This window comes from Lactuca saligna, chromosome 4, assembly GCF_052625555.1.
Source record: "Lactuca saligna cultivar CGN05327 chromosome 4, ASM5262555v1, whole genome shotgun sequence".
NCBI lineage: Eukaryota > Viridiplantae > Streptophyta > Magnoliopsida > Asterales > Asteraceae > Lactuca > Lactuca saligna.
The window spans coordinates 70856610-70928698 of NC_136420.1; the positions used below are offsets into that span (position 1 = coordinate 70856610).

The 72089-nt window shown below is 33.0% G+C and overlaps 2 protein-coding genes across 4 annotated transcripts; one reads left to right on the top strand and one right to left on the bottom strand.

Annotated features, from left to right (window-relative positions):
- Positions 1-16868: 16868 nt before the first annotated feature.
- Positions 16869-18690, top strand: LOC145038607 (transcription factor MYB41-like). The gene is made up of 3 exons (XM_078986914.1): positions 16869-17159; positions 17565-17694; positions 17852-18690. The coding sequence occupies exons 1-3, from the start codon at positions 17024-17026 to the stop codon at positions 18678-18680; spliced, it is 1095 nt and encodes a 364-aa protein (XP_078843040.1). The 5' UTR covers positions 16869-17023; the 3' UTR covers positions 18681-18690.
- A 23016-nt stretch (positions 18691-41706) lies between these two features.
- LOC145042122 (lysine-specific demethylase JMJ28-like) lies at positions 41707-52231 on the bottom strand. 3 transcript variants are annotated; one of them, XM_078990496.1, is made up of 17 exons: positions 51426-52231; positions 50621-50772; positions 50308-50410; positions 49760-49979; positions 49629-49689; positions 48607-49534; positions 48111-48536; positions 47954-48026; positions 47782-47867; positions 47377-47496; positions 47211-47286; positions 47016-47090; positions 44480-44542; positions 43873-44022; positions 43177-43238; positions 42776-42823; positions 41708-42663 (listed from the first exon to the last, which is right to left on the bottom strand). In XM_078990496.1, exons 1-11 carry the CDS (start codon positions 52026-52028, stop codon positions 47218-47220), a joined length of 2841 nt encoding a protein of 946 aa, XP_078846622.1. In that variant the 5' UTR covers positions 52029-52231; the 3' UTR covers positions 41708-42663; positions 42776-42823; positions 43177-43238; positions 43873-44022; positions 44480-44542; positions 47016-47090; positions 47211-47217. The 3 variants fall into 3 exon arrangements, with proteins under 3 accessions (XP_078846623.1, XP_078846621.1, XP_078846622.1); XM_078990497.1 differs by having other exon boundaries at positions 41707-42663; positions 43177-44022; positions 49772-49979; XM_078990495.1 differs by having other exon boundaries at positions 41707-42663; positions 43177-44022.
- Between the last annotated feature and the right edge of the window lie 19858 nt (positions 52232-72089).

Sequence of the window (72089 nt, forward strand, 5' to 3'; positions counted from 1 at the left end):
AAGAGAGAGGAGAGAGGTTAGAATTCGTCCTTAGGACTCCTTGGGAACCAGTACACGAATTCTAAGGCCTTAGGGTCTTTATATAGGTGTAGAGATAGGGTTTCAGTCATTATCCTTATCTAGTTGCTTATCCACAAAGCAACCCATAAGATAAGTCTTAGAAATCCCTTATCCTTTATCCTTTGGACGATTTCAAGGATATCTTATCCCTTGAATTCATCCAACCTATATCTAGGATAACTATTACCATATATTGTAACTATCACATAATTACAATTCAGCCCCTCTAGTTTAATTAATTACACTTGATCACAAAATTAATTCCCAATTAATTATTGACCAATATTATTTAAACAAATATGATTTCTCCTTTAATATATTATTCTTATAACATATTAATAAATCATAATAACCTCTCTCTCTCTCTCTATTTATTTCTCCAATCAAGTTGCTTTGGTGAAGGCAACCCAAAAGGACCATGCACCATCGGGTCAAGTACATACCAAAATAGTTATGGACTTAGACACTAATCCAACAGTAACATCCCAACTCCCAGGTATTGCATTTATTTATTTATTTTTGGGAATTAATTAGTGACTCGATGAGTTGTATGTTCGACTCACCGAGTAGAGTTGGATTTGAGCATGCAGGTTAAATCACCGACTCAACGAGTCAGAGATGCCGAATCACCGTGTTGGCGTTGTGTGAGTAAACCCTAAATCCTCGAGTTTGGGGCATATTTAAGGAAACTTATTCCTCATTTCTGTCTCACCAGCTACCCTACTCCCCTGAGTGAAACCCTAATCGGCCTTTGAGCTAAAAGAGAGTGTTATAGCTAATATTTGAGTGTTTTGGTTAAGCATTGGAAGAAGAAGAAGTGAGATTCAAGCAAGGAACGAGGAAAGGCTGTGAGATCCAGTATTCTTTCACATGGAGCTTCTGTTGAAGGTAAAAGTCATATTTCCTTGAGATTTGGTATGACTTGTGCTTGCTAAGAATTGAGACATCAAATCAAAACCTTGTGAGGTCCATAAAGTCCATAGGTCCCAGCTTTATCCAACCCTAAAGAGTTATTGTGCTAAAACACCATGGTTAGAGCTTTTATTTGGCATTATGGAGCAAACATGCCATGCATGAACGTAAAGATCGAAGCCTTACGTGACATTCGACCCTTAGGAGGCTATAATTATAGTTGGAGTGATAGATTTGCCTTAAAATGTCTGAATGAGATTTTCACTTAAGGGACTCAACGAGTCAAAAAGTTGACTCGACGACTTGGTTAGGGTTTTCCCCAGTGAGTCTGGACATGGGTAGCTCGGCGAGTTGACGGGACAACTCGACGAGTTGAGTTGGGTTTTCGTGAGGTTCTTAAGGAACAAGGGGGACTTAGCGAGTCACATAGATGCACTCGGCGAGTCGGGTCAACATGGACAGTTGACTCAAGTGTTGACTTTTGTTGACTTTAGGGTTTGGTCAAGGCAAGGAGTATGGGGACCGTAGAGGGGTAAAATGGTCTTTTACCCATTCCATGAGCTTAAGAGAGAGATTAACCTAGTTTATTTTGAGTCGTGATTTAAGTGTTGATTAGATTATTATCTAAGGTTCTAAAAAGCTCACCATGGCGTGCCATGAATCCAAGGCTTGTATGTGTCGCCAATCTTTACCAAAACGCCGCCTTAACTCATATATGTGTATAAAAATAAATAATAGTTGAAAATACATATAAAAATATGAATTATATACAAAATTTCCGCCTTAAGTCATGCCTTACAAACGATGTGACTCGCCAAGGCTCGGAAAAGCTTGAGGCTTGACATTGCCGCCAAGTCACGCCTTATGTTATTTAAAACCTTGTTATTATCTTATGTGTTAGGCGGAGGCTAGTTCGAGATTCATGTACGAGATTATTACTTACTTGATTACGAGGTGAGTCTTCTCACTATACTTACCATGAGTGGTATCTTTGTGTGATCGAGATGTCTTATGTGCTTACATGTGTATTATGATATTTTACATTATGTCTTTGTGATTTATGTTGAGTATTATTGTTATGAACTTATTGAGTTAGGATCGGAGTGTCCATCTGAGTTGTGGGACCGGAGGGTCTCTATTGAGACAGATTGACTGAAGGGTCGTATTGAGTTAGCCGCAAGTGGCTAATGTGATGTGTGTGGTATTTTGGGGAACTCACTAAGATTCGTGCTTACCTTGTTATGTGTTATGTGTTTTAGGTACCTCTCAGGATCACGGGAAGGCACCAGCTTGATTGTACACACACCCGAGTTGGAGATATGTTTTTGGAGGATCCTGGATTTGTGTTATAAACAGTTTTGGGACATGTGATTTGATAACCTGATGTTTATGGAATTTTGTGATTTTGGGATGAGATAATTGGGTTTTAAAATGAAAATTTTTGTTTGAAAATTTATGTTGTTACAATGAATTTTGGATTTAAGTTCATAAAGTTTTAAGGCAATAATGAGTTGATAGAAGTGTAGATCTTCTCATTAACTTTTCGGGATATAAGGATTGTCGAAATCGGACTTGGAATGAAGAAGTTATGGCCTTTGGAAGTTTAGTGGTTTTAGGTCTAATCTTAGTATGTTGGGCGTACATAAGAGTACATTGGGCATACTAGGCAGGAGGATCGCGGATGGTCCTTGGAGTGTGTTAGGTGTACCAGGAGTACGCAAGACCTACTCCAATCAGGTGTAAACCCTAATTTAAGGTCTTGGACCTTATTTAATGGCCTTAAATCAACTCCAAACCCTCTTACCTTCAGCCTCCATCTTGTTAAACCATAGATACAAAACCCTAGCCCCCATTAGAGTGATCCTTGAGCTCTTGGTGTGATTTCATGAGTTTTGGTGCTCATTGAAGAAGAATGAGCTTCTTAAAGGAGAGTTGGATTGATTGGAGCTTGTAGATCCATGCTTGGTTTTCCTTTCTACGTCTTCAGGAGGTATAAAGTCTCAATCTTGATGGCTCTTTTGTATATATCTAGTTTTGGGTGGTAATTTATCATGTTTTGGTCCCATGGTGGTGGTTCTTATGAGTAGAAGCTACTCCAAAACCTTACATCCTCATATTTGGTCAATTTTTAGGTCATTAAGTCATAAAGTTTGGGTCTTGTGGAGTTTTATCCTCTCATGCAAGTATTGGTGACCTTTTCATGAAGATTAGGAAGCTTAGATTATGGTTTTGACCCCATTAAGCCTTGTAAAGTCATAAAGTTAGGAACTTTATGACTTAAGACACCCCTTAATGGTCAGATTTGTGTTTAGACATTTTTTTCTTAACCATTAAGAGGTTAATATGAGTTTTGACCCTCTAATGAGTATTTTAGGCGTACGTAGGAGTACTCTCAACATAATGCAGGGATCAGACATCGACGATTTGTACATTGTGTTGTGACGGGTTGTATCCAAGGTGTACATTTCTGGTACGCAAGGGCGTACTCCTAAGAAGTTCATTTTGGGCCTTGGGCCTTTTGTGAGTTGGGCCATGAGGCGTTGGACCAGTTAAAGGAAAGGTAAAATGGTCTTTTACCCTTTAGAAAGATATAATATTGTTTGGGCCTTATATTTTGGGAAATTATCTTAATTATTAACTACAGATGAATTGGTTGTGCTCAATGGGAGGATCTCAGGTGCAACATGTGTGTGTTCGGTTATCTAAGACTGAGGTGAGTCTCCTCACTATACCCGTGGGTCGAAGGCACCAATACCGACCTACTAGGATATATTATGCTAGTTGTCTTTGTAACTCTTGCATGGTATGTTAGGCTAGTCCCATTTGTATAATGGGCTAGGCCCATGGATCAGGAAGGGATAGGCCCATTGTATGTTATGTAGCATGCTAGTTGTCTCTGTGACTCTTGCAATTGTATGTCAGGCTGGTCCCATTGGTTTGGCAAGGCTAGGCCTATTATGGTGGGTTGGGCCCAATAAGTAGGTTAGGCCGAATGATATGTATGGTATTGTGGTATGATGGGAACTCACCAAGCTTTGAGCTTACGGTTTTATGGTTATGGTTTCAGGTACTTCCGGTTTGAAAGAGAAGGGCCCTGCTTGATCGCAACGCATTCACCCATGTTTTCGTAACTTGATGATTTTGGGATTGTATCTTGATGAATGTTTTAGTTTTATATGCTTTTGAATGTTTGAAAATAGATCATTGGTGCTTTTGGCTAAGTTAAAAATGAAATTTATACCTTATAATTTTTGGGATGTTACAAGCGTGAACTTTTTTCCAAACCTGGATCTGATAGGAAGAGGACCAAATAAATATGTACGAAGAAGATGAAGGGGATCAGAAATAGAAGAACATAACTTTGGCTTGAAGGAAGATTTTGTCTGCTTCCCTTTTGACATGATGAACATAGTTTATCTTTTACAAACTTCATATTTGGAATCCCTCTCGCAAGCTAATTTCTAGAGATCTTGGAAATCTTTTTGAAATTTAAGTTAGAGAATAACCAGTTTAGTTGATACAATGAGCGAGAAAAAATGAAGCGTCTACGAGAGCTATCGGCGGAAAACATGTCCAAAGTGTAGATATCACATGATTAGCCGTGAGAATAATGACTTCCTTTTGATCAATCACCTTTCCTTCATTCTTGTTAAAGTGAACTTCGAAGTGAACATCACACAATTGACTAATTGATGTAATATTTTTTTGAAGTCCTTTGACATAAGACACATTATTAAACTCGACAGACTTGCACTTATTGGTTCCATAACCATTTGTTGATCCTTTGTTGTTGTCTTCGTAAGTAACTGTAGGGTCGTCCTTTTTTACATAATCATCCAGGAAGGACTTAAATCGTGTCATATGCCTTGAACATCTAATGTCTAAGTTCCAAATATGTTCTTGGCCCTATAGTGCTAAGACACACAATTAGGACATATTGGCCCATTTTTCAATGGGTCTCTTAAGGGGAAAAAATTATAGCATTCATCAGGGAGACAATCCAGAGAATTTTTCTTTTTGACCCACTTATTATTTTGAACAATAATATTGTTAGCAAGTTTAGTATTTTCCTTGAATGGGAACTCACTGACTTTGTGAGCAGTGTCTCCACATCGATAACACACCCTAATTCCAAAATCTTTCTTTTTAAAACTTGAATTTTGATTTCTTTTTAGTTTACAAGGAGCTGAATTATGTTGAATTATTTTGAAAACCCTTTATTTCATTCTGGAATCAGATGTGTTGTTGATGTTGTATAGAGACAAATCAGGATCATTGCACTCAGATCATCAGTGTCAAAAGATTTTGAATAAGAGTCAGACTCAAGATTACTAATAATGCATTGAGGAAACTTGCTAACAATTTCGTTCACAGAGTGAACTTCACCTTTAGAAATGGGAAACTTTAACAAAATATCAGTAGTAGGCAAAACATACTCATGAATGAGAGGTTGTTTAGATCGGTCAAGAGTAGATAATTTAGATTTTCACTCAGCGTGACCATTAGAATTTGTGATGCAATGTTTAAAAATCATGCTTTGATTAATGAAACTTGTACTTACAAATCTACTTTTAAAATCCTCTTCATGATAAAGAGCATTGTCGAAATTTTTCTCAGTTTCAACGATTTTGAAAATTTTAACAACATTGTCAATATTGCCACCAATAATTTTCCCACACTTATCAGGAATTTCAGCATTTATAATTTTTGTTCAACTTGAAGTGAGAATGTGCCTAATTGTTAATGATAGATTGAATCTTTTTGGCAAGTGAATCCGATTTTCCTTTTTTAGAGAATAGAAATTTATTTGATAAAGAAAGATTTGTGTTTTCATTTTTAATAGAGAAAAAGAGTTTTCACTGGCAATCAATTTTTGTTTTAAGATCTGAATGTTAGAGTAAAAATATGCTTCACTTGATTAAATTTTGAAAGATCAAAACGCAAATGATTAAGCATATCAACATTTTCATTTGAAGAATAGTTAATGAAATATTAACCTGATACATCGTGGTGGAGTCTCAATCCTGCATCTTGGAGTCTTTTGCAGCTTGTGATAGATTAACTTTGAATATGCTAGAGCTGCTACTTGATTCCTCAGTGTGACACTCACTAATGTGAGCCGTTAGACACTTCCCTTTTGACTTACTTTCATACGATACGTCATGTATCTGTCCTTCTTGTTTCCATTCATTAGTGTCTTTGAATGCAACTAACAGGGTCACCATCATCTTTTGTGCAAATTCACAATTTTGAACTTGACGAAAGACATGATAGGGAAGAGAGTTTCCTATAGCAACTCTTGTCTTGATGTCTAAACTTTTGAGTCTCTTGTCTCCTTCGTTATGTCTTAACTTTGACTTCTACTTTAAGTATAGACCATGTTCCATGATGTGTGACACATCGTAGTCCGTGGCTTCAAGAATAACCATGGCTTTTGACATCCACGTAGCAAAATTGTTTTCATCGAACAAGGGAATTTTGTTCAAGGTAGAGGATATTGGAGTATATTGAGATGAAGAGGCCATAATAACTTGATTGTATCAGAAAACCTACTCTGGTACAACTTGTAGGTTTGATGATCAGATACAAAAAATATGATTGTCACAAAGATGTTTTCACTAAGAATGTTTCTCACAAAGAGAACAATGTGCACAAAGTAGCTATTATAGTTAAACCCTATTACAAGAATATATATATAAAAAGACGATTACATAAATCCCTACATTAACGAGATTATATCTTTTATATATATATATATATATATATATATATATATATATATATATATATATATATATATATATATATAGAGAGAGAGAGAGAGAGAGAGAGAATCAAGCAGATGTCGAGCCCCGTCCTCCTTCGAGGAGAAAGCAAGCCATGGTTGGCGGTACAAAAATGAAACGGTAATGGATGATGCAGAAATCGAGCAACGGTATATATGAGATGTAAATCAACGACGATGACAGTTCAGTTACGGAGAACAAACGATGGTCAGGTTAAACAAATGGTGGGGAGTATGGTAAAGGAGAGTGATGTGTTTGGTTATTTAGGGTATGGTATATGAGGAGCACGGATCTAGGTTAGTTTAGTTAGGGATGGGGTGTGGCTTATTTTCTCTTTTCTTTAATTAAAATTGATAAATTAAAGAAACAGCAAAAAAATTAAATATAAAATATACAAGGGTAAAATAATCTGTTGTATGCATGGACCAACGCAAAAGAAAAAAAAAAAAAAAATTGAGATGAAACATAAATATTACCCAAATCATGGGACTATTCGTGTAACTTGCTCTTTAAAATTAATATACATATGCGTAGAGCTTGACGAAGTGACCTACGAATGACGTACATGTATGAATGTTTAATATCCTGAAACATTGCATGATACATGATAGAAACCCGTGAATTTAATTTCATAGTTGACTAAAAAGACTACGTGGCGGCTTCATTGCGGAGTACAGCTATTAATCTATCATACGACAACATTGCAGACCACCTCCACCGCCCACACCTCGCCGGAAAACGATGTCTGTGGCCGTCAAACCCTTTTGTCAAAAGCAAAGTCGACTAAAATATGGACAGGTTATAGTGTATTTACAAATTAAGAGAAAAAAATATATTTTAAAACATTTAGAGCTTATTTATTGTTGAAAAAACCTATAATTTTATATTTTTTAGAAATCATCTATACTGATATATAAAAATAAATTGTTTTTCAAAAAAATTCCATTAAGAGTATAAATCCTAACTGTATCTGATTCATTAGTTGGCAATTAATCATAACTAGTAAAAAACCGTGGCTATGCGGCTTTTGGAGTAATATGAGAAAATCAGCAAACTTCTGAAAGTATAAATCAAAGCCACCATTTCTGTAAATTATAGGGATTGTTTATGTAAACATAATTTCAAACCAGAGATTGCTTACGTAAATATTAAGTCATAGCAATCCAATGACCAAAACTGTCAACCTTCCAACTTATTGTGTTCAAAACTACAAAAACAAATCACTTTAATGACCAAAATTGTCAACCTCCCAAACTTATTGTGACCAAAACCTAAAACACGTAAAGTTTTGTGGCCAAAACTTAAAGTATGTAAAATTTACCGTTTTATTATTCATAGGTCCTTTGGATTTAATATATATATATATATATATATATATATATATATATATATATATATATATATATATATATATATATATATATATAGAGAGAGAGAGAGAGAGAGAGAGTCAAGATCAAATAAGAAGGAAATTTTTGGTAGGAATGTAAGAAGTTTTTTTTCTACATATTTTTTTCGCGAACAAACAAAATGAATCATTAGATGATTCATTTGTAAGATGATTCACAAGAAAAAATTCTCAAAAAAACATCTCGATGATTCATTTATACAATGATTTTGTTGTTATTCATTAAAATTATCATAAAAATGAATTTTTTCTTAATTTACTTAAAAATGAATCATAAAGATGTTTTTTCGGGAATTTTTTCTTGTGAATCGTCTTACAAATGAATTATCTAGTGATTCATTTATTTTGTTCGTCAAAAAAATATGTAGAAAAAAAACTTTTTACCTTCCTACCAAAAAAAATTTCTTACCGGATCCATATCCTATATATATATACACTACAAGAATTAGGGATGACATGTCGTCGCCATAGAGTTGACCATTATCTTTTACTTTTGAAGCTACAACGACGATTTCTTGTCTCAACATGTTAAGTGGGAAAAGAAGTGGATTTGGCGCGTCTTGTGGATAACTATATAGACGACCTGTCATCCCTATAGAACCCAATATATATTTTTTATCTATTTTACTCGAAATCGAACAACGATGTTGTTTATTTGAGGTTATAGGGACGATATGTCGTCCCCATAGTGTTAAGATCTGAGAAGCACTTTCCCCTTAGTCGTCTTCGATTTTCTTTGTTGCTCTCTCAAGAGGCGATTTGCTCACATCGATTAACTTCTCTCAGGTGTTTTACCTAACATTTTAACACAACCTCATTCACGCATCCATCTCCATTTCTCTCACAGGTTTGTTCAAGGTTTTTAGAGTTCAATCAATTTTTCCTTAAAGTTCGTTCAAGCTCGTGCGCATCTCGAGTTTTCTATGTTTTTTTGTTCTTTCTTCTCCATCCCTAACATGTCATTTTCTATGGTTTCACAACTTCTTGTTTTGAAGAAGGATCATTTATTCCTCAACGTAGCTTCTGCAATTAAAAGGTATTTTTTTTCAACGGTATATGTTTTCAGTACTGATTCTCTTGTTTCTAAATCACTTTTATTTCGAGATTCATATGTTATTTATACATTACTTAGGGTTCTTAAGCTTTTTAATTGCTGATATTCAATGCATAATGATTAAACATCACTGCAATAGTTGGGATCTGAAGAACATACTCCTTCATTGATTATTTACTATCTTTACAATCTAATTTGATAGTATCATATGATTCATTTCATAGTCTGTATGTCTGATTCTTCATTACTTGAGCATAAACATGTTATTCAACACATCCTTGTTGCAATTTTTCAATAATGCCATGGATATGTTTTCTGATTCCATAACTAAATAATTAAGTTGTTAATAAATAATTACTGCTTGTTGGTTTGTAGAAATAATTTAGTTAATAGTTAAGCCATAATCATTGTATTTGTTCTTGCAACTTTGTGACTTGTTTTCTTTCATCATTGGGTAACTTGCCATGATTGATTGTGACGTTGAAATCCTTATGTTAAAGGCTCTTTTGTCTTAAAGAAGGTTTTCCATTTGAAATTCCTTTATTGTCTCTTAACTTTATTGTTGATTGGCAAAGTTTATTGGTATTGAAATTACTATGAGGATTGCAATCCTTCTCTTCTTTACCTCCTTAGAAACTTCTACTTGTATCACTTGCACTTTGGAATTGATGGAATGGGAATCATAATCAAACAAATGGAACTGTAAAACTACCGATAGCCATAGGTCTTGCTGAAAAAGGGTGTGCCAAATCAATTCCATTTTGTTCGTTTCATTTTCGTTACATTCTTTTCTCATGAAACCAATTGACATTCTTCTTATGGAAATCTCAGGTCAGAAGAGAAAAGATCAATAATTCGCATACTTTTCATACCATACAACAAGTATGAACATGGAAGCTCTTTATCTAAAGACGTATACGCTTTTCATACCATATCCAACTTTCTTGCCAAGAGGCTTTTTATTAATTCTCATACATTTTTATCTATTTTCAGACTTTCCAAAGGGCATCCATGTCAAACATCATGAAACCTCTTAGTAGATAAATTCAAAGGCAAGATAGTCTAACGTCATTGGTATAAGGAGGATGTGAGAGCACGTTTGGTGGCAGCTTGTAGGTGTGAATCAATGTTTAATTTGTATAAAACTTTTAAAAAAAATTCAATTTATGTAGTATGTTTTGGTAAATAGTTAATTGTATAAGATATTCAAATATTTTGATATTATATGATATTTTAATGTTTTTGTAGTTAAATTTAGCGATTTTTCTCTTTTGTTTTTGGAAAACTAGAAAAATAATAAAAATATAGTAGTTAAATGTAAATTGTGTACATCATCTATGGAGACGACATTTTGTTGCTATAAATCTAGCTATAGGGACGACAGATCGTCTCTATAGGTCAAGCAATGGGGAGGACAACCACAAACCAACAACGATGATATGTCATTCCTAAAAGGTATGTATAACACCAATGTCTACAGCAACAACTCAAGCAATCTATTACGACACGGCAATAGCGATGACTTTCTAACCTATAGAGACAACAATTGTCGTCCCTATAGTTTCATTTCTTGTGTGTATATATATATATATATATATATATATATATATATATATATATATATATATATATATATATATATATAGGATGATGTTCAATAGAAAACAATTATTAACAAAAAAAACAATGAATCAATCGTGAGCGTCAGAAATCATAATGTTCAACGACTAAGGGAATGGATGTGCATTTGTATATCAGACATACATACACTGGATTATACCATAAAACTCACATCTTTATCAAAAAAACCCACAACTTTTTTTCATCTAAATTTTTTAAGGCGCGCTTTTTATCAAAAAAAAAACGAATATATCATTGTTTACAATTTTTTGTCCTCTTTTCACAGAAATCTATGTTGACATATAAAAAAAAAAAACTTTTTTTTAAACCCCCCCCCCCCCCCTTCAATTTCATTTTGTTGTTTTTTTTCAATGTTTAAGTTTATTTTTATACAAAAAAAAGTAAGCGTACCAAAATCTTAATTTTTTGTCATCTATTAATAAACATCAAAATCGATTAAAAAAACTCGATCAGTTCAGATTCACACTGTAAATCTAAACTATAATATTTCAATTATAAGATTCACAATATGAATCTGACTTACTATTTCACTCTTTGATCATTAACAAAATAAGTGAAATTTACATATGAATAGAAATATATTTACATATATAGTTTTATAATATTTTAACGTTTTGATTAATCGTAAATTAGTTTTGTAAATCCACTAATTGATTTATTCACATTCTCAATCTGAATTGTATATAATTTAGTTTTCAGAATTTACAATGTGAATCTAAGTTACTATCATTCACACTATAAATCTGAACATATTCACAATGTGAATATGAGCAGATTCGCAATATGAATCTGAACTGAAATTTCGATTTTTTTTAAACATCAATATGAATCTATGTTTTAAAAGTACCAAAAAAACGAATATTGATATATTTCGATAAAAAAAAAAGATAGACCTTAATTATTCAAAAAACAAAGAAAAAAGAAGTGGAATTTTTTGAAAAAAAAATTCGATAAAAATGTGTCCTAGAAAAATAAACTAAAAAAAATGAGTTTTGTTATAATCGGGTGCATGTGTGTTCTTTGTAAAAGCGTACAACCTTTTTTTTTGTTGATCGTTTTAAATTCCGAAACTTTGGATTGGTTCATTGATTAATAATGGTTATATATATATATATATATATATATATATATATATATATATATATATATATATATATATATATATATATATATATATATCTTATAATGTGGGTGGACAACTGTTGTGCGGACGTGTGGACAGTGCTATTCTGTGAGAATCACTAAGAAAATAAGTTGCTTATTAATGTGAATACGTTCAACCTCACATAAATATCATCATCTTAATCAATTCTCGATAATTCTTATTCATTTTTGTTTTCAAACATCGTTTTTCACTCATTTTCATTCTTACAGAATACGACTCAACAAACATCCTGACAATATTCTTACAGAATAAGAATAATAATAATAAGTCTATAATAATCTTATAGACGATTTAATTAGTAAAAATGTGTGATAATGACAATAGTTATTTGAGATTAAACATATTAATATTATCAAACAACATATTTTCTTTGTCATATATATATATATATATATATATATATATATATATATATATATATATATATATATATATATATATATATATATATACTAGTGGTGTACCCGCGCGATGCAGCGGCGACATTTAGTTTCATTTTGGGAATTAGTTTTCACGATGCTCTTTTGGAAATTAGTGTCGAGACGACGATTATTTTCTAACAGTCATGTTATGCATACTCAAACATCATTTAACATTAAAATATATTTATAATATTTGATATTGTTTTCGATTTAAAATGAAAATGGTTTAGGTGTCAAATAAAAGTATGACTTTTTGGTTTAAAAAATATAAGAGTAAATTACTGAAATCGTCCCTTTGGTTTGGTCAAAATTGCACGTTTGGTCCCTAACATTTTTTTGCACTCGGATCATCCATGTGGTTTGATTTTGTTGCGTTTTTCGTCCCTACGGTTTGGTAAAAAATGCATGTTTGGTCCCTAACTTTATGTATGTAAGGGACGAAAAATGCAACAAAATTAAATCACAGGGACGAAAAACGCAATAAAATCAAATCACAAGGACGATCTGAGTGCAAAAAAATTGTTAGCAACCAAACGTGCAATTTTGATCAAACCACAAGGACGATTTCAGTAATTTACTCAAAATATAAATTTTTCTGTTTTTGGTTTGAATGCATGATATAAGTAACTAAAAACTTGTAATTGCAATCAGTTATGTAGTCTTATACAACAATAAAAATGACATTGTTTATTGGCCATGATTAGTTTCATTTCAACGATTAGTGTTTTCGAAAGCATGTTATATTCCAAAAAATACACAATATATCGACAAACATCATTTACCAATAAAATATATCTAAAATGTCAACAATCATATATATATATATATATATATATATATATATATATATATATATATATATATATATATATATATATGTGTGTGTGTGTGTGTGTGTGTGTGTATCTGTGTGTGTGAGAGAGAGAGAGAGAGAGAGAGATTGTTAATTAAAAAAGAAAAAACATCATAAATGGTTCCTGTGTTTTCCCAGATTCTGAAGTTTAGTCCCCGTGGTTTAAAAACCTCATAGATGGTCCCTGTGTTTTCAAAACTTTTGACGATTGGTCTTTATTGCTAACTCCGTTAACTTTTGTCCATTAATTGAGGGGCATTTTCGTCATTTCACACCACAAGGACCATTTATGATCTTTTCAGTTATTTTTTTAAAAAATGAAAAACTAAATATAATTAAAAAAAGACAAAACTAAACATCATTAAAAAAGAAAAAACTAAACATCATTAAAAAAGAAAAAACTAAACATCATTTCTTCCCCAAAATTGAGCATGTTCGTTCCCAACCCAAAATTCTTTCGTTAGTCATTAAACCCAAATTTTCGTTCTTTCAGTTCTTCCCAAACCCAAGGCAAATACCCTTCGAATCGATCAACCCCAAAATCAGACTTCGTTTCTTCAAGCAATAACTCAAAACCGTTATCACAGTCCAAACAACAACCGGGAACACTTCGTACAGCATCATTCCTAGAAGAATATCTCCAAACAATTTCCATTGAACCATGGCTTCGTTCGTTTTCAAGACATTCGACCCTTAGATTCCAAATCAGTAAACCATATCAACATCAACATTGTTTGCCAAGAATCGATTTCACATCCTTCGTTCTTAACCTTTGTCTCATGTCGACTCCAAAATCGATCAGATAACGAAGCCATAGCAGCCAAACCAAATCATCTATCAATGATATGAACAATCGATTACATTTCTTCAATCAATCATTCTAAGACTTTCGTTTTTCATCCATCCAAACCATCGGAATTAGAGCCAGATCGATTTTACTTCTCAGTCGATATCAATCAACAAACTTCCAATAGCTAACAAACCTTCGATTATCACTCATCATTCAAAATCGAAATCCAGCCAACATACTAAACAAGTGAGCAATTTGTGATTCAAGTAACGAAGCACATCCCTTTGATTTTTCGTTTTTAGAAGAAAAAAAAAATCGTGAATAAGTCTGTCGACTCCCCCGATTTACCAGATGCGAACAAATCACCATCTCTAATTTGATATCAGATGTGCAAGAACGAAATCAATCAAACTAATTTTAACTTCATAACGTCAACTGCAAATCGATTTCTTCAAAGCGTTTGATTCACCATCGAGGAGCGACCCCTCGTCCTCCTTCCGAACAACATCACCCCAAAACACCCCTGATACCATTGTTGTGTTTCTCTTCCTTAATCCGACGAAGACGAGCATTGGAGGATCTTTCCCTTTCATCTTCTTTGATGTCGATGACGGTAGAGGAACGAAGAGTCGCCGATTGCCTTCCTTCGCATCTGCCTTCATATGTATTCGACTGATTTCATTTGTATCCTCCACTTCTCAACCTGTTCGAAGACGGGAACTAAGGTTCCCCAAAAAACGATCGTTTGAATCATCTACTAACCCTTTCATTGGTTTTAAAGAGAGGGAGAGAGAGAGAGAGAGAGAGAGAGAGAGAGGACCATCTGCATATTATTCTCTCTTTTTTTTAAATAACTGAAAAGATCATAAATTGTCCATGTGGTGTGAAATGACGAAAATGTCTCTCAATTAACGGATAAAAGTTAACGGAGTTAGCAATAAGGACTAATCGTCAAAAGTTTTGAAAACATAGGGACCATCTATGATGTTTTTAAACCACGGGGACTAAACTTCAGAATCTGGAAAAACACAGTGACCATTTATAATGTTTTTTCATTAAAAAATAAATATTTACATTCACATATAACCTGAATAACTTCATTTGCGTTTACGTGTATTCACATAAATATTTACAAAATATTGTTTACATGTGAATTCAAATAAAAAATTATATTTATATATGATCTTAGTAATTTATATATGAATCTAAGTAAATTAATTTGTATTTTTTTAACAATCTCAACATTTTGATCGTCATCAAATAAATTTAATTATATCATCTCTAATAAATAAAGATTTTTTTGTTATATGTCACATTCTTATTTATTTTGAGACATATAATTTTGTGTTTATTTTAAATTAATTTTTATTCCAAATATCATTTTATGGTATTTGTATTTTATTAAATTGTAGATAGTATTTATATTCAATAATAAATGCATATCAATTTCATTAATAAACTTTCTTTCTAATTTCAAAATTACCAAATTAAAGATTCATTAATTTTCTTTATTTATTTATCTAAGTTATTTATTTAAATTTAAAAGAGAAGACAAAAACATTTTAATTTTTATAATTCAATGTTTTATTACTTTTCTTATTAATTCATACTTTTCAAATGTTTAGAATTTTATATTTAATTTGTTTTTAAATAAATTCATTTAATATATGGATCATAGTTGTCAAAATCGCGATCCTGATCGTAGTATCGTACGATCCTACGATCCTAGGTATGAAAAACGATCCGAATCGTAAAAGGATCGTATTTGGAGTAGGATCGCAGGTAAATTCGTAAGATCGTAGGTAGGATCGTAGGATCGAGATCCGATCCGATCCTACCTTCCTTTGATTTTTTTTTTTTTATTTTTTTGCAAATGAAATTTTTTTTACCACTTTATGCCTTTTATCCTTTTGCAAATGAAATTTTTTTTATTGTGACTTATGACTAATATTTTGAAATTTTTATAACTTTTGAACGAAAAACTAAATGTTTGAAATAGTTTTCATGATTAAATATTATAAATTAAAATTATATTCTATTTTGTGGGATCTTAAGATCTCGATCCCGATCTTACGATCCTGATTTTGCAAACCCAAAATCGATCCTAAGTAGGATCCCGATCTTGACAACCTTGATATGGATCTTACACCTAGTTTACAAATAAATTACTCACATTCACATGTAGACAGAATACATATTCACATTTACATCTAAATATATTGTGCTATTATACTTGAGAAAAATCAATCTCATTGTAGCAATAGCATTCAAATTTTTGTAAATATTTTTTTATCTTTTATATTTATGAAATTATAAGAAATATTTATATAGACATAGCAAGTAAACGAGCAACAATCTATATCATAACTCTAAGAAATTCATTTGTAATATTCTAATTTTTTACCATGTCAACATTTTAATTAGTGACATTTTAATTATTTACGTAAGAATTTTGAGAGATTCATACATATAAGTTTACCCATATAGTCATATTCACATGTAACTAACACAAATCAATAATTCAATGTCATATAACTACAGTGTGAATGTCAGCGGGTGAATCAAATACAATCCAAATTCACAGCTTGAATATATATATATATATATATATATATATATATATATATATATATATATATATATATATATATATATATATATATATATATATATATATATATATATATATATATATATATATATATAAACTATGGACGTGTATGTTATATTTCCAAGAAGAAGGGACACGTAGCCATATTTGTTAAAAGGACGGCCACCCAAAGTCTCAATCTAATTGACTTCCTTTTGATCGTCCGCCATATTTATACGTACGGCTACCTCCACTTTACACGCATTCAAGTCTCTTTGTACGTCTCTCTCTCTCTCTCTATATAACAGCAGAGCCTGAAACTGATCCACTTAGTTCAACACCATGGGAAGAACGCCTTGCTGTGAAAAGAATGGTGGTATAAGGAAAGGTCCATGGACTACCGAAGAAGATCAAAAACTCATTGATTACATTCACAAGAATGGTTATAGAAATTGGAGAACGCTGCCCAAGAATGCTGGTATGTTTCTTTCATTCTTGTCTCGTTGTCTTCTCGTCCTTTTCGGTTTTAAAACAACCGAATTTGAACCAAATTGGAATGTAAGATTACTATATATATAATATTTTTGTTTTATTTTGACCAAACTATATTTAAGTTGTTCTTAACAGAAAGATCAAATGCCATAGTTGAGTAGTAAATCCTAAGCTTTATAATGATTACATTTTGTGCTACATTTATAAACATTGACTAATTGTATTAATTTACTGTTTTTTTTTTATTTCTTGGTAAGATTGAAATGGTTACGTTTAAAATTAAAAGTCAAAGAAGATAGCCTTTACCCATGTTTCGTCACGGATAACATGTTTTCTCTAACTTTTTTTTAGTTGTAATTGACTTCTAATTTTGTTTTAATTATATATATAGGTTTGCAAAGATGTGGAAAAAGCTGTAGGTTAAGATGGACGAATTATCTTAAGCCTGACATTAAAAGAGGCAAGTTTTCTTCTGAAGAGGAAGAAACAATCATTAAACTTCATAGTATATTGGGAAACAAGTAAGTCAAAGTTCTCAATATCGTTCTTTAATTATTCTTCTTAATACTTTTGGAAAAGTTGTATTCTCTCAAAATGTCATTTTCCAACATGGGATTTATTGAAATTTTAATCTTTCTAGTTGTGTGGTGTCTAATCATTGATATTTTGTTATTGCAGATGGTCAACAATTGCAGCTCATTTACCTGGAAGAACTGATAATGAAATAAAAAACTTTTGGAACACTCACATCAGGAAAAGGCTTCTTCGAATGGGAATTGATCCGATCACTCACACTACTCGACTTGATATTCTTGCTCTTTCATCTATTTTGAACTCGTCTATTTACAATTCGCCTCAAATGAACTTGTTGAGGATCCAACCCATGGTTAACCCTGAATTTATGAGGTTAGCAGCTTCACACCTCTCATCACAAGGCAATCAAAACCCTAACTTCATTCACCAAAAAGACCAGCTCCAGCTTGAAAATACCCTACAAGTTCGAGAAAACCATCATTTACTCCAAGATCAAACCCTAATTCAAGAAATGTCAGATTGTGCTTCCTTGAGTACGCCTACGTGTGTTGTTACATCTTCTTGTGAAACATCCAAGCTCATACAACCCAATGTAAACGAATTTCCTTCAAGTATTTCAGATTTTAAACCTCAAACTTTTCCATATATTGATATTTTAACTTGTAATAATCTTGAGAGCTTCGTCACCTTGTATGACAACTATGGATATCACATTAATCCTCAATCAATGTCAGCAACAAATTCTGCCTCACGTCAAAGTTTTGCGAATTCTTCAATAGCTTCACCAAGCTCAACTCTTGTGAACTCGATTTCTAATTCAACTTACATCGATGGGAGCACCAGAGAAGAAGGTAGAGAAATAAGAAACTGTAATAACTTGTTTAAGTCTGAATCCCAAGAACTATTGAATCCTAATTATGTAAGTGATGATTATATGTTGGTTCAAATCAATAATAATTTGAAGGGTTTTTGAATCCCTTCTGTTTTAGTGCTTTATATGTTTTTATTAATTTATTACTGATTTCAAAATATATAACCATAATTTAAAACTAGTGTAAATATCTATATTGTAGACGTGACCTTGGTACGCCAAACTTAAATGGACACGATATGCTTACGGTTTACCTACATTGGTTGCGTCTTGGTTTACACACCAAAAGAACTATCCATCCATTGTGTTTAAAGATTAAATAAGACTCCAGTGGTGCCACACAGATCATAAATTATATTTTTTGATCTATCATGTTATTTTTACCAAAAAAAAAAAAGGTATAGTTTTTTTTGTCGCATGGTTTCTTTGTCAAATGTGGTGTCATTATTTTTAATAATTTAATTTAAATAAAAATTTTAATTTTAATAAAAAAAACATAATATTATTTCAAAATAAAAAATAAAAATAAAAACATTGCATAGCATTATTGTAAAAAAAAAAAAAAAAAAAAAAAAGTTGACATCAAAAAAACTCGTAAACACTTAGAAAATAAATAAATAAATAAAAACTAGAATTTTAAACCTACTAACATAAAAAATAATAATAAAAAAAAGACAACAAACAACTAAAAATAGCTAGAAATTTTAATTTTTTGACTTCGACTTTCATCGTCAATGTAATTTCAAACTCCTCTACGGTCATGTTCGTTGTGTCTAGCGTTAGCATTTTTATGTCACTGTCTCTTTATTTCCTACGCTCTTTTTCGGAAGAAATTTGCAAAAACTTGTCTATTCTTTCTTTTATACCCTTCACATCATCTCCCATTTTTTCAAGTCATCATAATCTAACGCTTTGTTTTTATCTTTGCATTTTGCTTTGTTCCTTCCCATTGGTGGGGAAGATGGTATAACTTAAACGGGTTCATCATTGTTGAGGTCGAAACCAACACGAGCATCCGATGTAGTGTGGTCAGATTATGTTCTTGAGCATTTTAAGCCATTATCGATATGTTTCTTAGATGTTTTGCTCTTTTTTCATTTTTTGTTATCTTTCACGAGATTCCTAAAATCAATAAACTTGAAAGCTTTCTCGTTTTCTTTTTGGTATTCTTTTATAGCATTCTTCATCATCACTTTCTCCACTTTCCATTGACTTTGCATGTTGTTATACAAATCATTAAACAACATGACTTCCTTGTTTGCCTTCCTCCATTTGGAATACACTTGGTCTTTTGAACGATACTCTTGAAGGTTCAATCCTTTATGGAACCTTTTTATAACTCGCCTCCAAAAGTGGTTAAGTTTTTGGTCTTTTCCTGTCTTCACATTATCAAAAATATCGATCCAAGTTTGTGCCAATGCCATAGCTTCTTCGGGTCCCATGCTTTCGTTGTAAAATCCCAAAAACACTTATAAAATTTTTATTTTAATAACATCAAAACCATGCATCATGTGTTTGAAAACCAATCAGAATGCAATGTATCAATGTCATCAGAGTAAATAATCATTGATACATAAATTATAAGGGGATATTGTGCAGTAAAATCGGGTACTTCCCTCTAGAACTGGAAGTACCTGAAAATGTTTTAAACCTCGAAATTGTAAGCACAAAACTTAGTGAGTTCCACAAAATACTACATACCATACATACATTGTCATGGGCTTCCCCCATGGTCTTTCATACCATTCCTATAAACTGCCCCTATGGTCTTCCCTTGCAGTGCCTTGGCTACCCGAAGGTCTTATACACAAGTGTCATGGGCTACCCTCATGGTCTTTCATACAAATACCACAGGCTACCCTCGAGGTCTTCCATCAAGTATCACAAAGACAACTAGCATCTTACACAATACATTGAGAAGACTTACCTCGCAAATACAATCAAAAGTCAACGTCTCAAACAATCAAGAAATAGTTGTTATACGTCAGCTAGATAACCACAAAAGATGAATCCTTATTATACCCATCAAATCTTACAATTTGACCAAAAGTCAACTAAGTCAAAGGTCAACCCTGAAACTCCATGACAAAGTCAAAGTCAAAATTGCCAACATCAAGCCTCCATGTCTTGGCCTTGCATTGGCGACGTCATAGCCACAAAACTACAAAACAATCATTTAGCCCCTAGTCACAATGTCGTGGCAACCCAAGGCCACGCCATGGGAACTGGTCTAAACAATTTAATCGGGTTAAGCCACTTCCTGCCAATTCCAAGAGCACCAAAGCCCAAATCTGCTCCTTCCCAAGGTCTTGATGGACAAAGTTTCCAACTTTATTCATGAAGACATCTCATTAAGATAATATCTCTAAACCTAGATCCTTAAAGACTTAAAGAAGCAAATACCTAGCCATTAAGCCCTTAATCACCAAAGACACTCCTTCAAAATTTCCATAAGATTTTCCTTCGCCTAATGGATCATAAATATTAGATCTTCGTAGACATGCATGTCCAATGCATGTCTCTTATATTTTAGGTTAAAAATGTGGATGAAAAGGGATCAAACTCGTGCATGATTTCCAAACCACAACAAACTTCTAGATCTATCAGATATAACGATTTTGGGACTCAGAGAAATCATAAAGTTGCAAACTTTATCTCTTAACTTCACTTAAAATCCACCAAAGGGTGCTAACATGAAAGATAACCTTAGATCCACTAACAAGAAATGAAAAAGTTAGATCAAGAATCCTTACAAATGGTCCAACAAGGTGCTTCCAGAGATTAGGGAGTGTTGCTAGGTTGCTTCTTACTCCAAGCCTTCCTCTACTTTCTTCAAAATGCACTAAAACACCAAAAGATATCAAGAATCACCAAAACGAATTAGGATTAGGGTTCTAGGTTTTAGGAGTGATGGAGGCTGAGGGTAAACAAATCCTAGCCAATACTTTCCTTTAAATACCCAAAAATTAGGGTTTTCCCATCAGATGGTCTCCATACCGTAGCCAGCATGCGATCACACCATAGGAACCAACTTAAGAATCCGAAAACATTCCAGATATGCCACATCATAGTGGTGTCTCCACCACACTATGGCAATCAAACTCGATCTTTTTAAAATTACATAAATAAAATATAAATAACTCAAGGAATCTGGATGTTACTATAACATTCGGCTATTCGAGGTACTAAATTTCAAGAATTTTACATTTAGAAGTGGGTCATGACGTGATTTATGCCTCGTCACGTCATGAGATAGATTTAACTTGTAGATGTACATTTCTTTGGGTGTCACAATGTGACCATGATTAGTCGCGTTGTGAGAACAATTTGATGACCAAAAACCATAATTTATGGGTATTTAAAGGAATTAGGAGGCTAGGGCTGCCCATCCTCAGCTTCCCTCACTCTCTAACCTCAAGAAATCCTAATATAATCCTCTTAGAGATTCTTATCCATTTTTGGTACAGTTGTAAGCTTAAAGAATAAGAAGAAGAGAAGAAGGAAAAGAAGTATCTTAGTGGTGTAGTTTGCAAATAAGCATCATCATCATCATCAACGGATTCTCTTATTGGACTTTTGTAAGTGTCAGAGACTCAAACTTTATTGCATTATATGGTTAGATCTAGGTTTTTTCCCATTTATTCATTACTAATCAAGCTTGAGTGGTGATGACCTATAAAGTTACCAACTTTATAAGTTATAAGGGTCCTTTGAGCACCATAAAGTCCAAATATAGGAGTTGATGAAGTATTTGAGTCATGCATGATAGTTTGGTACCATATTTCTACTTTTGACCTATAATGAATAGAGGACATGCATGTCTAAAAAGTAAACATTTTTATGGACCTTTAGAGTCCCTTTAAGCTTATGAAATAGTTGGGTTTTGAGACTTAATGGTTTAAGGAGTTAATTTAATAAGGAGATGGTTTAGACTGAAGTCACACTGGAGGTATCACGACGTGACCAAAAAAAAGATTTCATTTGTTGGTCTTCTGTATTCTCACGACGTGACCAAGAATGGATTATGTCATGACTTATAATGAATGGGTTATCCGTGAGTAAGTTGGCTGAGTTGGAACGAGTTAATGAAATCGTACCAAGTGAGCTCTCACGATGTGACCAAGGGTTGGTCAAGACGTGAGACTCAATATTAAGGTTATTGATCATTGACTTTGACTTCGTGTGTTGACTCGTTGACATGGTTTTACTTGGGTCAAAATTAGCTAGTGTTGGAAATTGGACTAAGATGGGTCGTATTGGATTTAATAGATGTGTCTCATTGTCGTTCGCATGGTGGTACTTGTGCGGTTAGATTTTTTCGTGAGACAGGTGGGTCTACTCTATACATATGTGTCGAAGGCACCAATGTCGGCCCACTGGATTGTGCTATAAGATGCTAGCTGTCTTTTTGACTCTTACATTTATTGTGGGTTGAAACACACCCCAGGCTGGGCCCACTATTATATTCTTGGATCAAAATATACCCCAGGGCTGGGCCCATTGATGAGTATTAGGTTGAACATATTGTTAGGAAAGTATGTCCAAGGTCATTAACTATTGGCAATATTGTTAATAATAACAGGGTCTTCTTGGGTTACCTTCAAGACTCAAATTAAGTAGAATTGATAAAAGAAGAATTAGTTTATTAATTATTATGGTTTAATTATTAATTAAAAACAAATTAGAAAACAATTTAAGAATTAATTAATAGTTTAACTAATAGAATGGCTGAATAACAATTAATCAATAGTTGATTAATCAGAAATATTCTAGAACCCTAGGAAGAAGGGTAGTGGAGGAAATTCCCTTAGGATAAGCGGAATTTTGTTCTTAGGGTTATATGTCCCATGTGGACTTAGGATAAAACCCTGGAATATATCCAAGACTATCAATAAGGTCGTAGGGATTCATTCTTCCTTGTTCATTCTTGGCTTGAAGTTTCGCCTCTTCTTTCTCCCCCATTGTGGACGAACTCTCCTATAGTTCATCCCCTTCTAATTATTTTTTTATTCTACTATTTTGAGTTCATTGGGTGTGAACCAAGAGAGGAATTCTGGTTTAGGTCCTGATCATCCAAACAAGGTTGCACGCACGAGAGCTCAAGCACTAAGGTCTTTGGCTGCAAAAGAGGTATGTGATTCTTCCTTTGTGTTTTTCGTTTTATATGATAGATGTAATTAGTATAAAACTATAGATCCATAGGTTGCATATACACTTAGGTATATCATAGTTTTGATTTTTTTCTGCTACCTAGTTTAAAGTGTATTTGATGCGTAGAAAACCTAACACTGGTATCAAAGGCATTGGTTCATGATTACATTCATCATAGATCCATATTTTCTTTAAATGCTTGTTTGAAATTTAATGAAAGTAGAATAATTGGAAATTTCATAATTAATAAACCTTTTAATCGTAGCTCACAATGTGAGAGTCTACTTCCTACGATGTGAGGCTTCCGGATTAGGGTTGCCCATCTCTTTTTTTTCAAATTTGAAGATCTATTAAATATGGATAAATACCAAATTTAAAATGTTTTAATTCTGGAAAATTAATAAATATTATTTACATATGATTATTTGAATTTGAATATTTATTTATTATTTAAATAGTGAATTTAAACGTTTAATATTGTTTATAATAGAGATTTATGAATTTGAATATTAACCCCTCGTAATTTATTAATTGTTACATTGAAGCCTCACAATTAATTAGAATTATTATTAGACAACTAAATCTAAAGAGTTTTAAATTTAAACCTTATATATATATATATATATATATATATATATATATATATATATATATATATATATATATATATTAAAATTGTAACTACTATATGTATAAGAAAGTTACAACTTGCATCATTGCATGTTTTAAGTATTGATATTGTCAGTCTTACCATGACTAGACTCACTCATTCTGATGTACGGGTTTAAGGAGGTCTCTATGATTCCTAATGAGGTCGGTTTTTAATATGATTTGCGCTTACCACCCTCACTGTCCTATTGCATTTTAAGAATGAAGTTATCAAAAGGGTTTGATAGTGATAATGATCAATCTAAAAGTACTTTAAATACAAGTATAAAAAAAATCCCATTTTATTTAATTAAAAGTGAAACTTATGTTATCCATAAAAATTGTGCATTCTCTTTATAACTTGTTGATTGAGCTTGTGTGGTTAACTGGCACGTCAATTGTTGTGTATTTTTAATGCATTAGTTTTTTATTTATAATTCCTAGTCTATTGCATCTAAACCACTAAGGATTTTCTGTCTTATATCATGCCAACATAATGGAGTACAACATTTATACCCATATAGTGCTTCATATACCTTCAGCATATCTTTTACTGTTTGGGATTGTTTTCTTCGTCTGACCATCTGTATGGGGATCATAACTTGTGCTGAGAGCAACCCAAGATCCCAATTCACGTTACATACTCGCCCAAAAATGAGAAGTGAAGCGAGTATCACGATCGTAAATAATCTTTAGTGGCACAGCATGTGTCGCAACAGTTTCATCTAAGTATACTTGTGCGTATTTCTCCATTGGAGCTGTTTCACGCATGGCAAGAAAATATGCACTCTTAGTCAACCGGTCGACAATTATCCAAATGTTATTATTCTGTATAGCAGTCTTTGGCAATTTGAGTCGCACTAGACATAAAGTCAGTTCATAATTCTATTTGCCTATCCGGGGGGTAGTTCAAGCAAATCATCGAGGAAAACATCAGGATATTCATTAACAACAAGAACATCATTTATAGTTTTCTTCCCCTCTTTTCATATATCAATTGTATAGGCTAGATTAATAGGATACCCCTTCGATATAAATTTACAAGTTTTTAGGAAAGAGATTGTTTTTAAGATTTTAAGTCTATGTTCACCGTAGACATAAATTGGATCCTTCCCTTCGATAGGGATGTGTACCATCTTTTCGTAACACAAGAGTTCTGCGCGGTTCTTTAATAACCAATCCATGCCAATAATAATATCAAAGTTGGGCAAGGAGATAGGAATCAGGTTAACAAGAAAACTATAACCTTCAATTTCTATGACACAAGCTCTATAGACTTTATCAGTAAGTAATGATACACTTCCCGGTATTTACATGAAATGGTTGGCGCGAACAAGCAATTGGAAAACAATGTGCAAATTCACGAGACACAAAAAAATCTGAGGCATCAGAATCAAATAAGATGTGAGCAGGTCCAGAATTGACGAGAAATGAATCAGTCACAACTTCGGGTCCTCACGTGCCTCCTCTATGGTAATCTGAAATGTAGGGACTTTAGCTTTTGGCTTTCCAAACGATTTTAAAACTCTTCAAACTTCTTAATTGATGGTGGTGCTCAAGCCTGCACCCGTTCTTCATTCTCCATTGGGCCTTCGGTCCTAATCTCCGAATTAAAAACTCAATTCTCATTGCAGACTCTTGCTTCTTCTTAAATTAGGTTTATAGACTCAACCCAAGATAAGGTCTTCACTTTTGCTACAACAACAACTCGAATGTTTATATTCTAATGACCTTTGATTTCATAACGCAAAAGACACACAATGAACCATACTCTGGTTTCTATTAGTCAAACATTATCATAGAAGAAACCTTCCTTTATGTTTTAATGTGATATAATATCTTCATAAAAAGTAGCATTTCTAGCTAATGGTTTCTTAATCCTTTAATGAAGGTTGTTATACTTCTATCGACTACCTCGACCATCTCCTTCTTTAATCTCCCGACTGAAGTTTTGTCACTACACAAGACATGGTTCTCTGAACCAATCAACTCACTTCGCATATCTATATTAATCGGACTCGATTCTTTATGACCACTAGGGTCTGAACGAAAATCATCTTCTTAATCATCACAGAAATGAAGATAATGACATATTTGAATAAAAATGAAATCAATTACTAGCTTCTTGGTAACCTTGTAACTGTCCCTGATCCAAGTATGAGTCATGTGCTTCCAGTAGTATAGGCATCTACTACTATTCACACCTACTCATACTTGTCCCAAGTATTATCTCACAGTTTTTCCAAGTCACCATTCAAAAGTTTTCACAAAGCAACTTATCACACATGAATGTGTTCAAACAAGTACATACAACAATTTCTCCTAAACTCAACTAGGGATTTCGCGTTTCTATCAAACATATCTTGGATTTTCTATACTCGCCTTATAGAATCCTTTTCGCACATATGCTTGATCTAGCATATCCTAATACTTTTCCTAGCTCGATAGGAATTTCCCTTCCAAATTCTTCATGTAAATTCTTTCTCGAGTAGTGTCTACTCCGTAAGACGTAATATACCAGAATTTACTCTAGTAGTGTGGAGACAAACAGTCTCCAACTATCTGCATCATCTTCTAACTCATGCAAGTCACCATGCACATTTATTCATTTCATTATCCTTTCATGACATTTTCATTCCTTTATATGAGAAAATTTTCTTCTCATGGGTGTTTTTTTTTAAGTCTACTTCATAGGAATCTATCCTAGGAAGTCTGCATTTTAACTGCATATCAGCATGTTTTACTAGCTTCGACTTGGTTCTCGGTCATTCCTAATAGAATTATCTATTCTCATACAACACTATGAGTGTATATCTCCTTCAACTATGTACTCTAACTTACTCTAACTAGTAAGTCATTTAGCCTTTCACAACTAAATGACTCATTTCACCATACTTGCTTAACACTATGAGTGTATATCCTAAGCAACTAAATGGATACCTAACAAAGGGCACAAGAAATACCTCAAATTCCCGAAAAGGTTGATTTGATGCCCTCTGTTTTATCTCATTTCACCATACTTGCTTAACAGAATTATCTATTCTCATACAACACTATGAGTGTATATCCTAAGCAACTAAATGGATTTAGCTTAACACGCTATGGAACTTTCATAAGTATGTGATAGAAGTCAATTGTCACTCGGTATTATTAAATACTAAATCTGAGCATCTTGTATAGGGTTACTGTTGGATTAATGTCTAAGTCCATAACTATAATTGGTAAGACTTGACCCGACCCGGCATGGTCCATTTGGGTTGCATGGCATCATGCACTTGGATAGACTAAAATGAGAGAAATAACACTTAAGGTTTGTTAATATATTATAAGTTCTAATATATTAATAAGGTTATTTAATTAGTATTGATCAAGAATTAATTTGGAATTAATTAAGTGATCAAAAGAAGACTAATTAAATATATGGGTTGATTGTGTAAATCATTCATTCTTATATGTGTGGGCTTGTGATCCAAGATTCCTTATGTTGGACTAAGTCCATGGGGTGACCCATGGATACTCCATGGAGGTTAAAATCCATGGAGCATAAGGAATGGGTAAAGTCATGAGTTACATGGTGTAACCCTAATAGCCACCATATAAAAGAAACCCATGGCTCAAGAAATCGTGACTAACACTATGTGTATGTATGAGGGCTACACGATTTCATGAAGTGTTCTAATTTCTCTCTAAGTTATTCCAAGTGCTTATGGTGTTGTGTGAACCATTTGAGGTGTCACACTTGGGGAACTAAGCACTCAAGCTTCATGAAGACAAGCACTATCAAAGAGGTATGTATTCTATCTTGTTATATCCATTATTTGTATGCTAGATTAGGATAATACCTTGGATGTTCATATTTGCATGTATAATAGAGAAAACATAGATCCAAGGTATTTAGGGTTGCATGTACACTTAGGAGTGTTAGAATGCTCATAACCCAACAGTGGTATCAGAGCCAGGTTTGTTTTCTTGTTATACCTGCAATAGAAGCTGAAAAATCGAGTTTTGATGCTGTCAGCCCAGCTGACTCGCCGAGTCCAAGGCAAAATGCATCCAACTCGCCGAGTTGTGTTCATGCACTCGACGAGTTGGACCCCAGACAGCATATCTTCGAGGTTTTTGGCTAGAAATGGACTAGGAACATTACCCTAAGTTGTTTTGAACTTATAAACTTGTTTTTAAATGTGGTAATGTTCATGCTAATCCATTTTCAAGATAATTGTCAATAGATTCATGTTTTGTATTAGTTTAAAGGTTAGACTAATTACATGAAAAAGTTTGATTTGAATTATCTTGTTCTTATGAGTTGCTTAGATTAATAGAAAAGTTGAGTGAAAAAGTTGTTTTCAATCCAAATTAATCTAAGAGTTGAGTATAAAATGTGTTTGTGTAACTTATCCTTAAGTTACATGAAGAGTCACATTAAAGACTCATAAAACTCATAAAGTTGGCAAAGGTTACAAAAAAGATGAAGAGTCTTGTCCTTAAGTTATGGAGGTTCAAGAGTCACTTCATTAATAAATAAATAAATAAAATATGTAACCTTAATTAATTCCATAAGTTATAAAATAAAGAAAAGATTAATTCTTTATTAGTTTAAAGTCTTCCATAATTTGTCCACAAGTTATGGAACTTGAAGAGTTTTTGGATTAAAACTACTTTAAATACATAAGTTATGGAATTAATTAGTTTTGAATAGTTTCAAAACTTGCCCTCAAGTTTTGGAATTTGTAAAGTTTTCTCTTATGAATACTTTAATTCCAAGTTAGCCCTTAGAATTTTAAAAGTTAAAATTCAACACTTATACTTTATAATATTATAAGTTAATAATATTTATATGTATAAGAGTAAAGTCGGTCTTACCGCTAGTACGCCTCATTCACGAAGCCGGTCTATAAGGTGGGTATAAGGTTGTTGCCTATAAAATGGCAACTTAATGGGTGTTCACTCTCACCCACCGCTCGCTTGACTGGTGGAGGGTCGTTAGCCGAACGGGTTTGACATGACTATAATTCTCCCTTCATTAAAAGTATTAATGATAAATACTAAGTAACTAAACTTTTAATAATACCCAATCTTAGTTACTTAGAAAAATGTGAATAAGGTGCTAATCCACAAAATTACACTTTGCACTTTGTTTGAGTCGGTTAGTGGAGCGCGTGTGGTTAACCGGCACACTAACTCGTATTTAACAAGGTAGGCAAAGGGTAACTTAATGTTTATCATAGTATCGATGGAGCGTGTGTGGTTAACCGGCACATCGATTGAGGGATAAACACTTAAGGGTACCCAGTAATTTGCATGGTTACTTCACACCTTGTTTTGTGATCCTCGGCATCCCAGTCACAAAACCTGAAGGGCACACTCGAGATTGAAACATGCCATTGAACAGTTCAATGAATCTCAAAAGATCTAGGAGTTTCAAAACCAATTAAAACCTAATAATACATTTCGTTTATCTTGGTGGAAATTGGTGAATCGTCATTCACCTACCTTCAAATTGTTTTATAGCTTGGATTACGGCATACCTCTTCTAAGTTATAAAATAGTTTGTTGGGTCCTAGCCTTAATATTTTCATATTGGGTGTCATATTAAGGACTCAAAGATCAACTATCTTGAATATCTCCCATAACATGTCTGGATTAGACATTTATGATCTTCCCAAATCTCTTGAAACAAGCTTTCCTAAATGAAGATGATGTCCCATGGATATCATACTTCTCTCTCCTCTTCTAATTATTCTCCCTAACCCACAAGTTCTTGAAAAATTTAAGGTCACTCGAACCCTATTGGCAAGACAAGGTCTAGGTGTGATCACATCTTGGAGATGTAGTCACATATTGACAAGCCGGGAGAGTTGGGTGTCAATGTCTTGAGAAAGTTGGTGGTTCAATCACTTTCTAAGTTACATAGTGAGTTCCTTTGGGACACCTATGAAATAGACTATGACAAGACCCTTAATGATCTCATCTATTGTTAAGATCAACTTCCTGAAACTTTATGGACATTGACAATGGTGACACTGGAAATACAGAAAAAAAGCATTCTCTTCCCAATGGAAAGGGATCGGCCATAGTCAACTCGGTTGAACAAATGGTAAAGAGAAAAGCTAAGTCTGTAATAGTCCTGTGTACCATTATCAAAGGGTCCATATGTTTATATTGCCAAAGTAAGGGTCATTAGTTGCGAAGCTGCCTAATTTACCTAAGGATGTTAAAGTCAATAAGATTGACTCTACTTCAGGTAAAAGTCCACAAATCTAACTCTGTTAAGTTTCTATTCTGAGATTCCTGATACATGTTGTGACTGGGTCACATGGTAATGTTTTAAGAATCAAAGAAAAGTAAAGGAACTTAAAGAAAGAATATGCTGAATCTGATCGCATAGATGGATTTCTATCGCGTAGTTTGAAGATCGGATTCTTGAGCTACTTCTTAGGAGTTATGAGATATTGCTAAGGAATAGACAACAACAAGTTTTCGTATGGATTGTAAGGATAAGTTTTTCCGCATAGTTTTAAAATAAAAAGAAAATTTTGATTTTATTTATTTTAAAATATCCTTACAATGGCATTTGAGGAAAAATTGTTGCTTATACGATTCCATTAATAGTAAGAGTGGAAATATGAAATTGATCCTTTCATTTGTGGTAATGTCTAAATTTACCAAACAAGGAAAGATTCTCATCATCCAAAGTCTCAATTGGACCGGGACTTGGAATCATGCAAATTCTATAGCATGATGAATGAGAACTTTCAAGTATTGAAAAATTAAGACTAATTACTTATTCACATGAATGTGTGAGTCAAGTAATGGACTAAGGGGTCGAGTACATAGTCATGTGCACTGATTAAGTCCACCACAAAAGATGTAAGGCTATTCGTCATAGTTTACTAAAGCTCAGTAAATATGATTATACTTACAAGCTTAAGTGTAACTCTTAGACATTGGAAAAGGTTCCAATGCATGGCAGAGCGAATAAGAAGAATCAAATTAGGCAGAAGGATAAAAGTTTCTCAAATCTGAAAAGATGGGAGAGTACTTTAGTATCAGTTTTGTGATCATCTTAATGATTAAGAAACCATATCAAAATTAGTTCTCTAAGGAAGTCTTAGTGCATTCTTATGACTAAGAAGAAGGGATCTTGAATTGTTGAAATGGTTAAATCAAGAAGACGAGTCATACTTCGTTTCAATACAAGTCTTAGAGTCATACTCCAAGATTGTAATATGAGTGACATGTCTTAAATAAGGTTTAAAACACTTGACAAATGTAAGAGTAAAAGTTTTCTACTCTTGTACATTTGAAATTGGTAAGTTGTGATGTTTTGGATAAAACAAAGACCAACTTCGGCTAATTGTGTGAAGTGTTTGTCTTGATTAGAATCCACACTATCTCTTGGATGTTTGACAAGGGAGTCTTATAGGTCAAGAGGACAGTGGGAGTCTTAAAGGTCTTGAAATTCTCAAGAACTAATCAAGAATGGAACCTAAAGTTCTTCACTAGCACACGACTTAAGGTTTATAACCTATCGTGTTGACATATTATGTGCCCATTCCAGTTAAAGTTGGATTTGCATATGAGTTCTTAGAGCTCTCAATGTGTTGCACAACAACTTGGAAGCAATGGTAGGCCCTTGAGCTACCAGGAGGCAAGAAATTAAGATTGAGTTCAGTCCATATGAGTTTGGATTTGTCATTATCCTTGTCTTGTGACTATGGTTTTGACAATTCACATGGATAAGAACTCATACACCATTAAATCTAAGTGTCATAAGGTTTCTCTTCGATTCATGAAAATGATGGTGAGGAAACACTTCCACTAAGTAGATTTTAGCTAGATAGCAATTGTGATATTTGCATTCTCAAAGTCTTTAGTGGAGCGTGTGTGGTTTACCGGCACACTAACCTGGACTTGTGAGAAATGGCAAAGGTCAAAACAATCAAGACTATGATTACGGCATCCCTTTTCATAGTTCTTAAAATTGTTTTGACACACCCATGAGCTATCTAAGAGAAGGTGTATGATTTTGATAAAGTTCTATCAAAAACAATCCAGTATCAGAAATCTGAACTTTGGTCAATAAAGTATTGATTTCTAGAAGTCCAGCTGATTTCTGAGTACATGTCAAAGCTAGTGGGAGCATAAGTGTTATGCTAATAATCATCATGTTAGTGGGAGCATGATAATTATGATAAGTATTGCAAGTTAGCAATGTTAATTATAGAAAAACAAAAGGTTTCGATTGGGAAAAAGTTGTTTTGCTATAATTAAGGGAGAGGAAATTATACTTCATCTCAAATCTATAAGCTTAGATCGTGAGGTTTTAATCATTTAGTCAAGGATATATATGAATTTCATGTTGGAATGGCTCAACATAAGGAAATTCTGTATATGGGTCCATTATTTGCGTTCTTAAATTCGATTATGATTATGGCATCCCTTTTCATACTCTGAATTATGAGAACTTGGCAAACAGAAATGGAAACGTTATAGCAAAAGACTGGTTTAGTCTTTATGTGAGACATCATGAATCGTATCCCATATGCTTCGGATATAGGATCGATTACATGTGCTATATTCATCCTTTCTAAAAGTTTCCAAATGCCTGGGGCATTAAGAAGGGAAAAGGTTTAGAACTGGATATGACTAAAAGGATTAAACAATTGTCGAGGACAATCTAAGGTTTACCAAAGATTTGTTGCTCAAGGACAATTGGAAGTATAGTGATAATTCTGGAAGGACCATATTGACATAATCTGTAAGGAGGCAACTCTTGTTCAGAAGTGATAGTCAAAATGAATCTGGAAATGTTTCAAAGTTAGAATTTTCAATCTGTTTAAGATTAGGAAACTTAATGCAAGAAGGATGTTTCTAAGGAGCTGATCTCCTTTGGAATACTCTGTAATGATTGTTGCCAAGTCTTTGTGAATTTGTGCATAATCGTTACAAGAGGATCAATGCATATAAGTTTAGAATCTAACAGATTTCAGTAAATGACATGAATTTGGAATTCTTGCATTTGCAGTAAGGATTTGGGAGTGTTAAAAGAGAATCATTGAAGTTATGTTCATTTGATCTAGTTCACAAAATAAAGATCATAGTCAAACATATTATGCATACTTGGTGTATGGCATGACTATTGTTTAGAAAACATAGTGTGCATGCTTGGAGCATGGGACAACTATTGTTTTAAATTCAAGAATAATGTTGATAGCTAAAACAATATACAATGAATAATGTGTAATCATATGGTGATAAATAAAAGGAGTTTTATTTATATTCATAAGTTCTGAGACCATATTGGATTCAATTATTATTGTGTTTCACTTTGCATGTTTTGACTTCCCGAATAAACTAGGTTATTCTTCCGGAATGACTAAGTTATTCAAACCATCCACAGTCGGTCATATGTTGGAAGTAGATATGAATTAAGACTGTCATGGGTTGGCTTGTAGAGGTCTAAGGTGTTGGACAAATGGCTACAACACTCATGAGTGCTCATAAGTTCTGAGTATTGGATTCAACCCGCGCTCATTGGAATCACTTCATGGGTTTTATCACGAGTGATCATGAGACGATAATATCTTATATTCTTCAAACCTAGAGATATGAGTTGTTACTATGAGTTGATAGTACATTGATTACACGAAACGCATTGGTAACTCGATGTTATAAAACGTGTCTTTGTGTATGATTCAACAAGTAGTAGAACAAGCCATATGAGTCGAAGTTTATCCATTCCTTTTACCTTCGGGATGAAAGCGATATCTGTGGGCCCCTCGATGATTTGATGATGACAAATGGAAGTGCTCGGCCGGGCCAGGACTGATTTGATTTGTTCAATTAGTCAGTCGTCATAAATCGGAAATCGGGAAACAACTAATGGACAGAGAGAATGATTATAATCCATGTCTCAGTCCATATGATATCTAGAATGGAGGAATATATGATCCCTTATCTAATGGACAAATCGTTGACAAAGATCAGAGTTCATCTACAAGGTCATAGTTCGACAGAAGCTTTTGAGAGCTACGATTGCTAGTTGGTTCCTGAAGTCATACGCAATAATAGTTTTAGACTTATCCAAGTGGGAGACTGTTGGATTAATGTCTAAGTCCATAACTATAATTGGTAAGACTTGACCCGACCCGGCATGGTCCATTTGGGTTGCATGGCATCATGCACTTGGATAGACTAAAATGAGAGAAATAACACTTAAGGTTTGTTAATATATTATAAGTTCTAATATATTAATAAGGTTATTTAATTAGTATTGATCAAGAATTAATTTGGAATTAATTAAGTGATCAAAAGAAGACTAATTAAATATATGGGTTGATTGTGTAAATCATTCATTCTTATATGTGTGGGCTTGTGATCCAAGATTCCTTATGTTGGACTAAGTCCATGGGGTGACCCATGGATACTCCATGGAGGTTAAAATCCATGGAGCATAAGGAATGGGTAAAGTCATGAGTTACATGGTGTAACCCTAATAGCCACCATATAAAAGAAACCCATGGCTCAAGAAATCGTGACTAACACTATGTGTATGTATGAGGGCTACACGATTTCATGAAGTGTTCTAATTTCTCTCTAAGTTATTCCAAGTGCTTATGGTGTTGTGTGAACCATTTGAGGTGTCACACTTGGGGCACTAAGCACTCAAGCTTCATGAAGACAAGCACTATCAAAGAGGTATGTATTCTATCTTGTTATATCCATTATTTGTATGCTAGATTAGGATAATACCTTGGATGTTCATATTTGCATGTATAATAGAGAAAACATAGATCCAAGGTATTTAGGGTTGCATGTACACTTAGGAGTGTTAGAATGCTCATAACCCAACAGTTACATATTAACTCTTACCATACCACTCGTACTGGCATACTACATTACAATGTTTGGCAAAGTCTTGGCCTATTGAGTTTGAAAACTTTATTAGCCTTTCCTTTGATCTCCATTGAATTCTTCTTAATCTTGCACGATATCAATTTCGATACCATCGAAGTATTTATCACCATTTTCAATTCTTCTAACTCCGTAAGCAATCATGCTTCAATCTGGTCAGCGGTGGAACAACTTCATGGATTATACCAAAACATTCATCTTCCAAACCAAGGTCGGCAACAAACCTTAAACTTCCTCAAGTTATAGCAATATAGGTAAGCTACCTAAGGCATTCTATATTATTTATCATTTAGCACATATTAGAATATAAGGCATATCTCCTAAAATATGTTAGTGCTTGTGTCTATTTAATATTAATTTAGGTATTCAACCAAAAGTATACTAGGCACACATCACACCATCATCACTTAGCAATCCAAGTTTAAGTCTAGAAATCCTCACAATTCCTAGTTTGCTTAAACTAATGCTCTGAAAATTTTAAAGTAACTTGGTATTTTAGAATATTAAGATTTATCATTACCCAACACCCCAATTAAGTCTTTCCTATGGTTTGTATTTGTATACTTACAATAAATTCATTCATATATTGAACTTCCATTAGTTTAAGTCTAAATACCAATCTGTGGGATTTAGTTCACTTAAACTACTGCTCTGATACTATGATTGAGAGAACCCATTCTCTAAACTTTACAATATTACTCCAAATATGCTACATGCATATTCATAATTATAATTTACATTGATGGTCTAAATACCAAAAATCATGGATACAAACCAACTATTAAGGTTTTTACAAAGTTTTTATATATTACATAATTACCCAGAAATTTATAATTCATATACTGGATGCTTATCACCTGCAATAATTAAACAGTGAGAGGGATAAGCGGGTGACGCTTAGTGATTTCAACAATAGATACAATATAACGTCATGTCATATATATATATATATATATATATATATATATATATATATATATATATATATATAACAATATGACAGAAGCAAAAAGGGATAAAGAACAACAAAGGCATATGTGTATCATATGTCAAGCTTTCCATATCAACAAATGATCTGATTCAAAGATTTACAATCAATGAGATATAACAATTTCAACATAATATACATCATAAAACTTCAGCCCAAGTGGCACAAAAAATATAATTTTGGATTATCATTTTTGCCAAAATATACTGGCTTTCAGTCTTACCTATCCATATGCCAATACCAAAAGTGATATGAGTCATGCTCTACATGGCCAAAGGCACAAAGCCAATACCAGAAGTGATACGAGACATGCTCTATATGGCCAAAAGCATAAATTCAATACCAGGATAATACGAGACATGCTCTACATGGCCAAATGCTCAAACCAAATACCAAAAGTGATTTTTGACATGCTCTACATGATTAACGGTATAAAACCAATACCAGAATAACACAGGAAAGAACATTGCACATATAACACATAACATACAATTGTCCCTATATTGAACTCACCATGAAATAACCGAATGTTGCGTTGTAATTACCCATTAAATGCGTTTTTCCGGTAGAATCTGGCTAGACACTGTCAGCAGCTAACGATCGTTGACTCGGGAAAATGGCTCAAAATCAGCAATACGGGAGAGAGGGTTGTGTTTTAGTGTAAACGGAACAAAAAGGGCATACCATCTATTTATAGTTCGAAATTTCGACACTCACGTTGTGAGCCATACAAGCTCACATCGTGAGTTTGTCCTGATCAGTGTGTAGGCTTGTCGTGTGTGTTCTAGGCTTGAAGGGTTTCGATGGACTACCTCACGTTGTGAGACTTTCTTGCTCACATTGTGAGAATTTCTTGCTCACGTCGTGAGCTTGGTCAGATCTTGAAGTTTGTGCCCCGAACTGTAAAAATTCGCATCTTTCGCATACGGACTCCATTTTTGACGTGCTTTATATCCACGCATAGGTGCAATCATACTCTACAACTTTCGTTTAGACTCTATCAACTAATTTTGACTTCATTTTTAATATTATATTTTTAACAGTCCGGGACAGAAAGAGTACGTTAAAAAATCATAACTTCTTCATCCAATGTCCGTTTTTGTCTGTATTTTTACCGTTGAACTACTATTAACGAGATCTTCGATTCTCATTTAGGTTGTGTCAACTAAAAATTGCTCGATCTATAATTCGAATTTCGAGTTGCACATTGCTATGTTGAATCTTAGAAAAATCATTACTTCCTCATATGAAGTCAGATTTAGACGTTCTTTTTATGAAAGTTCTCGGTTTAACAAATACTACGACTTTCATTTAGATCACTAAAGCTAAAAAGTAGTTTATTGTAAACTCACTTTTTACGTTATATGGCGTTGTGTCGGTTTTGTCGCGAAACTTTGATAAGTCATAACTTCTTCGTTATATCTCAGATTTTGGTGAGGTTTTCGCCTAAACGTTTCTAACGAGATAATTTACAACTTTCAATATTATTAGTTTTACTTATTTCCAACTTAAATGTTATATTTTCGTTAATTCCGATAGTTGACTTATGATTGGAATCTCATAAGACTTCCCATCACTTCCAATACTTTGCGATTGATTCTAAACATAGTTTTACTCCATATCTCATAAAACTATCTTGCTAGAACTCAACGTTCTAAACATATATTATTTAATAATATTCATTTTTAAGCTAACAAGCTTACAAAACATGATAACTGAACAAGGTTATTAACGCGTATGTTACAATTTGTCTGAGCTAGAGGCACCCGACGATGGTCGGGGAGGCGGTTGTAGTCGACGAACGATGGTGGGGGGTGTTGTAGCTCCAGTTTCTGGTGGTGAATCGAGAGATAAGGGATTATCGTAGCTTTAGCTCCGGTTGGCGGCGAATGCTCTGATAGTTCTGGTTGGCGACAGCTGCTTTCGGAGCAATTTCATTGGATATTGGAGGCTACTGGTGAGTTGTCTGATGAGGGGAAGTGGTATTTGAAGAAAAGTTGCCTCTGATGTTTTCTTGGGAAGAAGAGGCACCAGGTGGGGGTTGATGACTTTTGGAAGAACATGTGAGCAAGGTGGGACCCGCCTTTTGACTTTTCTACATGTTTTATTGTCTTTTGCCTTATGGTTCACTGTGCACCCTTCCCCCTCCCCTCCCCCCCCCCCCCTTTGTTTTTTTTGTCGGTTGAGAGGTGACAACAAGTCACTACTCATGTAATTCCTTTTTTGCTTTATGATTTATAGTTGTAAACTTTAGGGTAATAGATAGATGCGATTTTTGAGGTAAATGTGTCAAACGTATCTGGTGTATCTTGTTGAAAAGGATGAACGAATTTTTGATGGTTTTTTTTATACATCTCTTTTTATAGATCACTTCTTCTTGTAGAACTCCCTTTCTTCCTCTTTTTTTTACTTTAATTGATGGGATGAACTATAAACTAATGATAAATAAAATGGGATGTGTTTTGGTAAAAATGCATAAATATCTAACAAAATTATGGTATTTCTCGAGGTTTTTTGGGACGTACAAGCAATATAGCATTGCATACAAACAAAATGTTTCAAGAAATGATATTGCATATATAAAACCTCAACTAGAACTATTTTCTGAAAATGTAAAAACTTATATACACTTATTTCTTTCTCCAAGCTTCTATATAGCTCGAGTGAAGTTGTAGACAGAAAATCATAAACTAAATGTGATTTTCTGAAGAAGAAAAAATCATCAACTAAAAGTGATTTTTCTTGTAATAATGAGCTGGTAAAAGAGGTAATAACTTGTAAAGAATTCTTTTCTTCTCAACGAGCTGGTAAAAGAGGTAATAACTTGTAAAGAATTCTTTTCTTCTCAACTTGCTGAATAAATCACCAAAATCCGAACGAAAACATATCTGAAAAAATTCTCGTTTTCCTTCTCTAAGCTTCTAAATAAAACAACAAAAAAACAACTTGAATGAAGTTATACACAGAATATTATAAACTAAAGGTGATTTCTTGATAACATAAACTAGAAATATGGTAAATAATCACGAAAATTTCTTTTCTTCTCAAGTTGTTGGATAAAACACCAAAATATGAACAAAGATAATGAAAGACTCGTAAAAACCTCTTTTCTCCCCAACTTGCTGAGGTGAACCATCAAAATGTAAATAAAAACAGAGTTGATAAGGTGTTTTTAAACTTGAGAGATGATTGAGTGAACAAAAACATGCAGATCTAGAGATCTGAGCTAAAAATGAAGCGGATCTACAGATCTAAACGAAAACGCATCAGATCGAGAGATCTAAAAGATAGCTAATCAGATCTAGACAGATCTTGGCAAGAGCCAAACAGATCTGAACAAATAATGGTAGAAATGAACAGATATGAGCAAAACCTGAGTTGAAACGCAACAGATCTGAACAGATCTAGGTAAGAACGAGCTTGAAACCAAGCGAGATGGTGGTTGCTCGTTCAAGTCCGGGTGGCACCAAATGATGCGACATGGATCTCCGGGATGTCTTCTGGACAACTACTACGACGAAGATCTAAGAAGCATATAGCAAAGTCGTTAGAACCGCTCCCAAGGACTGCGCCTCGGGAGCAGGCTCCAACGATCAAGTTAGATCAATTGGTAGAGATGAGATGGTTCTTATTAGTTGGAGAGAACCATCTTGGTGTTAGGGTAGTGTAGAGACATGGTGTTTGTAGGTGGAGAGCGGCGGCTAAGCCAAAGGGAAACTCCTGAGTGGCGGCTGAGCCATCAGAAAGGGTCTAGAGTGGCGGCTAAGCCGATGGGGGAAAGTCCTTCTCCATGGAGGAGGCATTGTTCACTTTATAGGGGACAATTAGGTCAAGGGGAATTAGGTTAAGCATTAGGCTAGCCTAATAGGCCTAGTTAGCAAGGAGTTGGGTAAGTCCATCCGAAGGCATCGGGTAAGGTTGGCGGGCGCGTACCCAGCAAGGCTGGCGGGCACGCATCCCGGAGAGGCTGGCAATGGAGCATCAGGAAGGGCTAGTAGGAAAGTGCCAGGCAGGATTGGCAGGAAAGCGTCAGGCAGAGCTGGCAAGGCTGGCGTGCCAGAGTTGTCTAGATCATGCTAATGGACCTAATATCATCAATATACATGCATGTTTGTTCACTAATTGGTTTTTAAGGGTATAAGGTATGTTGACAAAGTATTCACCTGTGAAATTGATTCCACATCAGCATTATATCTCTTTCACATTACATTCATTATTGTTTGGGATGGTATTCACTAGTAAACAATTAGTGAATAAGATAGAGAAAGATAAAAGGAAGAGAGAGATAGAGAGAAGCCAATAAGTTTTGTGGGAGAAATGTTTTTGATTGGTTGTGAAAACCCGTGACCAGCTTCAATCATCGCCACCTTTACACCTATTGGGACGGTGTTCACGCTTGAACATCCCGTCCACATAGATCTTTACGTGCGTACAAAACCCCCATACCCCATGGCCTAAACAAGATGATTGGCAATATTTCAAGTACCAAAAAGCCAAACATTAAAGAATAAGAAAAAAAAAAATCATTGTTCCGTTAATAAGATAAAATGTAAAAACATTGAGACGAAGGAAAATAAGTCTAAAGGTTTTTTAATATTTAGGAAAAAAAAAAGTTGGAAAACATTTTACCGTACGCTTTTTTAAAAAGTTCACTCAAAACATTTAGTTTTCTTTTAGTTTTTTAATTTCTTTTTAAGTTTTGCCACATTTATCCCTACAATTAATAATATTTCATTTTATATCATGATATTCGATTTTTTATTAGTTAATCAGTTTAATAAACAAAATAAATTTGAATAGATTTTATAAAGAAAGTATATAATTTAACGACAATATAACTACATGATTAGTCCATGCGATATCCCAAAACATAAATAATGACAATTATTATAACTCTTTTGGTCGATATGGTTAGTTTGGTCTTTTGTCATGAAAAAAATACTTCTTTAACCTTTCATTTTATTTTAGCTTTTTTATATATTTTCTTTACAAAAATAAACAATTAAACCCAAAACCCATGTACCCAACCGACTCCCACCTCCCCTTTTCTTTAAATTTAAAAAAAAAAAAAAAAAAAAAAAAAAAAAAAAAAAAAAAAACTACCCGTAAAATACCTGAAAATGACATATGTTGTTAAAAATAATAAATTATACAAGAAGACTTAATAAAGCATTTAAGATAGATAAATGCTAAATTAGTCAATTACTGAAAAAAGCTTTTGAAAAGGGTATTTGATAAAAGCTTTTTATTACATAAAAATTAATACAAAGATGTAGCAAAAACAATAAGTTTGTATGAGGTTAACTATTAAAGATGCTTCAAGAGAAAAACAACAAAATAAATAAACAAAAGAAGCATAGATTATCCATGGTCAATGGACAGCAAACTGTGTGAATGACAACTAGGAAGCATTGTGTGATGAAATAGATACAACTAACGATTCCAATATACATCATTGTTGTTGCAGCTTATATTTTTATTTTTATTTTCAAGATTTTAGGTATTACACGAATGCCAAAAGCATTTGGAAATGTTATCATGTTACACAAAAGGAATGAATATAACATCCTAAACTACAAACTTATTTACAATAACCAATATTTTGTCCCTCAATCTAAGTCTCAGTCCAATTCACGTCAAATACAGTCTGTGCCAAAAGGAGGATGACCATTCCAAAATGTGCTTTCTATATGAAGTTTGCAATTCAATCTCTTCACATCCATTGGATTCTATGTAAGTTGCTTTCAAAAATCAAGAACCATATGCTAGATGATAAAAAGGATCTTCAAAAAAGTATTTGATATTTGCATCACCCTAAATTTTATGTCAATCTTGAATTCCAAGAATATGATGCTAAAATTTCAAGCTTAAATATTTTCATTAAATTGTTTATTACATTCTACTTTCATTTCTTCCTATTAACATCATTGTAATTGGGTAGATTTATCAAAGTACAACGCCTTAATAAGAGAAAAAATGAAAGTATAATGTGGTACAAATAAGTGGTTATTACTTATTTACTAATTCAGCAATCCATATAGGCAATTATAGAAATATCATTATTTGAGAAAATGACACATATACTTTGTTATGTACTCTATCTCAACATAACATTGAGAAGGAAAAATTAGGGTAAGTGATTAGTGATAATGAGATTAATATGTGCTTCTAATCCTATCTTATCTTTATGCGAAGACAAAAGTAATACTTAAAAAGGAAATGTGAGGGTTGTTATTGTAAGAAATAGAAAGTTTAGTTATTTCCTTAATTCATACCTTATTGCTTTTGACCAACCTTAACTTTACCTCTTGGTCTCTCATATGTGCAAATGACCATAATGCCCTCTTTATCCTCATTATCAAAAACAGCCATAGAAAGCTTCTGCAAGAGAAATTGAAGAATACATGCTTAATAAGAAATCTAGATAAAGTTACAAACTACCCATTCGTTAATTTTTTTTACAAAAATTTAAAAAAAAAAATGACATAATTACTTGATGATAAGTCAAACCAGAATACCATCATTGATAATGTCATGATTCCTATACATGAAATACACACATGTCAATCTTGTCATGTTAACAAAAAGAAACAAACAATATAAAATTTCCATATTTTCTTTACATGAATAGGACTAATTTTAATTCAACATATATGTACTATTTTTAAACACATCTACACACCCCTAAAAAGGAAATACAAGGGATATAATAATCAGCATTAAAGAAATATTCATGTTAATTCAAAGAATATGTGCTTTTGACCATATCGTAAACTTTTCAAGAAGTCAAAACACAGGATCTCTAAAAGTAAGGTGGAGTTATCAGTTATCATTTTTTTAAGAGAATGAAATAAATGAACTATAATTAAGAATTTACGATTTTATAATTTATACCCTTCTACACAACACTTTGAAGGAGCCATTTTTATATGAGAAATAGCAATGGCCAATACCACCTGAAAAATGTAAATTTATGCTTATTAGATTAATAAGAAACCTAGAAAAAATAACACACACACTATAAGAATATTGACATTGCTGATGTCATTATTTCTCCAAAAAAAAATTTCCACATGCTTGTAAAGTTGATGACTAACAAACAAAATAAGTTTGTATTTATATGAGAGTAGTCATGCAAGAAACCAAGCATGACACCTGTTCAAATGCCACATCAGCATGTCATTAACTTTTTTTCATTACAAGAGTGACAATTGTTCTAAAAAAATAAATATTCAGACCAATTTTATGTTTCCATATATACCCAAATTAAGAATCAGATTATCTTCGAAACCAACAAAATTAATAAATTAGCTATTTTCTAGTGTTTTATAATGGAAAATGCATTTATTATTACAAATTCCACTCAATGGATATAGTTTTTATATGGTGCTTCCTTTATTTAAGATGTAAATAGTTTATTCTATTTTCAAGGTCCCATCTTTTTTACTCATAAATGGGACCCACAATCACAAATTCAATTTCCTGACTTCAAAGTTCAAATAATATGACCCACTGAACGAAAATGTTAAAATTACTAAAAATAAATAGGCCCAACATGCTATTTTAGGAAATAACAAGTGTAATGATTACCTTTATTCATACCTTATTGCATGTGATCAACCTTAACTTTACCTCTTGTTGACTGATTGAAGGATTTAAGACCTGCAATTTGACTCCAGTTCAAAGTTCATCAAAATGGATTTTGACTAAAACGCCCTTCCATCGATCAACACAAAAGTTCTGCAACAGAAAATGATAAATATTTGCTTAATAAGAAATTTAGATAAAGACACAAACTGCCCCTTTGTTATTTAAAAAAGATAAACATGATTTCAATGCATACGTACTTTTTAACCATGTTTAAACTTTATGTGGAGACAAATACAACTTAAAAGGAAAATGGGGTATGTGATCAATATACTTCAAAATATACATAATTTTAACTATATCTATATTCCAAGTTACAATATCCCCAAAAAAGGAAAGATGAGAGAAATAATTAGCATTAATGAGGCTTTCAAAACCCTAAAAAAGAAAGGTGAGAGTAAGTAATTAATGTTAATTCAACGATTATGTGCTTTTGATCATATTTTCAACATTGAGAAAGTCAAATACAAGATCTCAAAAGGTAATATAGAGGTATCATTATAGAAAAATAATGAATGAACTTAATTATCAGGAATTTAGAATTTTATACCCTTTTACACAACACTTTGAAGAAGCCTTTTGCTGAATGAGAAATAGAAATGGTCAATGCCACCTGAAAATGAAATTGTATGTGTATTAGATTAATAAGAAATCTAAATAAAGAATGTAACAATATTACATGCATATTATAAGAATATTGTCATTGCTGATGTCATAAGTACTCTAATACTTTCCACATGCCAATAAAGTTGATGACTAAGATATTAATTCAAACAAACAAACAAAATAAGTTTGTACTTATGTGAAACTAGTCATGCAAGAAAGCAAGCATGACACGCGTTCAAATGCCACATCAGCAGCATTAATTTTTCTTGTTTTGGCATCAAGAAATTTGACCAAAAGTCATGAAGATATCGTTGACCAATGATAATCGGATTACATCTACAACTAACATAATTATTACACCCTCCGATTCAACAAGTGTTCTAAAACAATAAATATCCATACCGATTTTATGTTTCCATATACATTTGTAATAGTAATAATTTGTAATACACCCTTCAATTTGTATATTTTCCATATATACAATATCATTCTTAACAATCCTAAAGTAGAAATCTAATTATTTGGACAAAAAATAACTAAAATATCTATATTTTCGGATGTATGGAGCATAAAAGAGTGTAGGCATTCTAATCTTTTTGAATTTTCCCACAAGTGTAAGGCTAAGTGAAAGACATAGAAGGAAGCGTAGTTGTAGAACAAGGTTAAGTGAATAAATTTTGGAGTCTATGTATTTAATATCTTACATCTTTGGTGTGTTTGTAATGGAGAGCTTTATTAAGAATATAAGAACATATTTATTATTACAACTTTAACTCTATATATATAGTTTCTATATGGTGCTCCTTTGACCAAAACTTTCCGTGAACTATTTTGTAGGTCCCATCTTTATTACTCATAAATGGGACCCACAATTCCTTACTTCACATAAATACAACCCACTAAAAGAAAACATTAAACATTAAAAAAAAAATAGGCCTAACCTTCATTTCTTATAAGTTCTTACGAGATTTCTTCTTTTCTTATATACAACATGTCGCATAAAGTCATAAACTAATGTCGTTAATTCTAGGCTAAGTTTTACATAGAAGTAGCAAATAGGCATCTTCATTCTCCATCACGATCTTTTCCATAATTGCACTTTAAGTCGCACAAGGAAATTGTTCATATTGTTTTATCGGCCTCCCTCTTTCATCTTGTGAACCTCTACCCAACTCCTAGAACACCCTAGATCACAATATCATGAGAGGCATTGTGACTAGTTCGAGGGTACTTTGGTAAATGTGACTTGTGACGTTAGTTAATCTATCACTTGGGGTGAGGGATCACATGGTTTCTTCTTAGAAAGACGAGTCATAAGAAGCTACTAAAGTTGCCATTACTTAAGCCCGTGTAATAACCCACTTATAGTAATATATCCATTCGTATACACATACAAGATACATACATACATACACACATATATATATATATATATATATATATATATATATATATATATATATATACACACACACACACACACACACAGGAATAAGTTCAAATAAAAACACTAAATAAAGTGAGAACATGAGAACGCTACTTTTATGTTATTATTCTGCTATGAATTTTGTATATGTGTAGCATTTAAGTAAATGTTAATGTACGATTATTCATGTATTCAATACTAAATAATGAAATATAATTGTATATACAAAATTCATAGCAGAATAATAACATAAAAGTAGTGTTCTCATGTTCTCACTTTATTTACTATTTTTATTGGAATCATCCCCTATATATACATGCATGCATACATACATATATATATATATACACACACACACACATCGTATATACCATTTTTATAGCACAACTAGCATCTTATCCACACGCAACACTTTACGTCCTAGTATTACTGACTAGAGCCTTTCTCCCTTCGCTTCTCCACTTATATAACACCAAATCATTAAGGGTGTAGTCCTATATAAGTCATATATACCCTTCGACAAATATCCCAACACCAATTAGTGTGACAAAAGGAAGCGAAACCCCACATTTATGACCACATTAGTTATTATACGTAGTTTTCTTTCTATTCGAGTATAGTTTTATCTAGACAAAATATATGCTTTACAAACAAGCAAATATTCGATCAACCGATAGGCAAAACATTTAGTCAAACTCAACATATATCTAAAATAGAAACAAGTAACAAAAAGCATGCTAGATTTACGGAAGCAAATGTATCAATCATGCAATCAATTCTTGTTTTATTTCCTACTCAACATCTTGTGCCTACTTTCTTATTATGAATTTGGTTTTTGTGATGCAATTATATATATATATATATATATATATATATATATATATATATATATATGACTTCAAAAAAGATGACACATGTGCAAACCTCATAAACATAGGTGTCACAACGCCCCATAAACTACCATAAAACAGTTTTAAGGAAACCACTAAACATCACATCATGAGTTTATAGTCCGATAAAAAAGAGTCGCTAATTGGTGACATAAGCAAAATACCATTTTTAAACATCATTTTAGTTGACTTGGCTTTGGAGTGTACAAGCTCCATATCATGCTCCAAGTCTCATGTACCTATATAGATGATAGAATAGTGGTGTTAAAATAAAATATTAAAAAAAAAATTGGTTTAAAGAGCTTCAAGCCCTATGTTACACATGACAAAAGACGTGAATGCCCTTCCTTTGTACTTACATAAATACTATGTGTCTAAAATCGTACGGATTTCTTCAATTGCTGCATCCATGCCATTAATAACCATGTTCTTGACCTAAATCGAGAATTTTCTTACATTAGTAATACTATCCACATATACATACCCAAAAAAAAGAAATATTATTTTAATTTTTAAAATATTCACCTTTGGCATTGCCCCTTTGGCTTTGTGATTTACAGGAAGTCGGCGAATTTCATCGCCTACTTTAATGCAATTAGTTACACTTTCGGGTGAGATGAAATCCAAAACCACATTAACACATGACTACACAAGAATGAACATTTAGTGTTAAATGCAAGAAATAGCATCTTGCTTTCATTTATTTGTTTATTAATTATTATAGCTTATGCTTCTTTCATTTCTTCCTACTAAAACATTTTAAATACAATGTGGTAGTAGAAAGAAATGGAAGTAGAATGATATAAATGTAATACACAAATAAATTAAAGGATGTTGCTGATTCTTGTATATCAGATATAACAAAACAAAAAGAATACATGTATATACACAAATTAAGGTTTTAGAGATAAGTTATATATAACATGTTACCTTAACTTTCTTCATTTGGTAAGGACAACCAGCTGGAATGATAACAGCTTCACCAATATGTTGCTCAAAACTCCATGGTTCAATATCTAATCATATAATAATAGAATTAGAAAAATGAGAATGATAATCAAAAAGAAATTAAAACTAACTTGTTAAAAAGATGGAGACTTACTGAATTCTTCCTTGATTCTCAGTTTATGAAGCTCATCTAAGTAAAAAACTTCATCAAAAAGTGGATGAACAACCTGTAATGCATGTAAAATGTAAATACGTATTAAAGTTAATTAGATAGATTCTCATTTATGTTTTTAAATTGAACAAAATTATACCTTTTTTGGAGAACCACAAGATTTACTGAGTTTATCAGAATACTTGTTCAGATATTCCAAAAGCTTTGGGACATCTTTCTGGTGAAAAATGTCCCACTCAATCCCATGAGTTTCAACTATTTGTTCCTCTTCATAATGACTACATGTCCCGATTTCATGTTGAGAATAAGCTGAAACTTCATCATCATCATCATCATCAGAATAAGAATCTTCAGTGTTTGAATCATCAAATGACATATCTATATCATTCTTTTTCGCCTCCAATTTTGGTGAACTTTCAAAAAGTTTTTCAAGTTCATTTCTTGTTTTGATCTTCCTTGAAGACTTTATATGCTCTTGTGAACTGTATTTGTTCATCAAGATCTTGACTTTATTAAGATTGTCCTCAGAAATCAGATTATCAGTAGCATATGCAAGAATATTAACCTGAATTCAAAAGAGAAACATCAATAGGTTTCATATAATAACATTAAACATAAAGTAATTGAAAAATTACCACATCATTCGCATGAAAACACAATTTAGTTATAAGATCAGCATCTGTAAGATTCGGTTCACCATATGAGATACAAACACGAGGTCCCAAATTAGGGTTTCCAGTTTCATGAGAAACATTCATTGCAAGATTCATAAAACCCGTAATATATTCTTGAACAGGTAAAGATTCCATCACAACAGCATAATGATCTGGGAAATGATCTTGAAAAAAGTTTGAAGAAAACATAACTTTGAATCTCAAAAGCTCTTGCCACACATTTTCATGTGTAACACCACCTTTAAAAATCTGCTTTCTACCAAATTGCACATCACACCAATCAAATCCACCTTTTGATTTTCCTTTTCCTTCACTCCTTTCAAGATACTTGCACAACAAGTAACCGAAATCCCAATTCAAATGCTGTTGACTTTGAAGCACGTTACGGATTACAAGAGGTTGACCTTTACCCCAATGCTTCATAAAATGTTCAAGATTTTTATCCATCAAATCTTGCTTAGTCTTGAAATACAAACCCTTGTTTTTAATCAAGTTTCCAACTTTTTCACTACCCAATTTGTCATTTTCATCACATAGTAAGCAAGGTGAAGAAAGAAGCCCTAAAGATTTCGTGAATTGATATTTGTTTACTATTTGTTTTGCGTTTTCTTCAAGATCTTTTGTGAAACCAAAGGAGGAAAAAGAAGTTAATTGGAGAAAATCTTGATTGCATCCACCTAAAGTTTGTGGTGGACATCTTATGCTTCCATCTATACTAAATGCCCATGAAATCTTTCTTGATTTGCTTCTAACGAACCTAGTATTCCTCAAATCTCCAAGACCTGAATGTAAGTATCCTTCATGAAACTCTTGACAACAATGAATGCAGAGAATGTAAGAGCAATATTCACAGCTTCTGTGAATGTCTGTAACCCATGAAGAGCAAAAACTGTGCCAAAAATATAAGCCACACAAGATCATTTAAAACAGCATAAGAAATTATTATTTCAAGAAACTTTTATTTGAAAATATTGAAAACCCACCTGCATATTGGCTTCTTGGGACATTCTACAAGCTGAACTTGTAATTCAGAATGAGTTCTTCCTGTATTTGAACAAATAGTGAAAACCCTTTTGATTCTTGTTTTAAAAGAAAAAAAAAAGGGACACTTTACCTTTGTTTATACCTTCGGTTTCCAGCTCATTCATCTTTTCTTGATTTATTTTTTCCATAAGTGGAAGAAGGAGGCGAATCATGTGAAGTTGTTGACTTTTGTCAAACTTCTTTTCATGATCGTATACAATCACCTCCTTTTCAGGTTGAGAAACCACCACCTCCTCTTCTTCACCATTGTAAATCATCACCTCCTCATCACGATCATAAATCACCAACTCCTGCAAATAGATTTCATGACATGAAAGCAGACAGATTAGGATGAGGGCGTTTACGTCTTTTGCACACATTATCTTGTATGTAGGCTACGTTTGCGTTTGTTATTCGGGACATAACAGGAATGGATAAGCTTTCTAGGGCTATTTTGATGATGAGGATGAGAAGGGCATTCACGTCTTTTGAACAAAAGGAGATTGAGAGAACGAGTCTCCATCCCATCTTATTAAAAGATCGGACAAAAGTTTACCATTTTTGTCCCATTGACTTCCCAAAAGTCGTATAACATGTCATGTCATGCTAAAAACAGTATAAAAGTATACGATTTTTAACCTTCTTTTTGCCTTCTTTAGATTTTGCTTTTGAGCAAGTTCGACATTCACACGTCCCTTCACACACAGGACACAATCTCTTGATTGCTGACCTACAATAAAACCTAAATCCAAGCAAAAACAAATCTTAAATTTTATCACATAAAAGGTAATTTCAACTTCATTTATCGTTATGATCCATATAAGTAACCACAACATGTGTTTCAGTGGTTTAAGAACATAGTGGATAAAGATTTTAACCAATAAGCAAGAGCAAAAACATGAGTATATTAGCATTAATGGAATCTTGGTAAAGTTATAAGGGTAAAACGGACCTTTTATTGATACATTCTTTACAAAAGAAATGTGTTTTACATGTTGAGCATTGGACAAATACACGATAGCTGGTGTATTTGCACCAATGGCACCTCTTGATGATATTCGGCTTTGCAGATGCTTTTATATTTTCTTTTATATTTGGTAACATCTGGAAATATAAACCAAAAACAGAAAGACACAACATAAGCTATGAACTTACATTAAAAAAAACATCATATTTTATGTGAAAATGAGTAGTGGACAACAATTTGGTTACATAGAAACAAGATTCAACAATTTGTGTTGTATGTGATTATAAATGAGTTAAAAGTTGTCCATGGTATAACAAGTGTAACTTATATTAAAAATGTTTGATCATTACTTTTAACAATGATTCTTTAAACATGTTTAATAATCTACAATCATCTATGACACTAAAAGAAAAAGACAAAAGACAAATCAGTGGTCAACCGGGCCCGTTTTGACCCGTTTATGGACTTTGACCCATCAGAAAAATCTTGAACATGTTTGACCCATTGACCAACCCACCCGACCCGTTTGACCAGCCCCAAAAAAGTTACACCTTTACATTTGAGAAATGAAAATCAACCTGCGTTTTGGTAAAGAGATGAATTCCATGGAAATTAGCAGATTGAGGAAAAACTTGATACGATATACATTTTAAAATTATAATTTTTCTCTATGAAAAAAACTACACAAAATTGAAAACATCAGTAAAGCACCCTAAGAAATTAGGTTATAGACAAGCAAAAACATAACAATGTAGATGCATAAATAACAAATTTGGGTATGAGAAACAACCTGAACTGTAGCAATTGGATCGGATTCAACGTTTTTAGAACGGATCGTCCTTCTGGGATATCTAGTTGCAGATGGAACCCCAACTTTCATCTTCGGAGAAACTTCTTTTTGCACAGTTTTGAATTGTAAGGACATCGGAGAAGGTTGGGGTATCACCATTTGTCCAAACATGAGATCCTTAACAATAGTTTTCTCATATTCCTGTTTGATATCATACAACTGCAGATTTCCGTCTTGGAAAGCTAACTTGCTTCCATCCTGAAGTTGATCGGAGATTTCAACTACAGCCTCCTTCATCGGTGGTCTACCCCTTTTACGAGGTAGACGAACTGCACCCACATCCTTCAATGGCAGATTTCTTTTTCTACCCCTTCTTCTTAGGGGTGCCTCGTATTCTCCGTCATGTTGAAGTGACGATTCTTCATCGACTTTAGGGACCAATTTCTTGTGCCTAATTCCGGCAAGTTTAAGAGCAGCGGGAACTGGCTCGTGCTTCAGCCGATGACAGTACTGAAGGAAGTGCGTTTCGCAGTACTCTTTTCCGTCCATCACTGGCCGGCGACACCGCCATCTTCTCCCGTCAGTTCTCTTACATCCCAGCATTTTTGCGTCTTGCTGGCTAAAACAGTCGAAAATTTCAGAATTTTATCAGAATTAGCTACAAAATCAAAGCTTGGTAAAAAAAAGATGAAATCAAAGGATGTTTCTTTGAGTATTTGGGGAAAACAAGAGGAGAGTACACAGGCAGGAGGTTGATGACGTTGGTATGTATCAGTGTATGAATGTGTATTGGATTCTTGTAATGTGTAGTGTATTTTGTGTATAGAAAAGGAGTAAATGTAAATACTTAATACAGGCCTCCTTGCAATTTTTTTAAAAAAAATTATTTTGAATGTAATTGTCTTCTATATATATCTTTTCTAATAAATAAGCTTTGACCATCATAAACAGAAAAAATAATATTTTAAATCAAAGTGTTCATACTTAATCCTTTTCTTGCACTTTCAAATTATTTTTTGAGGATGGTAATGAAAAAAATGTAGGTTAAATCATTTATAGTGCCTTGGTTTCATGCATATTTGATTTATGATACATTTTGGTAGGTTGAAAATTGTGTAGATATAATTCTCCTTAAAATTATAATATTTAAAAATTAGTCTTGAAAATTCTCTCTAAAATAAATAAGATAAAGATGTGAGGTGGTACATATTAGTTTTGTATTATATATATATATATATATATATATATATATATATATATATATATATATATATATATATATATATATATATATATATATATATATATATATATATATATATATATATATATGGAAAAGTGAATATACCCTTAAGGGTATATAAGCTTAGGTATCCAAATTCATCATACCACGTCATTTGTATCATATAATACATTATAATTGTCTAATGTTCTTATAATTTAACTTCTAACTTGAATTACTTCCATGATTTTTATAAATTACACATTTATCTTCATCTTACAGAATTTTCATTTTCAACTATAACATATATAGCCTAGTAGGTAATAGTGAAATTTTGAAACTCTTGAAAATAAATCAAGTTAGGGGTTGAAGTTTAAGAACATTATAATTAATATATTAAACAAAACAACGTGTTATGATGTGTTTGGGTACCTAAGTTTATATATCCTTAAGGGTGTATTCACTTTTCCCATATATATATATATATATATATATATATATATATATATATATATATATATATATATATATATATATATATATATATATATATATATATATATATATATTCATGTGAGACGGTCTAATTTTATGAGACCGCGATACCATTTTTTTCTAATGAAATATTCTAATATTTTAGTATTCATAAAAATTAAATATGTGTAATATTCTAATATTCTAAATCAATAATTTTAACATATTTTACATTGAAGTATTCTAAAACATATAATGTTAGAATATATTGAATATTATATTTTTACGAATAGTATAATATTATAATATTTCAATAAAAAAATTGGTCTCACGGTCTCACAAATTTATGTCTGTCTCAAATGAACGATTATATATATATAGGTAAAAGATCAAATGAGAATTAAAAAAGATTAAAAATTCTAAGAACCACTTATTTTTATATTATATATATATTATATTTTCATAATTTTTATTATTTTTTAATTTTTTTAATTTTTGATAAATGTTCAAAAACCAACAAATATCACTGGATTACCAATTATATTATTTCACCTAATTTTAAGACATCTTTTTTGTATTTACTTCTTCCTTCCTCTAGTAACACCCACCATCAGCAAACGATGTTGCTCCGACGACTTTTAACCACCATCACCTCTCTGTTGCCACCGCCATCTACTCTGTCGATAGCATCACCACAATCGTCTCCTCATCATGCGACTTTTGCTACCGCCATCTTCTCCATCGATATAAATCACTACCACCTTCTCCGATCTTTGACAAATCACCTGATCTGCATCAGTTCTCACTAGATCTCACCTAATATACATCAAATCTCACTAGATCTGCATCAAGTGTAGACCTGGATCTAGAAACCACCACCACGATTTAGATATTAATTTAGAAATCACGACCATAAATCACCACTAAACACTACTAATGATGTTTCTGGGGAAGTAAATTGATCACCATTGCTTTATCGTCGCTAGATTGGCAACAAATACTTTTGCCTCGCTGGCTTGATTTGAAAGTCTGACTGTAGTGATAGAAAGCTCTTGCCCTAGGTCTTAGTTCGAAATTGAGCACTCCGATGTCTACCCATGATATATATTTTTTAGAGAGAAATCTAGCGGACATAAGCACTCCTGCTTCCGGCAGTGGCTAAATATTTCCAGTGAGCAATTGTCTTTTCTAGCAAAATGATGATTTTTAGTCTAAAAATTTTGTATGTTCTCAAGGATTAAAACAATAGATTGGATTCAGAACAGTTGTATTGTTCTGATGTAGAACTTACTTTCCTAATTTTATATAAATTTGTTACTAGAATCTATTAAATACTTATTTACTTTCCCATTTTGTTATGAACTAATCAAGTTTTGAAAATATAATATTTAATGTGTTTCTTCTTTCGATTTACCACGAGCATCTAATGAGAAGAGATACTTGATTTTTGGAATAAGTTGTGTAGTAGTAATCATTCATAATGACTCTTGTAGGGTCTTGTGACACATGTTCCTCCTGTTGATGAATTGATGAATTGTTATCGAGCATGGTGAATATTTCTTCTTTGTCAGTCATCCTGATCATCATCTTTCACATCAGGTGCGCTTCTTTTTTTGGAACTTATTTCATGCAATCTGACCTTTTTAGGTAATCTGGATACATAATTTTGGATTTTTAGGTAGTTTATATCATTGTATTTTCATAATATACACATGTTAGCATTCTAATTTAGAATATAATGAGCCATGAAGTCACTGTTATAATGGTAATAATAACATTGGATCACATGAGCAATCAACTCTACTTTATCAAAATTTGAAAATAGGTTTACCTAAATTTTTTCCTTAAACTTATATCCTAAAAATCTAGTAAATGTTTATTACAATCCACCAAGTAGAATCCACGTGTCACAAGGCACTATGCCCTTGTTTTAACATTTATTTTTTCTCTTAAGCTTCCTTTTTTATAGTATAGTTGAATATATATAAAAAGGACATAGGGTTGAATCAAAGTAACAACATCTTTATGATCAGCAAAGTATACTTAAGTACAAATATCTCCTAAATCGGTCAAAGATCCAATATAGAAATAAATAAAGTCATATTTCATCACATAAAATACTAAATTGAACCATAACAACACATAAACACAAATATTCCATAAAGTTCACATTCAATTTGAAAATTCAACCAGAAAGATGTAAATAAAATGTGTTCAAGTATTAATCTGGAAATGGAAAAGAAGTTTCATAACAACACAAGCACGTTCATGGCTCAAGTACAGATAAGTGTTAAAACTGATGTTATTAATAATAGATTGCAGAAAAATCACATACATAGTTGCTATAAAAATAGAGTGCAAATAAATCATAAAAAAATAAAATAACAAAAACAAAAAATAGAATGCTATAAAACTCAAATAAAACAAAGACAATGTGCTAACTATTTGAAGTCAAATACATGATACTATAATGAACAAAATAATAAAAAATATGATGTCATTGTATACATTTAGCCTAAAAATATCACATTTAAAGAAGATAAAAAAAAACAGATAGTTGTAAAAAATAGAATAATTAAAAACAAGCAAAAACATATGCATCTAACATGTTTTATTTGCATATACTTCACTAGTTTATAACTCGTGGGAACCACGGTTATAAAATTAATCAAACTTTTATAGTAAAACTCAAAATTATTAATAAGTTATTTTAAATAAATTATTAATTTAAGAGATATTTTTATTAGTTATGTGAAATTATAAGCATTGATTCAAATAAATATATAAAATTAATTTTTAATATATATTAGATATTTTTTTATTTGTGAATTAAAGAAAACAATAATTTAAAATTTAAATTTTAAAATAGAATCACATTAATGAGGAGGTCTAATAAATTTAAAATGGAAAACTAATAGATTGATAAGTGGCAACACATTAATAATAATGTCTAATATAGTGACACATGACAAAAGAACTACTCTTTTATTAGTATAGGGATGTGGTTTGTTTTAGTATGTATATATTATATTAATTTATCCGATTAAGAATCATGAAGTTGTTAAAAAAGATTAAAACTATCATTCTTTGTAAATCACTTGTATATGGAAATTAAAAAATAAGAAAAAAAAATTAAGCTAGTTGTAAACAATAAAGAGATGTTCAGAATGGTTTAAAAATTTATATTCTAATCTTCATTTCGATATTAAGTTGTGAATTTATTGTTATTAAGTTGTGAATATGAACCAAGTGTTTTTTTTTTAATTTTATTATAGGATTTACGTAAAATATTAGCCAAACTTATTAAGTTGTGAATCTAAGATGGTTTTCTTATTTATTATAATAATTGCCTAAAATTAGTATTCATAATTTATGTTTTATGGTTTCTATATTATGAATTGAGTTTTGCATGTGTGTTCTTATATTAGTGTTTTAAAAAATAATTTGAATTTTGGTTTTTTAACCTGTGAATTGTGATGTTTTAATGTTTCAATTGTTGTTTAAGTATGTTAATGTTCGTTTCAACTCTTATTAATAAGAAAATATAACTTTTAAGCTATGAATGTATTAATTTTTTTAAGTATTAAACTATGAATGTATGACTTTTTATACAAATCTGATCAATGTTTTAAAACTCGGTTTTTTAGTTGAACCAGTATGGTGATCAGCTTCCGGTTCAACCAGTTTAACCGTTTCAACGATTGGTTCAACCGGATTTTTAAAATTTTCATGTTTTTTCTTATTTTCCTAAACACACAAGTTCAAACATTAAAAATACATATACAAACAAGTTGTAAATCAATCTAAATACTTAAAAAAACACATAATCATAAGTTTTATATCAATTCATATAAATAAAAAAGAAAATAAAATATAATACCGAAATAAAATATAGTTTTAAGTGAATACACACGTTTCAAAATATTCATAAAATATACAAAGTGTTTTTATTCAATTTAAGAAAGTCTAAATAGATATGAAAAGATCATCAAAGTTTGTTATGAAAAATATTTACTTCTGTATGTTTTTATTCAATTTAATTGGTCCAGTCGGTTGAACCGTTTTTTTTTTTTTTTTTTTTTGTGTAAAAACCAACCCTTTCGTTCTGGTTTAACCGTTTTTTTTTTTTTTTTTTTTTTTTTTTTTTTTTTTTTGTAAAAAACGGCCCTTTCGTTCTGGTCCATAAATAAACATAAAATTTGTAACATTCCAAAAAATTTGACAAATTTTAAAATTTTCACAACAACCCATTTATTTACAAAAGTGTTTACAAAAGCATGATCTCCAAAACATGATTTAACATCAGAGTCTCCCAAGATCCAATCCGTTATAAAACCAAGGATGTGTTAGGTCACGTTTTCGCCTTGGCACGAATTATCTGAAGAACCTGAAACCATAAACAAAATTGCAAGCACAAGGCTTTGTTAGTTCCCCCAAAGTACCAACAGACAAACAAATATCACATATACAACCACAATCTACTATGGGTCCAATCAACCATTGGATTGGTGTAACACCGTTAAATTTCAAACAAATTTCATTTAATTTTTAATAAAAACATTTCATTTCCAAATCATGTATCCAATATTTCCACAAAACACAATACATAATCCATATCCCAAGATCTCAAAAAAAAAAAAAAACATATCATCTGCAAGTGTGTACTGATCATGTCGGCGCCTTCTCGCGATCATCACTGGTACCTGAAATACATAACACACAACGGTAAGCATAAATGCTTAGTGAGTTCCCCAAAATACTACATACAAGACATATGCCTTTCCAGGCCATAACTCTATAGGATCTTCCGATCCAAGTGTCTCAGGGGATTTTCATCCCATAACTATGTTGACCTTCGGGCCCATACTCTGTTGACCTTTCGGTCCATGTCATCATACTCATATCATAACATATCACATATATAACATGCATCACATAAACATCATACACATAAGACCTTCCGGTCACACATAATTACCCCATCGGGTATGGCATAGTGAGAAGACTCACCTCGCTTGATGTCGAATAATCACTCGTGTTCGATTCCCCGACCTATCGTCCTCCTATATCATATGTACATCTTTAATTAATACTTTCTCGGGTTAGTTTGACTAACACTATTAAGTCAATACTAGTCAACCCTGGTCAATGCTGGTCAACGGTCAACCTTTGACCTGACTCGTCGAGTCTTGCATAGACTCGTCGAGTCCATACGTGAACTCGAGTCCTTTGAATCTTTTCTGACTCACCGAATCACTCACCCAACTCGGCGAGTCATCCACTGATCTGAGTCACGGGACAACCCGCTCCGACTCATCGAGTCTACTCATGGACTCGGCGAGTTCATTTCATGCACAACCTCAAACAACCTTCTGAGGCCAGATCTGTTCCTCTAATCCTTAGATCTAACCGTCCTAAGCTCAATAATCATGTAAAGTCTCTATCTTGATGCACATGCAACATCTATATGACCATATATGATGATTTAGCCCCTAATACCTTAACCCAAGGTCATAACTTCCATTGCTCTTCGTAAATCTTGATGATTAAGGCTCTCTGGACCTATATGGATCCAGATCCAAAGCCTCATCACCAGAAAGGGACTATTTGGACATCAAATCAACCTAACAAAGGGCACAAGAAACCCTAAATCCATATATATTTCATAAAACAGAAGATGAGCCGAATTAATACCTCAAATGCGATGATCTTAGCTTCAAATCCACATAATAGAAACCTCATTTGCTTCCTCTTGGCTAGGAGCTCCTTCTTCTTGCTAAACAACACCACAAAGGTCAAGAATGACTTCCTTTCTCTCTCAAAACGCTCAAGCACTCTAACGTTTCTCTCTATGGATGGGTAGCCACAAATGAAGGCCATAAGGGCCTTTAAATAGGTCCCAAACCCGAGAAATTAGGGGTTCTTTCGTCAGCTCTGACTCGGCGAGTCGCTCCCTTGACTCGTCGAGTCCCCTCATTAACCACGTCATCCAGTCGCGACTAGACTCGACGATTCTAAGCACCAACTCGTTGAGTCACCTTACATGATTAAAGAAATGCAACATAAATCAATATACCTGGGAAACTGGGTGTTACAGTTGGAATACCCCAGGCCCCTCAACCATCGGGTTGGAATGCCAACATAATATGGGTCCAATCAACCATCAGGTTGCAATACCCAAGCCCCTCAACCATCGGGTTGGAATGCCAACATATTATGGGTCCAATCATCCTCAGGATGGAATACCCCGGGCCTATTGACTTATTCACAAAGTAGTCCAATCTCACCACATGTCACACAATCATATCGAGTCCAACCAACCATTAGGTTGGAATACCCCATGCCCAATCAACCATCAGGTTGGAATGCCAATATACAATAGGTCCAGTCATCCTCAGGATGGAATACCCTAGAGCCCAATCAACCATCAGGTTAGAATGCCCCTGGTCTGTTAGCTCACGCACATAATAGTAAAACTCAACCATCAATCAACATATAACTAGTGAACATAAAATCGGGAAGATCTACAGATCACTAAGCATATTAACATCCTATCTACTAGGATACCGATCTAACAGATCATAACAGCATAGCAACATCCTATCTACCAGGATACCGATCTACCAGATCATAGTAGCATAGCAGCATCCTATCAACCAGGATATCGATCTAACAAATCATAACATCATAGCAACATCCTATCTACCAGGATATCGATCTAACCGATCATAACAACATAAAATCATGCATAACAGGACATCAATCAAATAGGCCGATATTGGTGCCTTCGACCCGCAAGTACAATGAGGAAAACTCATCTAGACAGTTGAACCCATGAATAATCTCTTACTGCAAATCTGTTAGAAACCCCACGCTATCAAACAAACAACACCCAATTAATAATTGAGTTTCAAACCAGTTCTATTAATCCATAAACAATCCAACTAATCAGGCCCACTAATAGCCCAATCCCATTGGGCCCACTAAGGCCCAATAAATACAACTTTACTGAAAGTCCTCAGCCCAAAACTCAACCAAAGCCCAAAATCAAATCCCCAAAGTCCAATGATCCAAAAAGCCCAAATCCCATCTGATTAAACGTACGCACGGTGTACATGGCTTGTATGCACGGCGTACGTCACTCGTCCAAAGTGGGCATCATAGTTGGAACGCGTGACGTTCCTGACGGCCACCTAAAAGTCATTCCAATGACTTAATCCTTTAAGCTAAACGTCTAACACCTCATAATAGCTAAATATAAGTGACTTAATCCATAAAGTCGAAGGCTTTAAACTTTTGCATGGCTTAATGAAGCCCAACATCAAAGATGAACTCCAAAGGTCAAAATCACCCCATTATGTCTTAAAAACTTCTTAATTCCTTAAGAACTCTATCCAAACTTCCAGATCTGGTTCAAAGGGGGTTCTTAAGTCATAAAGTTCCTAACTTTATGACTTTGCATGATTTAATGGGACCTAAACCAAAACCGTAAGTCCCAAGCTTCACCAAAAGACTACCAAATCATGCATGGAAGGTTTATACTCATAAAGATCCAAGCTTTATGACTCCATAACCCCAACAAGGACCAAGTATGAAGCTCCAAGGTTCTTGAGTAACTTCTACTCATAAGAATCACCTAAAAGGGACCAAAACCATAACAAAATACCACTTAGCTAGATCTACATGAAAGAGGTGTCAAGGTTGCGACTTTATCCCTCCAGAAGATAGATTTAGGTGCACAAAGCCTAAATCCAAAAGCTCTAAGTCAAGAAATGACTCTTCAAGAAGTCCATTATTCTTCCTCAAGCACCAAAAACACACATAAATCAATTTGAAGCTCAAGAATCGCTCAAATGGAGGCTAGATGATATGTGTATTTTTATACATATACATATATATATATATATATATATGTATGTATGTATGTATATACACACACACACACACACACACACATATATATATATATATATATATATCATATCTTATTATTTTAGCCTTTAGTATTCTTATTTAGAACCAAAAGGTACCTATAACGTTAAATTTATATTTTATAGGAATAATGTTTCTAGAGCCGAAAAGATTTAAAGGAAGACGAAAGTTGGGCGTAAAAGGCAAAAAAGGATGAAGATGGCTGAAGGCAGCCCACTACGCCCATTATAATGGGACTTACACCCATCATACTGATGAGATGAAGATTACGCCCATCGTAGATAACTTTACGCACAACGTATTGGTGTTGAAGTCCATAATTCTGATCGCGATGGGTTGCTTGGTACACCCCGTGTACACCGAGTTACGCCCAGTGTACGTAAGTCGGTTCCAAAGTAAATAAAAAGCGATTTTTGGCCAACCTAGGAGGAGAACTCGACTACCATTGATCCTTAGTCGACAGGTAACCTATATTTGGCCGTTTCGAGAGTCTAGAAGGTGTTAGGTCATAAATTATGGTTTATACTTTGCTTTTCATAAGATATTATAGTTCTTGGTCTAGGATCGAAAACACAATGTTTTGGTGTTGTTTGGACCAAAATCTCATGTGATTTCGGTTAGGCTTAATATTGTCTTGTTTGGGTTTTGGGCTGGGCTTTGGTTATTAGGTCTAGGTATAATAGTGTTAGTTTAGCCCTTTAATGAGTGTGGGATGTTTTTGGGGGCTGTCATAAGCCAAGAACGAGATCTAGAGAGAAATAGAGAGAAAATCGTGTGTAATGAAGAATCTTATGTACCTGACTATTCATCTATAATAGTCTGCATTGAAGATCAATCATCTTGTTCTTATTCCATATTATATCTTGAATTTTTCACTTGATTGAGATTCCGCACCATCATAGTGAATCTGATTAATACATCGTAGAATTTAGGGACTTACAGAAGGCGATTGGTTGTTGAGCTGACAGGAGCAAAGATCTGAAGGATTGGAGAGCAGATTCTTGTTTGGGTTTTGGGTTGGGCTTTGGTTATAATTTTTAATAACACATTTATGTATTAAAATAAAGTATAAACCATATATATATATATATATATATATATATATATATATATATATATATATATATATATATATATATATATATATCATTAGAAAGGTATTGACAATGTGGTCGTTATAAAACTAGTGTTGAGTACTTTCGACATTAGTTTAGTACAAATATCATTAAATCTATTTAAATAAGTATTATAAATGAGTGTTTAGTCATTTAAGTAAATATAGATGGTAGTTTTTGAAAATTCAATTACTATAAATAAGAGCCTCTAGCCTCTCATATTTCTTGTACCATTCTCTTGATTCAAGAGTCTTTCTCTTCTTATCCCCCGAGCATTTCGGTCACTCATGATTCGGCTTCTCTTTCTGTAGTTTTTAGTATAGTAAGGTGAGCGCTGAAGCGTTGCAAGAATCTTTCTTAGAAAGATTCAGCGACGAAGTTCTGCCCCTGCAAAGCCCGACTCCTAGCTAAGTATGCTACCCTACTTTAAATATAGCTTATAATATTGTTAATATGAACCTCTAAATAAAATTTATCAGTGATTCAAAGTCGTTATACTGATTAATCCACTTATGGGGATGATGTATAGGCTGTGATTTATTGATGTGTTTCAAGTGAAATTTCCAAACAGTATATTTCGTATACCAAACGGATCCTACCTCCAATATGATCCTACCTGGTTGTTCCTTACTTGATAGATCATGAAGTAGACTCTGAGTTAATGACGAATCTAGACTAATAATTAGTCGCAATAAATATTAGACTAAAATCTAGTGGTAATAATACTAGGTTTCGTTGAAGGAAATCATATTGTTAAAAAGCGAAGACCTGGTCGAATTTCGAGTCGTCACTTTAACAAGTGAGTGCATAGTTACTTTCATCTTACACATAGATATGAAGAATTTTATATCAATTACGTGCTATGTGTGCATATTATCTGTTTACTTGATATCTATGATGGATGAACATTTTTATACAAGTTTTAAATGATTTAAACTATATATGTATATATATATATATATATATATATATATATATATATATATATATATATTATATCTACAAAAATGTTGGGGTAAAACATGGGTAGATGAAATAGACGATGTGCGATAAAATGATGCGAGGCCTCGATGTTTACGATGATCCTGTCATCTAGCGGAGTATAGATGATGACCAAGGACTATTCTAGACAGTCTAGTGGAACGCTACCAGGCTCGCAGCCTGTAGGTGCTTGTGAACGATGTGTTCACCGGTGTACTCCATCCCCCTCATGTTTGTTTTATGAACATTTATTGTTAAGGAACCCCCTTAGTAGTAGTGTCCATGTCACACCCCAAAACAAGTGTGTTCTTTCATAGGATAAAACAACATGATGAATAATCAAAATAAAAGACGAGTCTTGACTGCTCCGTCTTCACAAAACCTGGTCGTCATACCTGTCTATTTGTGACCTGAGAATACAAGTTATTTTGAAAGCGAGTATCAACAATAAAGCTGGTGAGTTCATAAGTATTTATGTGTCTTTGATTTGTAAAAATGTAAAGAAAAGACTTGTAAATGTTTGAAGAAAATTTTGTATAAGTATGAAAACCCTAGAAAATCCTATATTTCCTACTAGTATAAAATGCAGTCTTCTACCAAGACTCGACTGTTTTGAAGGTTTGAACCTCTACATAAGTGAAGGTTTTTCCCTTGTACAACTATTATTATTCAAATATAATCTACCTCATCGATTATGTGAATGTGACACAAGGTAAAGGTAATAAGGAAAATAATATAATAACTGAATTTGTATCCTTTTGCACTAGGATATTCACGACGTGGTAACTCGCTGAACAGTACAACCGTAGACACCCGTCGATATGCATTTTCCCTACTGTAGCTAACAATCTTGGGTGTGGAATGGTAAGTCTGGTAACGTATGTAATAGTATCTATATAATAGTATATATGTAAAAGTATCTATGTAATCGTATCTCTGTAATTGTCTCTCTTGTAATTGTATCTCTTGTAATTGTATGTAATAGTATCTCTTCATATAGTATGTAATGTATTAGTATTTCTGTAATTGTATCTCTTCATATAGTATGTAATAGTATCTCTTCATATAGTATGTAATTTATTAGTATAGACTCATGAACGAACTGACTCTTTTGTAATTCCTTGTACTTGGAATAGTAAGTCGTATCTTCTAACTATACCTATTATAGTTACTAGTAATGTACGTGTATAACCAAAAGTATGCCTTTGCTACCCAAAGATACTGAACTGACTGATGGAACTTTTATTTCTATATATGTATACATGATATATAACTAATATTTAGACGATATTCGGACAACTAACCGATACCCTAAGGCCACATCCAAATAAGGAAAAGGAACTAAAGCGAGCTAGCAGTCCTAAGTCCTTTAAACATTACTTATATAACTATACATATATAGGCATGCAGTTGACAATATAAAAGTATAAAATAAGTTTTGTAAAACCTTTGAAAAGTTTAAGAATTGATGACTTGATGTCCGTTTATAAAATGATTTGAAAACAGTTTGTTTGATAAGAACAGTTTAAAGTATAAGAAAAACTTTTGTTTGAAACACAATTGTAACAGAGTTTGAAAGGAAACATACAATATGTAAGACAGTTTGATAAAGATTTTTAACATGTAAAAACGTTTTGAGAAAGTCATTTGAAGTAATATCTTTGGTAAAACAGCTAAAAGTGTAGTAAATCCATTTGTATGCTAGTTATTAATCACATGTGATTGATATAATAACTAGCATGATTCAACTTGTATCCCCCCCATAAAAGCATTTATAAACATTTAAAAGCATTTAAAAGGTTAATTAAGGGGTATGAACTCACCTACAGTGAGTGGATCGTATGGAAGTGTCGGGCAGTGCTAGGTGTCAAGTGAAGACTTGAACACACACAATGATCCTAATAACATATGAAGACATATGTATGTATACAATTAGTGATTATAACACTAATTAGACAAGTTAAGACATCCTAAGACATGTAAAACACTTGATTTAAGTGCTATAAGTCTTAAGGGTTGCATCTAAGAGTTGTAGGACTTGTATTTTGGGTTTAGGGTTTAAGGGTAAACTCTTTATGAGTTTACAATTTTGGGACCAACTCCCTTGGAGTTTACGGTTGTAAACCCATGATTTTACAGCCTTAAACTCATGGTACTTCTACCATTTTGTGTCTTGAAGCCTATAAGTCATAAAGAAGCATTCCTACTTCATGTCTAAGCCTTTGGAAGTGATTGTGGCATCATTTCACCCCTTTGTGGAGTTTACGGCCCATGGACCATTTATCCATGTGTTTACGGCCATAAAATCTAATGGTTCATGGTCTTTTTGATGTTTTAAGGTCCCTAGTTCAATGGTGGTTTGTTCTAGGCTAAGTTCTAGTCATTAGGAAGGACAATAGGGCATCATTGCACCCTTAAAGGGAGTTTACGGGATTGGGAGATCCTTGGCCGTAAACTCTCATTCATCCTTTTATTCTTGATGTTTCTAAGGCCTAAACATGTTAAACCTAGTGTACAACGAGTTAGAACAAGAGTACTTACAATCTAGGAGCTTGAATGGTCGGTTTTGGCCAAGAACACTAGTGTGTGTTCTTGGTGAAACTTGAAGATCTACAAAAATGGAATGATTTCACGGATGAAATCATGTAAGATCACTAGATCAAGTAAGATACCAACTAGTTAGGACAAGAAACTTACTAGTTTTGAAGAGCGGGGATGAAGATCGGGATGATATATGAGAGGATTTGGGAGGAAATCAACCAAGGAAAGAAAGGAATGAACAAATGGCCAACATTTCATCATATAGGGGGAGTTTACGGCCCACATGGAGTTTACGGCCGTAAACTCCATTGTGGTGGCCATGAACTCCTGGTCAAGGTGTTTCAGGCTTGTTCTTTGTGCTATAGCTTCAGCAGATAAACCCCGACACTTATCCCTTAAGTGTATAAGGCTCAGAACGCTCAAACAGACTCCAAATTGTGCTAAATGATAACAGGAATGAGTTTGACTTTCAATGAAGTGTTAGACTGAACAAGATAGAAAATTTCAGGTTGTCACATTCCATCCCGATGATGATCCTTAGGCTAGGTCCCTTATGATAGGTGTTTTAGGGACGTAAAGTAAGTATAACAGGAATGGGTAATCGGGTTGATTGATGTGATAAAACTAATAAACTATTTATTGTGGGTTGAAAACTCTATATGCTCACCATGCTCCCAATTCTGACCCACTCAGTTGTTGGATTAGTGTCTAAGTCCATAACTATTTTGGTATGTACTTGACCCGATGGTGCATGGTCCTTTTGGGTTGCCTTCACCAAAGCAACTTGATTGGAGAAATGAATAAAGAGAGAGAGGATAATATGATTTATTAATATGTTATAAGAATAATATATTAAAGGAGAAATCATATTTGTTTAATTAATATTGGTCAATAATTAATTAAGAATTAGTTTTGTGATCAAATGTAATTAATTAAACTAGAGGGGCTGAATTGTAATTATGTGATAGTTACAAAATAAGGTAAGGATTATCTTATATATATGGTGAACGAATTTGAGGTGTAAATCCCTTAGAATTCGAGTATGATAAGGATTCAAGGATTATCTTATTGGTTGCTTAATGGATAATCAACTAGATAAGGATAATGACTGAAACCCTATCTCTACACCTATATAAACACCCCTAGGGCCATGAATTCGGGTATTCCTTCCCAAGAGGTCCTATATACGAATTCTAACCTCTCACTTCTCTCTTTATACCTTCTCCACTTGCTTATGGTGTTTGTGAGCCATTAGAGGAGTGACACTTGTGACTCTAAGCCTTCCAAAGTCAATACAAGGAGATTTGGGATTGTTATTGCTACATAACAATCAAGGTAACACTATAAACTTATTCTCATGTTAATATGATTATATGTATGCTAGAATTAGGGTTTATAGTCTTGGATTCAAAGCATGTACAATAGAGAAACCTAGATCCAAGCATTAGGGTTTGTATGAGCACATAGGATGTCTTATGACCAAAACCCATCAGTGGTATCAGAGCCTAGATTGGTTTCAATTGTATTGATGCATATTTGATCGAAATAAGCACTGAAAATCGATTTTTTGAGTTTCTGAATGTTTGACTCGCCGAGTCAGCTGTACTCGACGAGTCCAGGTCCAGACTCGACGAGTCAAAGTGTCTAACAGCTCGTTTTCACGATTTTCTTCCTGTTTTGGTTTTGGATAATTACCATAAACTCGTTTTTGTGATAAAATCCGAATTTTTTCATTATTATGTGATTATCCTTACCTAAATAGAAGATAATTGTCAAAATTTAGATAATCACTTGTTTTATTAGATAAAGTTTGATTATTTGTAATTTAGATTTGAATTATCTTGTGAAATAGTTTCAATTTATCCCTTTAGGTTTTATAGTTTAATTTTGAACCCCAAAAGTTTTGTTGTTTTGAAATTTAAATAGTTAAAACCCTAATGTTTTGAAAAAGGTTTCAAAACTTGCCCTCAAGTTCTGGAATTTAAATTTTGATTGAATAGTTTAATTTTGATGCATATTTAAATTCTAAACCCTTATGGTTTGAAATGTTTCAAAACTTGCCCTCAAGTTTTGGAATTTAAAGGTTGATTAAAAGGTTAATTAGAAATGTTAAATTCTAAAACTCTTGTATCGTTTTGAAAAAGTTCAAATCACACCCTTATGGCTTTATTAATTAATTAAGGTGTATAATTAAAGGAGATTTAATAAATCCATAAAAGTTTAGGTTAACCTTTTAATTGAATTAAAAGTGTAATTGTTAAAGTTAACCATATAGTATTTTAAAAGTGTAAAATACACCCTATACTATATATAACATTAAAAGTATAACATTATATATATGTATGAGTAAAAGTCAGTCTTACCGTTAGTAGGCCTCATTCACGAAGCTGGTCTATAAAGGGTGTTTAAGGAAATTGCCTATAAAATGGCGATTGAATGGGTATCCACTCTTACCCACCGTACTCTTGACTAGTGGAGGGTCGTTAGCCGAACGGGTAGGATAGGACGAAACCTTCCATTATAAGTATAATGAAATACAAAGTAACTAAATGTTTCGCAAATTCCCAATCTTAGTTACTTAGGCAAAAGTGAATTGATGCAATTCCATGAAATTACACTTTGTGCCCTTGCGAAGACGTTAGTGGAGCGTGTGTGGTTTACCGGCACACTAAATGGTTCTAAGCAAAGGTAGCGAAGGTGACTCAATGTTTGTCATAGTTCGGTGGAGCGTGTGTGGTTTACCGGCACATCGAATAGGTGATTGTAACATGTGAGGGCACCATGTAGTTTGCATGGTTATTCACACCCGCTTTGTGATCCTCGGCATCCCAGTCACAAACAAGAGGGGCATATCGAGATTTAAACATGCCATTGAAATGTTCAATGAATCTCAAAGGATCTAGGAGTTTTCATAGATTTAAAACTTAAATTTCTTTTTCGTTTTTCATGGTGGAAATTAGTGAATCGTCATTCACTTACCTTCAAATGTTCTGCATTTGGGTTACGGCATCCCTCTCCCGAGTTGTAGGATATTGTGTTGGGTCCTAGCCTTGGAATTTCATTTGGGTGATTTACCAAGGACTCAATCAATCAACTAACTTGAATTCGTTTTTCTCCCGATGTCAAAGTTCGACAACTATGGTCTTCTCAAATCCCGTGGAACAAGCATTCCACATGAAGATGATATTCCACGATTCGATCGAGGAACAAGAAATCATGCTTCACTTCCTCTTCCTCCTCCAATTATTCTCCCTAACCCACAAGATTGTAAAATTGAAAAGTTCAATATCACTCAAGCCCTTTTGGCAAGTAAACATAAAGAAGGAAAGTTGGTGTGTGCACACGTCCTAGGGATGAAGTCGCACATTGATAGACTAAGAATGATAGGATCCATTGTTGGTGAAGAGATGGCTGTTGATTGGGTTCTTCAATCACTTCCTAACTCATATAGTGAGTTAGTAAGAGAGTACTATATGATGAACCGCGACGTGACCCTTATAGATCTCACCTATATGCTTATTGCTGCTGAATCAGCAATGGTTTGGCGCAATAGAAAAGCAAAGTTGATTGGTGAATCTGCCTTCGACACCTCTGTGGATATAGACAATGGCAATGAAAGACATGCAATGATCGAAAAGTTTGATCATAAGAGAAAGGCGATGTCTGAAGTAGTTCCATGTGTTGTTCCAAAAGGAGTCAATTTGCTTTTATTGCCAAGAGAAGGGGCATTGGAGACGAAGCTGTCCTATTTACCTAAGAGATCTAAGAGATGGGAGAGTCAAAACGTATGGCTCTAATTTAGGTAAAATCCATTAACTAACTCTTTTAAGCTTCATTCTAGGTTCTGAATACATAATGTGATAAGATTACAATTGATGTTTAGAAGGATCAAAGAAAAGAAAAGAAGCTTAAGGGAAGAAGTGATCAGAATCTAACCATGAAGGAATGGATTTCGATTGCGTTTCTCGAAGATTAGATTCTTGAGCTACTACTTAGAGTTAGAATTAGATTGCTAAGAAAGATGTATTCGCATAAGTTTTTCAATGAGTTGCATTGTGAAGGACAAATTTTTCCGCAATAAAATAAATTTTGATTTTAAACTTTATTTATTTATCCTTACAATGGCGTGTATGAAAAATTGATGTTGAAATTATTAGCAATAATGGATTTGTTTCTTATTGTGTTATGGAAAGTCAAGAATTTACCAAATAGGGAGAGTTTCTCATCGCCCAAGTTTCAATTGGACAGAAACTTGGAATCATGCAACTTGGTTGCATGATGAATGAGAAATTTCATATTTGATAATTAGACTAATTCGTTGACAAAGTGTCAAGTGAAGGACTAGGAGATCGAGTACACAAAGTTGTGTGTTGATCAAGTTCACCATAAGAGTAACAAAGATATTCGTCATCATTTACTAAAGGTTTAATAAATATGATTATACTTATAAGATTAAGTGTAATTTTGAATTGATTAAAGGGTTTAGATCAATAGCAAAACGAATAAGAAGAATCAAATAGGCAGAAAGATAAGAGTTTCTCCATTCTAAGAAGAAGGGAGAGTGGATTTTATGCTTTATGATAGGTCTTAATGATTAAGAACCATATCTCAATTGATCCTCTAAGTGAGTCTTGGTACAATTGTATGTCCAAGAAGAGGAATCAAAGATTGATGAAATGGTCAAATCAAGAAGACAATCATACTTTGTTCCAATAACAAGTCTTAAAGTTAAGATTGTGACAATGAGTAAAAAGTATTAAAGGTTTATAACATTCATCAAATGTGGAAAGTTGTGATGTCTTGGATAAGACAAAGACCAACTATGACCAATTTATGAAGTGTTTTGATACAAGCTACACTAACTCTTGAAAATTTGTTTGTCAAGAAATGTTTATTGACAAAAGAATCTTATATGTCAAGGAGTCAGTGGGAGTCTTAATGGTCTCGAAAAGTTTCAAGAACAAATCAAATAAACCTTATCGATCATCACTAGCACACGAGTTGAGGTTTACAACCTATCGTAAAGACATTATTTTGTTTCTGTGCAAATCCAATCGAGTTAATTATGCATGTGAGTCCTATGAGTTCTCATTTGAATGCGTAAAAGGCAAGGACCTTGATCAATGAAAGGTACATTGATAGGAAAAAGGTAAGATGCTTAACTACTTGGAAGACGTGGTGGGCAGCTGTGCTACCATAAGGCAAGAAATCAAGATTAAGAAAGTTCGATCCATATGAGTTTGAATTTGTCGTAAACTTTGGTTTTAACAAATTCGTATGGATAGGAACACATACACCGTTTAAATCTAAGTGTCATAAGATTTCCTCCTTCATGAAAATGATTGTGAGAAAATGATTTTACTAAGAAAGATTTTAAAAGATAGTGATTGTAAAATTGCACTCTCAAATTCGATCATGGTTACGGCATCCCTTTCCATAATTTGAATTGTGAGGTTTGGCAATTAGTCTTAATTGTTAAGACACACATATGAACTATCTAAGGCAAAAGTGTATAAGTTCAAAAAACCTTGATAAAAGATTATCAAAGCACTAAGTATTAGAAACATGAACTTAAGAAATTCAATAAGTATTGTTTTTCTGAAAGTTAAGATGTTTATGAATACATGTCGAAGCTAGTGGGAGCATAAGTGTTATGTTTTATAATAATCATCATGATAGTGGGAGCATAAATGTTATGATTGTATGATTATTAAGGCACGTATTGCATAGTTGGCAATATTAATTATAGAAAACAAGAGTCATACTTTGCAAAGTTGTAAGAGTTGAAAGGTTGTTTTGCTATAATTAAGGGAGAGAATATTATGCTTCATTTCAAATCTAAAGGATTAGGTTGTGGAATGTTAATAAATTTAGTCAAAGGTACATAGTGTGTTCTTAAAATTTTGATTGTGATTACGGCATTCCTCTTCGCAATTCGAGTTTTGAGAACATAGCAAATAAAACATTATGTGTCGTGTCCCATACGCTCCGGGTATAGGATCGATTGCGAATGCTTTAATGTTTGACCATTCTAAAATTTTCCAAATGTATAGTGCATTTAGAGGGAAAAGGGACTAGAATTGGTTTTGACTAAAATAATTAAACAACTATCAAAGGACAATCCAAAGTTCGACGAGGATTGGTCGCTTGCGAGTAGTTGGAAGTATAGTATTGGAAATTATGGAAGTGTTTCCATATTGGATGGACGATATCGACATCATTACGAATAGATCATATAGAAAATATGGAAGTGTGTCCATGTTGGGAAGTAAAATCTATGTATAGATTAGAAACTTTATGCGAAAGGATGTTCAAAGGAATGTACTTTGAGTGAGAGACATCATATCTAAGGAATTGTCTTGTAACAATCTCCGATAAAGGAATTTGTAATATCATTGG

Coding starts and splice junctions, on each gene's coding strand:
- LOC145042122 (XM_078990495.1), bottom strand. CDS start 52,028: ATGCTGGGATGTAAGAGAACTGACGGGAGAAGATGGCGGTGTCGCCGG. Junction 50,411..50,620: donor AAAGAATGTATCAATAAAAG/GTCCGTTTTACC, acceptor GCTTGGATTTAG/GTTTTATTGTAGGTCAGCAA. Junction 49,535..49,628: donor CCCAAGAAGCCAATATGCAG/GTGGGTTTTCAA, acceptor TTTTTGGCACAG/TTTTTGCTCTTCATGGGTTA.
- LOC145038607 (XM_078986914.1), top strand. CDS start 17,024: ATGGGAAGAACGCCTTGCTGTGAAAAGAATGGTGGTATAAGGAAAGGT. Junction 17,160..17,564: donor AACGCTGCCCAAGAATGCTG/GTATGTTTCTTT, acceptor TTATATATATAG/GTTTGCAAAGATGTGGAAAA. Junction 17,695..17,851: donor CATAGTATATTGGGAAACAA/GTAAGTCAAAGT, acceptor TTGTTATTGCAG/ATGGTCAACAATTGCAGCTC.